This window comes from Episyrphus balteatus, chromosome 3 (genome assembly GCF_945859705.1).
Source record: "Episyrphus balteatus chromosome 3, idEpiBalt1.1, whole genome shotgun sequence".
NCBI classification, from domain to species: domain Eukaryota; kingdom Metazoa; phylum Arthropoda; class Insecta; order Diptera; family Syrphidae; genus Episyrphus; species Episyrphus balteatus.
Genome location: NC_079136.1, coordinates 110,764,217 through 110,836,305, shown reverse-complemented (window position 1 = coordinate 110,836,305; position 72,089 = coordinate 110,764,217). Strand labels below are relative to the sequence as shown.

The 72,089-nt window shown below is 32.5% G+C and overlaps 3 protein-coding genes across 4 annotated transcripts; 1 reads left to right on the top strand and 2 right to left on the bottom strand.

The window, feature by feature from the left end:
• Positions 1-39,245: 39,245 nt before the first annotated feature.
• On the bottom strand, positions 39,246-56,517 carry LOC129914452 (uncharacterized). Of its 2 annotated transcripts, XM_055993715.1 has the most exons (3): positions 56,144-56,517; positions 39,428-39,514; positions 39,246-39,365 (listed from the first exon to the last, which is right to left on the bottom strand). In XM_055993715.1, the coding sequence occupies exons 1-3, from the start codon at positions 56,319-56,321 to the stop codon at positions 39,307-39,309; spliced, it is 324 nt and encodes a 107-aa protein (XP_055849690.1). In that variant the 5' UTR covers positions 56,322-56,517; the 3' UTR covers positions 39,246-39,306. The 2 variants fall into 2 exon arrangements, with proteins under 2 accessions (XP_055849690.1, XP_055849689.1); XM_055993714.1 differs by lacking the exons at positions 39,246-39,365; positions 39,428-39,514 and adding an exon at positions 54,437-55,005 and having other exon boundaries at positions 56,144-56,496.
• Positions 52,377-53,544, top strand: LOC129914453 (uncharacterized). Its single transcript, XM_055993716.1, has 2 exons — positions 52,377-52,916; positions 52,977-53,544. Exons 1-2 carry the CDS (start codon positions 52,757-52,759, stop codon positions 53,429-53,431), a joined length of 615 nt encoding a protein of 204 aa, XP_055849691.1. The 5' UTR covers positions 52,377-52,756; the 3' UTR covers positions 53,432-53,544.
• Positions 56,518-58,092: 1,575 nt separating the features above from the next.
• On the bottom strand, positions 58,093-60,318 carry LOC129914362 (uncharacterized). The gene is made up of 2 exons (XM_055993567.1): positions 60,086-60,318; positions 58,093-58,866 (listed from the first exon to the last, which is right to left on the bottom strand). Exons 1-2 carry the CDS (start codon positions 60,246-60,248, stop codon positions 58,178-58,180), a joined length of 852 nt encoding a protein of 283 aa, XP_055849542.1. The 5' UTR covers positions 60,249-60,318; the 3' UTR covers positions 58,093-58,177.
• Between the last annotated feature and the right edge of the window lie 11,771 nt (positions 60,319-72,089).

Genomic DNA, 72,089 nt, shown 5'->3' with positions numbered 1-72,089 from the left:
GTAAAAACAAAAATTAAAAGTTTTTCCACATAAAATATTGAAATTTAACATGAATAATACAATAATAAAAATAAATTGACAGTTAATAATACTGGTATAAAAATAAAAAAATCATAGTAAAGATCAGATATTAAACTTTGATACATGCAACATGCAAAAAGACTTATGGTTGAACATAAGGCTTCATGTTCTCAGGAAAACATACTCCTTCATACGGCACGCGAGATATCTGTAAATTTTCTAAGTATTTTATGAGATATCGATCATTTCGTAATATTTTGACAACTTCAAACGGTCTCTTATATTTGTCTATAAGATTCTTGTTTAGTCCAGGAGTATTAACAACATTTTTAATTAAAACATGGTCACCAACTTTGTATTTAAATGGCTTCTTATGGCGCTTATAAAAATAAATTTTGTTTTGGTTTTGACTCTCAACAGTGTTTTCATTTGCTTTTTTCCTAATCGAGTTCATATCTCGCTTCCAAATATCAAACGGATTATAGATGCTCAAATCATCTAACACCATTTTTAATTCCATTATATGAGCGTATGGAAGTCGCCTTGGTGGGCAACTGAAAAAACAGTTGAAGTTAGTCAAAACTATTTGCATCTCATAATCATCAGAATATTTGGAATTAGCTGTAATACTCCCGAAAACTAAACTTTTCAACTTTACTTTCTCATCATAACTTAAATTTTCATTTATTTTCAAAGAAATATTTTCATCGCGGCTATCACATGTATCAACTCTTAAAATCTTATTGTCAAATTCTAAATTTTCAAAATCATTATCACTTTCATTATTATCAAATTTTAAATCATCATTTTCAAGTTTACGATCATAATCGAAATTTTTCAAATTTTCTATATTTTCTTTCACGTCAGCTCTTTTGTTTTCAATAAATTTTAAATTTGAATCTCCAATCATCAACTTAACATTTGTTTTACGCAAAAAATCTCGACCTAATATGATTGGAGTTTTCATAGTTTTGTCGCTTACGACATAAAGACACAAATTCACAAAATTTTCATAAAATTTAACATTACATACTAAATTACCTAAAATATCCAATTTGGAATCATTTATGCCAACGAAATTGGCAGTGGACGGCTTTACAGATGTCATCATAAACGGCAGCACATATTGTTGTTGGATGAAGCTTATGGGGCTTCCTGTATCGATCACAGTCATCGCTTTCATAGAAACTCGAAAGCTTTCAGCTTCACCAATCGCAGACGAAAACTCGTACTCCAGAACACCATGAAAATCAGTCAACAACGCAGACAATTGTTCTTTCGGTGGGCCTTCATTTTGAACAACGTGAACAGGTGATGGTTGGGGGCAATTGCTTACAACATGCCCTTTTTTCCCGCAACGAAAGCATGAACCCTTTTCACGACGTGGTTTTGGACACGTGGTTGATATGTGACCAGTTTCGTGACAGTTAAAACACTTGACTTTGGTTTCAACTCGTGGTGAAGGTTTCGAATGTTGAATAGGTCTATTGTAACCAGACGTCGATGGTTGCAGTTCGGCTTTCATTTTCTTATATTTGCGTAGAACAGCTTTCAACTCACTGATGGTATTCGCCGTTAACATGAGTTGTTTGTTGAACATGGAATCTGGGATTCCTCTAATAATGTAGGCGATCACATCCTGCTCATCGATCTCTGCAGACGACGCAATCTCTTGCATTGCCAGAACATATTGCTGGTAATTTTCATCTCGGCGCTTTTTTCTGTTTCGCAACGAATTGTGGACGTCTGTTGCAGTCGTGTGATGATGAAATTCGGACAACAGAGCAGCTCTAAGATCTCTCCAAGTTCGAAACGTCTTAGATCTCAGAAACAACTTCGCAGTACCTTTGAGAAGTCTTTTAAAATATATGAAAGACTCTGCCTCACTAAGATGGTATGTGACGATTGCATCTTCCACGTTTTCAATCCATTTCTTAATTGGATAATCATCGTCGCCAGAAAATGATGGCAAAGAATCCTCAATGTCACGTGACGAACATTGTGAAACAGCATCAACTTCATCATTCACGTCATCATTACCACTGTCGTCATCTTCCACAACAACATGACCATCAGAAAAAACGGTCAACCTGATTTAGCTCCAATGATTCGATCGCTTCACTTAAGCGAGCCATAAGTGCACTCTTTGCACCAGTTGTAGCCAAATCCATTTCAGACAGCTTCTCTTTAAGCATTTGCACAGTAGCGTTTTGCAAAAAATTCGATGCACGTTCATTAGCATCCATATTCATAAATATAGATTTTTACGAAAAATTAACAAAAAAATTTAGGCGTAAAATAGTCTTAACACATGCAATCAAATTTTAATTAAACTGAGTACTTTATCCCACTTCTGATAGTTTGTAAGCTTCTATTTCTAATTAAAAAGCAAAACATGCAAGCGAATTTATCAAAACTTATTAAGAAAAACGAGCAAAACTAAAGCGACAGCAAATAAAAAAACAAAGCAATAAAATTCATTAAAAACAAGAACGTATTCTTTTAAGACTTGACATTTTATTGAAAACAGACTTATCTGTTGGAAATCTTTATTACAACTAACTTAAATGCTATTGCGAAAACATAATCAATAATCAAACATAATCAATGAAGCTTTGAAAAAGCTTTTAAAATAAAAAACAATGCAGTTATACAGTAAGCAATGAGCACAAGAAATAAAACAGTTTAAACTAATCATTCGATTTTTCTGTTATGTTCAAAAAGAGAACAGATAATACATAATAAAACATATGTTCAAAACGAATCATAATAAAAGCTTTCTTTTCGGACTCAATGCAAATGCATGATCGTAAAGAGTTGCCGTGTATGTAGAATTAGTATTTTACAAGTTGTATGGCAAAATCGTAAGAGATGAAGTCTCTTACAATCATTTATTTGCAAAACATGATAAGTCCATGATTTTAAATTTTTGAGGAGAAGAAAAAAACGTTCTATTTTCTTTTGATATGCGTAGAAAAATTTATAAAAAATATATTCTGTAGAACTCTTGCCTAGCTACAAAATACCGTTTCGTTTTTAATTTTTGACGCGATAGCTCAAAAGATAAAAAATAAAAACGCTTTTGGACTTATCATACTTTGAAAATAAACGGATGTGAAATTAGTTTTTAAATGAATATGCAATTTGAGAATAAAATACAATGTCCGGACTAATTATTTAACTTTAAAGTAGCTTTAAACTTAAGATTTTCAGCCATTAATCTAATATACCATTAACACAAAAAGAAGATGTTGTTTATTTTCAAAAGATGATAAGTCCGGGACTTATTCTATTTTTGATACTAAAAAAATATTTCGCGTAGCTGTAAAATCGGATATATGTAGATGGAGAAGATACTTCATATTTTAAAGACAGACGTGGTTATCCCTGGAGTACAAATTTAGTCAAAAAAACGAATTTTGAAAAAAAGTGGACTTATCATGTTTTGCAAATAAATGGTTCAATTTAGGACGACAAATGCAGTGTTGTGACTGATAGGTAGATTTTGAGAATAAATAAAATAAATGGTAATGAAACTATCTCCTTACTTCGAAAAAAAAAAACTAAATTGACCATATAGTTTTGGTAACTCAGTAAGTTAAAACGAAAGTTTTTTATTTCTTAGTTTACAGAGACTATGTTAAAATGTTTTTTGGGTCGCTGAAACCAAGTCTATTTTGCAGTATTACGTCTGGTTTTCGAGATAACCTCAAAAAAAGATGTTCGTTACAGGAAATCTGTGACACCTTTATGAGGTTATAGAAAACCTGAAAAGAAGTACTTACAACATTTACTGTTAATTAAAAAACTTTTAGATCCAATTTATTCACTTTCCATTATATTTAAAGTCACATTAAAAATTAAAAATCTGTCAAATGCTATACAAATTTTAAAATTTCCCTTTTTAAATGGCGACTTCAAATTTAATGGAGTGTGAATAAATTAGGCCTTAGGCCCAATTTATTGACTCTCCATTAAATTTAAATTCGTCATTAAAAAAGGAAATTTGAAAATTAAAAACAAAATTCATTTTATCATCAGTCTCCATTAGAGTGACCGCAAGAAATCGATTTTCGAAATTTGGTCGGGGGAACCCCATAAAATGTTCCACCTTTGCAGATTTTTAGATAGCCAAAATTTCAGCTCGATTGGATAACTCTAAATGGTGCCGACACTCGCTCAAAGTATCAAAAATCTCTGTTTTTTCACTGTTTTTCGAAGAAAATTAGCTCTACCTCCCAAACAGATCGGGTTATTTTCACTTTTTATATATTTAATTAAAGGTAGTGTTGCTACACATAATTCAGATGCTAAATTTGTTTAGTTTTACCAAAAAAGAAAAGTTTTGTCATCAATTTAAATTTTCAGTACTTACCTCAAAAAGAGCTGAAGTGCAAACTCGATTTAAAATGAAACTTTTTTTTTAAACTGTTTTATTTAAAAAAACGAAACATTTAACAGAATTCTAAGGCTGTGTGTGAATTGCGTTAAATAGTTAACACTGTGTAAAATGTTTGACACTATTGAGGTGAACAAAAAATTTCAGCTGTATGGCTTATTGTTTAATATTTTTCTCTGCCTCTTTTCTGCTATGAAACTCCTTTTTAATAAAAAAAAAAAACAAAACAAAACCATCTGCAAAAAAAATTTAACTCAAATTTAACCAGGTCCCAGAGCCCAATAAATTTTTAACAGCTGAAAATTTTTTATTCACCTCAACAGTGTCAAATATTTTACACTATGTGAACTATTTTACGCAATTCACACACGGCCTAAAAAACAAAAAAAATAACATCGTGTTACATTTCTTATACATAATTAATGAAGTAACTACTAAAAAAATTTAATCAACAGATTTACAAAGTAGTTTTGGAAGCATCAGGATACAATTTTCGGCACTCACTGACTACTTGAAGTACAGATTGTTTTTGTTCCTCATCTTTAGTTAAAAGGTTATTAAAATCCGTTATTAATTTGACTCCTCTTTCTGTCATGTCATTTACGACTTTAAGTGATTAAACTTTTTTAAAGCCTTCTTTAAAATGCGGGTTTTCGGGCCAAAGATTTGGAGGTTCTTTGAGAAAACTTGTGTCTATTTTCAATCGGCTGAAAAAGTTCAATGTTTCTTTGTTCACAATATTTTTTAACCCCGCTGTGACAAATTGTTCATCTTCATGTGTCTGTAGCTTTGGATTTACCATTCTGTTGGTTTCCGTTTCACTGGTTTTCAAAATTATGTTGGCCGTTTCTAATTTTTCGACATCTGGTAAAGTTAGGTCAAAGAACGCCAGACCTGCCTGCTCTGAACTCAAATACCATAAATGGTTTGAGAATTTAGCAAGAGCCTTCTCTGAAATATCTTTGTCTATCTTGCGGTATTCAATGCAATTACGCAAAAGATCAAGATCTTGTTTAGGAGCCAGATAAGCTCTTGGGGCATTAAACCAAGCAAAAGTTTTTTCTTGTTGAATGTAAGTTTGATTTTGAAACTACAAAGTCAATTGGATTTTGCCCTAGTGCTTCTATTGTAGCTATAATTATGCGAGAAGCATTTCTATCAGATGCCTTACATCGATCCAATAACATAGAAAGTTTCATTGTTAATCAGACCTATGATGGTAGCCGATCGGAAAAATATCCGATCGGAGAAAAGTTCCGATCGGAAGATTTTTGTATTCACGGTACCCGAATTTGAGAAGAAAAATTATTCCAATTTTTTTGGTTTTTATATTTTTCGGATATTCTTTCACGTTTAATTTTCTATCGGGAAGAATCGGAAAGAAAAAAAAAAACACAAAGCACAACGCGTCGCAAATATTTTGACAGTTCACTACATATCATCGCATGTATTTTAAATTTTCAACGCACCTAAGATTTTTTTTCGTAGATCTGTCCGATTTGACTGTCGGAAGGGTTAAAATCATATGAAAATTGAAAAATTCGTACAAATCGGATAAAATTTTCTTCCGATCGGCTACCATCATAGTTCATAGGGCTGAATAGCTCTTTCACCCCACGACTATACCTCATACTTTTGCTACCCGAGGGCCCAGAGATAGAGAAACATCCATTCTATCCCAATCCGCAGAATAAAACAGTTAAAAAAAAGTTTAATTTTAAATCGAGTTTGCACTTCAGCTCTTTTTGCGGTAAGTACCTACTGAAAATTTAAATTGATGACAATATTTTTCTTTTTTAGTAAAACTAAACAAATTTAGCATCTGAATTATGTGTAACAACACTACCTTTAATTTAATATATAAAAAGTGAAAATAACCCGATCTGTTTGGGAGCTAGAGCTAATTTTCTTCGAAAAACAGTGAAAAAACAGAGATTTTTGATACTTTGAGCGAGCGTCGGCACCATTTAGAGTTATCCAATCGAGCTGAAATTTTGGCTATCTAAAAATCTGCAAAGGCGGAACATTTTATGGGGTTCCCCCGAAAAAAATTCGACAAAAATTTTTTTCTATGGGAGTTGCGGTCACTCTAGTCTCCATATTGCATTTTTTTGAAGTTTGATATCATTAACTAATTGAGCATTAAATTTAAAAGTCCTTTTAGTTAAAAAGCCAAATTCGACCTTTTAAGAGGGAGCAAATGGAGGTTTTAAACATGATTTCTATTTATTCACTCTCCGTTAGCGTCAAATGTCATTTCATTTATTACACTGGTTAACAAAATTGAAGCTTTTTGGTGTGCTGAACTCGAATCCATAGTCAGAAAAAATTAATCAGCTCCCGTCTTTGAAATATTACCGTTAGAAAATCCTACTTCGGACTACTTCGGACCTTATTCTTTTATATAAGGAAAATTGTAAGAACATAATTTAGTAACGGTTTCTATAAGAACTGTTTTCCCTCTTTCAAGAACTGTTTAAATCTTTCCGATATCTTTACTGCCCGAGATATCTTCATATTATATATTTGGCATATTATATCTACCATAGAAATTATAACGTCATTATCTCCTTTATGATATATGAAGCCAAAGCTACTTACTTCATTTTATGATATCTCGGGCAATATCAAAGATATCGGAAAGATTTAGAAAGTTCTTGAAACAAGGAAAATAGTTCTAATAGAAACCGTTATTAAATATCTTCTAACAATTTTCCTTATATTAAAGAATAAGATCCGAAGTAGTCAAAAAACATTTTTTTTGCATTTTCTAATGGTAATATTTCAAAAACGGGAGCTGATCAGTTTTTTCTGTCTTCGGATTCGAGTTCAGCACACCGAAAACCTTTAGGAAAGTATATTTTTGTTTCGGCAACAGAACCCTTGTTAACCAGTGTTATTTAATAATTATTGTATTATTTGAAAAATAGTTAAGACTAGAATATGTTTGTAAGCTAGCCAGAAAATGTTTGATATCTATGCGTATGAGGGTTAAATGCACAACACTTTATATAAGATTTTTAATGGACACAAAATTTAAAGAAATTAATGCACTTCTTATCCACTTTGCAGAGCGTGGAAGAGCACATTATAATTTATACTAGATCTATTAGAAATCTATATCTTCACCGCTTTAAAAGAAACATGACTATTAAAACTAATCAGGGTTGAAATGCAGCGTAATCCTAATCATCTAATAAAATTGCAATATTTTCTGCCTTTGGTTTCCCCTGGTATATCCTAACACCGTCTTAGGGTTTTTGTCTAGCGTTTTGGCTGCAAAATACTTACGTTTTTATGTTTTTTATATCGTTTATCCTTCAAACCTTCAAATTTAAATATATTTTATTCGTATGTATGCAGCTTTTGACATTTATTTAAAAAAAGGATATTTTTATTGGAGTTTTAAATTTAAAGTTTCCATTAAAAGTAAAGACTTTAACTAAAGCAGAGTGAATAAAATGAATTTTTTAAAAATGTAAACTTAAAGGCGTCAATAGTTTAACAACGCTGTTAGCTAAAACGATAAATTTCAAAATTTAATGGAGGCTCAATAAATTGTCCCCTACTGCCATTTATGAGTAATTTATATGTCATATAAGGTTTGTACGGCTTCTTACAGAAATGCCACACGGCATTCAGGGGGTTAGGAAGATAAATCTAGTATTCTAGATGAATATCTCAAGCTATTTTGACTCTTCACATATAAATGCTCCTGGTCCTGGTCCTGGTATCTGTTCTAATATCTCTTTTATTTGTTTTAACCAAACCTTAGGTTTGTCAATTAATTCTAAATTGGTATCCATAATCTTTCTCTAATTTAAATCAACTCCAACTCGAGTCTCCATTATTCTTCTAACTCTTATACAATACCGTCTTTATTATTACAAAACATCATACTTATGTAGGTACGTACTTTTTTAATTTCAAGTTTATTATGATCTCAGTTCTGTTATCTGACATTGCCATGTTGTAGATTCTGTAGTTATTAGCATTTTGCTCCATAAATCACCGAATTTAAGTCCTTGTTTCACTTAAACACCTGATGCAACATTTCTCGGATGTATAGTTGTATATTTGTTTGTGTGCCTGTGTATGTTTGTGTTTGGTTGGGGTTCGGGTATGACAACACCATAAGCGTAACCATCAGGTCGAAAGGACTCAACTCGAGAGGTATATAGAGAGCAGAGAAAGAGTAGGTAATAAACTTTCATCTAATCCTAAAGCAAGTTAAGGTGAATTTTGTACCTTTTTTTGAGAGTAAAGCTCTATCGTTCTGGTTCTGGTCCTGATTATGTTGCCTTGCCTCCTCGTCCTCTGGAAAATATTTGATAAACGTAAGTTGAAATTTGTTTTCATCTTGTGTTCCAACCTCTCTCTACATATTATTTTGAACCAAGCAGCATTTTATTGCCATAGGGGGTACTAATTTTAATCTGCAACTTGTTAGGTTATAACTGTGTGAAAATATTCGAGTTGCGTTATACGTTTTAAAGTCTAGATATATTTTGTGTCGAAACTTAGTTGGAAGGTGAAATTTATGGCAATCAAATAGACTTGTGACAATATTTTGGGTTATTGTGTTATTTATCAATCGTTCATAATTTGATGATCACATTTTGAAAGATAGCACGATGGTAAGGCACTCGCCTAGTAACCTAGCAGTTGTAGGTTCGATCCCCGGTGGCTGCCAATTTTTGAAGTGAAAACTTCTTTAGTATCGTAGTGATTTGAAACAAGATGAAACGAAAAAGCGGCAGGAAAAATCAATTGATCATTACTGTTTTGTTTCAATAGATAGATGAATGAAATTTATACAGAAGATAGGTAATTGTGCAAAATTTCAATTAATTTCATAGGTATTCAAAATTCTGAGATAACGGTGAAAAGATTCTCTTTTTCTAAACACGTTATATCTTTTGATCTAGAGCACATAACAAATTTAACTTTAATACGCATGCTGATAATATTACCTTTCATTTGATATATCACACATAATGGTACGTGCTCTACAAAATATATAATCTTTAATTAAAAAACTTGAAAAATGCCTCAAAACACCTGTGAAGATCTGTTGCCGATGACCAGCCACCAGTGTAGGAAGTACCGTAATCTCAGTTTGAAATTTCGACATGGTTGGCTTTAAAAAATTCTTACTTTTTTTGTAGGCATGATAGAAATATGATTGAAGCGTCATATAAAAGGTGAAATAATAACACTGGTCAACAAAATTTGACTTTTTTTTGCCACGAGAACCAAAATATACTTTTCTGAAGGTTTTTGGGTTGCTGAGCTCGAATCCGCAATCAGAAAAATTCTATTAGCCTCCGTTCTTGAAATATAACCGTTATAAAAAAACCTTTTTTTTGCATTTTATAACGATAATATTTCAAGAACTAAGGCTAATAAAATTTTAATTTTCTGATTGCGGATTCGAGCTCAGCAACCCAAAAACCTTCAGAAAAGTATATTTTGGTTCTTGTGGCAAAAAAAGTTTAATTTGGTTGGCCAGTGTTGTTTCTGATTCAAAGACCGCTACTTAAATTTTAAATATCTAGGGCAGTAAAACAGATATCGGAAAGATTTAAACATTTTTGGAAAGAATAAAATCAGTTCTTATAGCCACCGTTACAAATTTATTCATAATGTATTACCCCACATAAAAACATAACCTCGAAAGCAGCCAAAATGACTTTTTTTTACATTTTCTAACGGTAATATTTAAAAAACGGAGGCCAATAACAATTTTCTGACTTCAGATTCGAGCTCAGCAAAAACTACTACAAAAGTATATTTTGGTTGTAGTGGCAAAAACCTTGTTGACCAGTGTAATGATATACAATTTAACATAGGTAGTCATTTAATGGACTTAATGGCGTTAGAAGAGAAAAGAGATTGATTGTTTTGCTTTTTTTATGAAAACTAATTGGTTTAAAAAAGTTCTAGCTCTTTTTGTATCCGAATGAGCAAACTTTATAATTTAAACGATATTGACTTTAATATAAGCAAGATGAAATTAAAAACTTTATTTTGAACCAGTGCTCCACAGACGTGATTGTCAGTTAATGTTTTAATTAGATTTTTAAATTGACTACATCAAAGAATCTGAAGTGAAAAAAAAGATGTTGTATAGACATGGTCGATATAAATATTTTGAGCTGAAACAATAAGCTTTCAGATGGTATACAATTTATCGTAGGTTTTCATATATAAAAAGTGGTTTCACTTCAACCACGTGTGAATTGCACACATGATTTTTTTTTTTTTAATTTGCGCATTCAAGAAATTAATGTGATTTGTCACCTTAATTTCAGGTGGAAGTCATCTTAGCAAAAAACCATGCAGAAATCCGCTTAAATTAGGTGCGATCCGCTTAATTCTATGTGGTCTTTTTTCTCCGTGTACGTAAACATATAAACTGTTTTTAAATGGTAGACATTATCTATGCATTGAAGTAGATACAAGCCTCCATAGGTTTTTATCAAAATCCACTTCTATTTAGGTACCAACTCCATTTGTGGCAGCGAACGAGTGAGGGGGAAGGGAAAAGCGTTTCAACTAAGGCACTTCTTCTTGGATGCACGCGGTGGGAAAATAGTTAACTAGATGAAATCAACGGTGGCGTCTAAAATTCTTTTCAGGATGAACTACTTAGTGAACACCTTATGGGCTACTTCGAAATATTCAGAACTACTGCCAATATAAAGCTGTTTGACCGGCCATTCATCCTTCCGTCAAGGTAACTTCCCGGCCAGGGGCCTGCAAGGATGAACAAAAGGAAACTTCGCAGAGATTCATCAATTCAAACTTTTTTAAAGCAAAAAAATTTACGTGTTCAGATCGTTACAACAATTGGTAACAATAAATAGCTGCAAAAAATTCCACTATCCTATTTCAATAAACCAATTTAACTTTCCAAAGATTTTAGTTAATTTTTTGTTTAATTTTATTCAATTGATAAATTATTGAAACTCTTAAAAAGATAAAAACAAACTCAAAATTTAATTATCCGTTTTCTTTGTTAACCTTTATAAAAAGAAAAACAAAATCAGCTAACAACAAACAAAAAATGGTAATTCGCACTTTATTAAGAAGCACCTAATATTGAAATCAAATTTATATTGAAAATCGAACAAAACCCAATTCTTCCACATGCCCAGACATAGCCGAATTTATTGAAATTAAGGTCATTTCCATCATAACCATAAAAAAGAAAAGAATTTCATAAACGAAATATTCGATGGCGCCTGAAATCATTTTTATGTGTTTTTGAGTGTCACTCAAACAAAATAAAAAAAATAAAAATAAATAAATAAACAAACAAAAACAACGAAACACGAAATCGCTTCGAATGAAATAATGTTCCAAACATTGCTCTGATTTATTTCCAAGTCATTTAGTGTCCCCAATTCACCTATAATACTGCAGATGTTAAGGAGTCCCAGCTGGTTGTTGGTAAAGAACATTTTTCTTTTTTTACCAAATAAGTACATATATGGATATTGTATATATGCAGAAGAAAATATACATACAGTATGAAAGTATTTAGATTTTCCTGTTCATGAGTATGTAGCAATTTTTATTGTTCACCAGTTTTCATGTTCTATCATAAATTTAATGCTTGTGCGGCAGCCACCGAAAATATTTTGGAAAACCTACACGTGCTTTCCTAATTATATTGGGTCGGCATTAAATTTCACATTTGTTATTATGATGTTTTTTTTTTTTTGAAACATGGAATGGAGATTGTGTGTGACATCACATATTGATTTAGGGCCTTTTTTGATTGATGGATAATTTCGTGAGAAGAGATATATCCAAAAATAGGCGTAGATAAGAATGCTTAAGTGGATAATTACTTGGATTAATTAATTGGATGTTCAGTGTCTATGGTTCAAGGTATAAGAATACGTTTAATAATTACACATACCAACTTTTCACATCGCTACGTAGATTTTTTTCAGTTGGCAGTAAATTCTATAAATATCGGGTCAGGACATTTGATCTCTGACAAAACTTATTGTGTAAGTATTATCTTTTTATTTAAAAAAAAAAGTTATTTTCGTTATAAATCGGATAATCTCCTTCAGATAAGCGATTCATCTGTCAGATTCCCTGTTTATTATTTTTCATTATTTTTTATTATTTAAAGTATTTCCTTTCTTAGTTCTTTAAAATTAAACACAATATTTCTGAAAGTGATTAGGTACTCATCATAAATATAATAATGGGGACATTTTTGTCTCTTTTCTTTTTTTTCACAAACTACATAAGTGAAGTGAAATCTTATTGCCGAGCTAATTTTGTCAGCAATTCATACATTTTACTCCGAAAAAAACAAAAAATCAAAATCAAAATAGTGCAAATTCAGATTTTTATTTTTTAATCAGAAAATAAGGTTACCAAATGCAATTTTCTGAATCAGAATAGTTTTACATAGGAACTTTTACAGGTAGCGATAACCCTAAATCCAGGCACAAAAAAATGTCGTTCTGTTTGAAAATGGACTCCATTTTCGTTTAAGTTTTTAATACAGTTTGATTTTCTTGTATTACAAAAAAGGAGACGTGTATTTAATTTCAATTCTTAACTAGACAAAGTTATACAGTTCAATTTCTTCTTTGAACTGTTCTTAATAAGTCATAACGTTCCAATTTAAACCTTTTTTCATTGTTCAAAAAAATTTTAATAAATCGTAAGGCGTGTAGTCCTCCGTGCCCCAACCCTCAGATATTTGGATGTTTACACTCAATTTGGGGATTAGATCATTGAGACCGTTGATAAACTAAAATATTATTAAATATTATCCAACTTGAATAAACCACGTTTTGAGAGTTTGGGATACTTTTGATTTTCTGCACACAGTTCCAATGCCATATTGAGTAGAATTGAGTTAATTTGTGAAATCCAACTTTACTCTGACCATTTGTTTTGTGCTTCTACAACTTTCCCTTTGAATATCATCATTAACCTGTTGTTGACTTCAAGGACAAACATCTGCCTGAGCCTGACCCTTTGATTTTGAATTAATTTCTCATTTTGCAACCATTGCAAAGTAATAGAACACGATTAACTTTTGAAAATATCTCGCAAAGTTTCAAGTTTTTCAAAAGTTTAACACTTTTTGCTCTCAGGTTCCGTGGCTATTTTACTTTTGCCTTTAATACACTAAATAAATGAGTTTCACTTTACAAAAGCACCTACCTACCTTTCGTCGAAATTTGCATTCAAATTCCACTGACTTAGTTTTATCCTTAAACTTTATCCGTCTTTTGAAATCGTGAAAAATTAAAAACTTTAATTAAAATTGATATTCCAGCATTATTTCGTCTGATACCTAGAATGCTTATAATTCAAATTTTTGAATAAATTTACATGACACTCAACCAAAACGAGGAACGTACTCTTTTTGAAGAAAAAAAATGTAAAAAAAAATAAAACAAGATGAACAAAAAACTTTGAAAAGTCCTCTTCTTGCACTTTGCTGCCCTGTGTGCACTTTGTGTCGTATATCAACTTGAAATGATTGGAAAACATTAACTGAAAAAAAAAAGAAAAACATTTTATCGACACTCCCCATCGATTCTAAAGTTGAAGTTGTGTCGGGAGTGGGGTCTGGCGTGCGCTGACTGGGTACAGGACGAGATAACTCTCAAGTTTTGTTGATCCCAAATAGAACTCGACAAATAAAATGAAGCGAAAATGGGACCGAAGTGTATCAAACGAAGACGCTATGCGATGACGATGAGCAGTATTCAATAACTGCCCGGACGTGATTTGAATTTCGAGCAAGGCATTGAGTAAACAAAACAAGGATCAAAAAAAGCTACCTCAATATTTCAACAAACTACGACAGCGACGGCTATAAGGACTTTACGAAGGACGAAAAAACGACCTAGAATCTACTTTCAATTCAGGCAACGTATTCTTGCTGGGACACAGAAACCTAATTTCAAATTGATACAGAATTTCTTTCACCCCAATGACGCGACGAACATTGGTTGTTTGACAGCAGCCCAGGAATAAATGATGCGCTATTATGTCAGACCCGGAGGACGAGCGAAAAGAAGGAACCACCTTGATGTACCTGAGTATCAGGACATAAAAAACAATGAGCAAGTGCAAGTCTATTTAAATTGATTATAATTTCTGTGGAATTTATTTGGAGAGGTATGTAAGGAAAGCTACCACAAGGGCTACCGCCGACGCACGCCGCGCCGCGAACCGTATCTTCAAATTCAACTTGTCAGTTTTAATTGTAAGTGTCACTGTCAGGCTGACACTCTTCTGGTTCTTCTCCTTTGCCCGACAGCATGGCAACCAAGTGGGTGGTAATTATTGTCAAAATTGTTGAAATAAGGTTTAGAAAGCGTATAATGGAGTTCTAAGTGGCACAGGCACTCTAGTTTATTGTTGTCGGCTATTATAGCCAGAACATGGAGGAGGGGCTGGCAAGGCGTAGACACGTGACTTCTGTGTGGCTTCTTTTTGATTTCGGTATAAAAGAAGTTAAATAGCGCTATTAAGCTACGTTGTGCGGTTGAATTGAAGTGGCAGATATTAGTTTCAGTCAAGGATTTTTGACAAAAGTTTCCCCCTTTTGGATGATTTTCTTGAATTGCTGTATGCGGTCAAAGAAATCAAAGGGGTGTCACTTTCAATTTGAAACACTATTGAAATAATGTCAAAAGTGTTCTTTTGGAAATATTCATAGTTTGTCAAAGCAAACGTAAACGCATTATCAACTTATCACAAAGTTTAAATTAAATTAAAGGAATCAGTTTGATGTTATCAAGCATGCCGGATGGAATTTTAAGAGTTCTCTTGTATTCCTACAACAGTTAAATGGATTATTGAAGCTATACAACATCTTTTCTGCCTTTGAATGAGAGTGAAAATTTACTTTTCGAAAGATGTCAAAATGACATTTACCCAGCGTTTACATCGAGTAGCCAAAAAAGTATGAAATAAGAAAATACTCTCATCAAAATTGTCATGAATGTTCATTCCATAAGGGTTAAATCAAAAACAACAATAAGATATATGAAGAAGTCAAAAAAGTGGTGTTTGGACGTTGGTCTGTATGCTTTTATTATTAATACACCTTTATTAGCTTCACTTCTAACTAAACTAACAATGTAATAATTCGTGGTCCGGACCCTGGGGAAGGGCATTGCGGGGTCGAAATACCCCAAATCAATTTTAGCCTTCTTCCAATTATCGTATAGAAATGAATATTTGTACATTATATGTAGCTCTGATGACTACACAATATTTAAGTGGTCCGGACCAGGGTCTATATAGGTATGCAGTATGGATGCAAAAATGTATTGCTAATACAAGTCGTAGTGAACCTACTTTCAATCATGATAAAAAAATAAAATATGTTAAAAATAAACTATAGCTTAAAAAACTAAAAAAACGCTTTAAAATTATGAAATAATTCAATTGAATTATTGGGAATGGTTAGACCAAAAACCGTAGAGTGCATTTTTGTTGCGTGTTCTTTTATAAAGTTTGAACAAAGCGCTCGACGCTTTTTCTAATCACTTCCAATAAGTCTATTAAATTATTTTATTGTTTTTGGTGGTGGTTTTTTAAACTATATGTTTTATTAATATATCATTTAGAAAGTGTATCTCCTATATTTTTTTTTTCATATTATCTTACCAAAATCGATAAATTTATAAATACAACATATACATTAAAAAATTGTAGCTGAAATTATTTCCGAATTAACTTTGAAGCATCACTTGCGAAGAACTACCCTTTCCTATTTGATGAGACTTAAAAAACTCGGTATGAGAAGAACCTTCAATGAAAGTTACCTGCAACAATTTACCTAGGACACCGGGTTATTTAACAGTCTGACAGTCTATGTTCCTAATAGTCTGACAGTCTATGATCTTTGAGCTAAGATGTCCCTTAAAAAGCTGTTCCATTTTTCTTTTCTGGTGCTTTTTTTAATTTGAGGTAATTTTTCGTGTTCTCATTGATTTTGAATGGTTTTGGTTTAGCATTATTATTATTTAATTGATTACTACTACTGCCTCATTTTTTATAGCGCTTGGAGAAATAACTTTCCTATTTCAACAATTTCTTTCATCTTTACTCATACAAAATCCAACGCAGATCGGAAGATCACAACTGTTCCATTAACAATTTTATAAAAAAAATTTACTTTAAATAAAGTTGGGATTTTTAAAGTTTCCAGTTGTACGCAATATTTCAAATTACACTTAAGTTTTCCATTCGCCTTGTTATTTTATTTTAATAAGTCATCCTGTTACATACTCAGATACTCACAGTTTAAAAACATTTTGGAGTCAAAGCAAAATGGGTTAAAAGGTGGGCTTAGCAAAAAGTGAGAAAGAATAGCCCTCAAAGACCAATTCGATCTTTTTTCTTTTACCAAACTATGGCACAAATATTAGTAAAGAAAATTATTATATCAACTTAATTCTCACAAAGAGAAAGACTCATTGCGGCGATGGCATATTCTTTCTCTTATTTTATTCAAGAACTTACATTTAAAATAATGACTCACAACCAGCCTCCCACTTTATTATTTTGCCGTTGGTTTTTTTTTTTTGTTTCATGAATCCCAATTTTCTCACAACGCTAAAGGATTTCACATAACTGATTGCAAGTTGTTTAAATTTCAAGACTTGTGCCTAGACTCCTGAGCCTGCCACGTTCCTTTAGTTCTAACTCATTTCTCTTTGTTCTTTGGAAAGTGTTTTTTTTTTTCTTTTTCTTTTTAAATAATTATCCGACTCAGAACTGCCCAAGTGTCCATTGTAAAATTCAAATAATATATTTTCACTTTGTTTTTTCTTAGTTTTGTTTACCAAATGCTCAAACACTCCACAATCCACATCCACATGCCGGTGGCCCCATCACATTTGTTAAATTTTGTATACTGACTGTGCAATTTTCTTCATTTTCTCAGCTCGGCCTTTTCCTTTACAAAACAGGCAAAACACCATCATGCACACAACACACAAAATAAATGTGATGGAAAATTCACAGCAAAATGAGTACATAATTCACATTCCAGACTTTGGCAATTCTCCAAAAAAAAAGAAAAAAACCAACAACAACAAAAAATAACTACCAACTCAAAGTCGTAATAGTAAACAAGTTCCTCTTGCTACCGCTGCTGCTAGAACTATTTGAGCAAAGGAAAAAGCTTGTGTCTCCGTTTAACAAACGACGACGACGTAGACGACGACGTGCAAACGGCCCAACAGTTGACCCGTACCAAAAAATAGCGGCTAAAGGTCACCACCCTTTCAATAATAATCATATCGTCAGCAAGTTCCTTTAGCGCAGTAAAACGTAAAACTTCTTTACGTTGGGTGAATTTCACAATTTTTTGCTCTTTCGATGACATACCACATAAAAATAAATGCTTCCCATCAAAAACAGGAACCATAAAAATCGGAGTTCCACAAGGATCCGAACGAGGACCATGACTTCTTAAAGTCCTCATATAGAAACAACCCCATTTTAAGAACGTGGACAGCCAATTGTTTTACAATGATTCCCTGACATACGGCAAGTTTTGATCCACGAAAATAGCCGCTAGAACAGGAGGGCCCACGCCAGTTTAATACGCCTGTTTGAGTTCTGCAAGCAAAAACAAAAGAAAATCATTCTAGAGTAGCAATTATTGATGTTGAGGATTTGAAAAAATACAGATTGTAGATCTGTATCATTATACCATTGCGAAGGAAAAACCCATTTCTATATCCCAAGACAAATTGCATGATGCAATTTGGAGGATGAAGGCCTAAAATTCCGTTCATCTGAAAACTCAGCATTGTTTGGGCGATTCTTAATGAAAGAGACCCTCTTGAGTCTTGACTGCGCCAACTAAAGAGGCATATCGGTCTCCTTAACATCGCCTAAAAATTCCAAAAACTAAGTGTCGCCAGAACAAAACAAATACTGGTGAATTTCACCCTGCACACGGGGTGTGCCAAAAGTGAATGAATATTTCTTTCGATGAACTTTGTCCGGTTCAGGGACAGAAGACAGAACCGCAACTTCAAAATAAAAACGAGCAGAAAAAAAAATAAAGAAAAAAGAAAACTTTTCTTCTTCCTAAGGAGATAACTCCTCAAACTTTTGTTTTTCACTGTTGATTTCCATTTCGGAATCAGCTTTAGACTTTGACTCTTGAAAAGCAGGCACAGTTCATCATGAAGAAATGAAGAACTCTCATTCGAATGATGGGTGTTAAAGGGGTTGGCATGGCAATGATATATTGCAAAAGGAGTTCTTTTTTGTATGTCTACAGAATTATTCAATGGTAAAGGTTTATATGTATGTGTGTATGTACTTAACTTAGTCAAGCATGGTGAATCCTTAGAATGTGTTGAATGAAGAAATGACTTCTGGTTGGAGTAGCAATCCTTTCCGTATTGAGTGTCCTTAAAGTGAAACCTTTGGTGTGGTAAGTTTCTCGCGCCAAGTATTAGATGTATATACTGTGATTGAACACGGGAACGGGGAAGAGCTGTCCCTTGATGTTTGAGTATTAATGACGTTCCTCTCGTATAAGAACGGACCAGCTATCGCTATGTATATAGACATCACATGAAAGCCCCCCCTTTGCTTGGTGTGATTCTTGGGATATAGTCGCATTGAAATTGGAAAAGCACAGAAAAACTGCTCTATATCTTTCATAAGGATTTTGATTCAAAAGAGGGAACACCAGCCGAGGCGAAAGTCATTACCGGTTTGAAAAGAAAGTTTAAATCAGGTTTTTTTTTTTTTTTGATTGAAAAGTTCTTCAATAGATCGATGGATGAAATCCAATACCCAATGGAATATAGAAAAATGATGATGATAGTGACTGAAAGATAAAGGAATAGAGCGCAATTTGCTGAAGAGTGATAGTCTGAAGCCATTATAGGACTAGCAAATGGAATAGGTTTTCAGGATTTCTTTTTTTTTTGTACCTACATAGTTTTTATTTTCTTGTTACCAATACGTAGTGGTTCTGCAATTAAGAAAAAAATCCTTTGGAGTAATACGAAACGAATTGTTTTTTTTTTTTTTTTAACTAAACTTACAAACACGCTCAGAAATAACTGTCAAGAATTGTAAGGCGGTACCTATACAAGTTTTTGTTTATATTCCTATTCATTGGATATACATTTTTCAACTCATCCCCTGTTCCTAATTCGCCGTTGTTGGTGTTGGAGTTTTAAACTCGAGATTTTGTTTGTAATTTTTAAAAGCTATTACATAGTGATACTACCTGGTTCTTTAATCGTTTTCCTACTTGAAAACCGTTTAGAGCTTCTAATGAAGAGTGTAAGAATAATTGTTAAAACAAATTACACAGGTCAACACGAAATTCGTGCTAAGGATGTGACTATGAAATTATGATAGATATATTGATACTCATCTGGAAAACATTTTTTTTTTTTAAATTTGCTTTTGAAGTCAGCAGAGCAACTTTCAGTATTCAAGAAAATCTGTTTTTTACAAAAATTGTCGGGAGTAATTTCGTCAAAATCTCGAGAACGTCTTAACCGATTTGGCTGATTTTTGTTTTGTTTTCTTCATTTTAATGCTGTTTTCATATGCATATTCAGAAAAATAAAAAAAGAAGAAAATTAAGAAGAAAAAATAAAAATTAAATCGAAATTTTTGTTTTGTTCGAATTTTTGTCAAATCGGAGCTTGAGGCATTGTTTGATACCTTCTATTTTCAATATTTATGGTAAAAGTAATTCACTCTGATGGTATTTTCAATACACAAAAATAAGTGTATCCAAACTGTAGCCAAACTAGTTCATATTGAAATTCTTTATTTATTGAAACATTAAATTAATTTGTTTGCATAGTATTTTTATTATTTTGTTGCATATACAGTAGGGTGGGTCAAAAAAATGGAAATTCGTTTTTTTGATTTGGTTCTTCGAAAACTCGATTGCTAGACACCTCTAGAATATACTCACCAAATATGAGCTTTTTATCTTAACGGGAAGGTCCTCCGCTTTTCAATTTTCCATTTTTACATCAAGCTTCTACTAAAAACAAAATATTTTTTTATTAATTGAATTTTTAGCCAATTTTTTTCATATTCTTGTAGGAAATTGAACGCTCTACAAAAAAGGTTACACACACTTTTTTGAATTAACTAACAGTTTACGAGATATTTGAGGTCCAAAAATCGAGAAAATCTTTAAAAATTCGTTTTTTGTTCTTTATTTTGTAACAAATTGAAAAATTATAATAATCAAACGCGCATGACATATTATTGTAGGACTACTCCACAAAAAAGGTCTTATTAACTTTTTTTATTAATCTAACCATTTGAAAGATATTCGAGGTCAAAGTTAAACAAAAATATAAAAACTTTTTTTACTTTTCAAAATTTTCTACTTCACTGAAAAGTCATTATTATTAAATTAGTAAGATGGATTATTGTAAGGGCTTAAATGTTATAATCCATCTTACTCATTTAATAATAATGACTTTTCAGTGAAGTAGAAAATTTTGAAAAGTAAAAAAAGTTTTTATATTTTTGTTTAACTTTGACCTCGAATATCTTTCAAATGGTTAGATTAATAAAAAAAGTTAATAAGACCTTTTTGTGGAGCAATCCTTCACTAATATGTCATGCGCGTTTGATTATTATAATTTTTCAATTTGTTACAAAATTAAGAACAAAAAACGAATTTTTAAAGATTTTCTCGATTTTTGGACCTCAAATATCTACTAAACTGTTAGATAATTCAAAAAAGTGTATTTAACCTTTTTTGTAGAGCGTTCAATTTTCTACAAGAATATGAAAAAAAATTAGCTAAAAATTTAATTAATAAAAAAAACATTTTGTTTTTATTAGAAGCTTGATGTAAAAATGGAAAATTGAAAAGCGGAGGACCTTCCCATTAAGATAAAAAGCTCATATTTGGTGAGTATATTCTACAGGTGTCTAGCAATCGAGTTTTCGAAGTACCAAATAAAAAAAACGAATTTCGATTTTTTTTTTACCCACCCTAATATACAGGGTGTCTAGGAAGTAATGGATCAAACGAAACTTAAGATCTCTCAGAATTTGGTAACTTGTTCAACCCAAATCCTTATACGTTTTCGATTAAATATATGCAGTTCTTGTGAAATTTCCCTACTTTGCAACAGTATTTTGCTTCCTCTGCCCATAATTGATTTTTGTTTTTTACAATTCTTTCAATAAAACATTGGTTAATAATAAGAAACAATTAATTAATACAAATATTTTTTATTTCATACGCCATTTTTCTGCAAATTAATTAACAGTTCCAAGTTTCGTAAAAACTCAATTTCTTACTTTTATTTCAGAGAAACAAGAGGAAAAAATTTTGTATTGTGTGACTCTGGTTTATTGTTTTTAAAACTTATCCCGGTATTGCAGTTTTTAAAAAAGTATGTATAAAAGTTTCCAAAATTGAATTTAGATCAAAAAATATAACAGTTTGAACTCAAAAAAACAGGTTTTTTCAGAGCAAAAAACCCTTGTATTCATCATAACTTTTTTCTTATAATTTGAGGCGAATAAAGTGCAATAGCAAAAATGTAGATAGATCAATTATCTACATTTTATACCCTTGCAGTTTGTTTTGTACAATGCACGGTTCTTGCACTATAGCTCATAAAACTCGAGTTAGACTCACAGGGTATGAAAATTTTATTTTTGCTCCCAACACTATAAAAGCAAATCTTAGGAGGGGAAAGGGTGATTATCTGTTGTTTTGGTTTACCATGAAACCCAAAAAAATTTTATTTTTGTCGACCTGTGTTATCTGCCTGACCCAATGGTTGATTGTTATTGATTTCTTTGGTTTTTGAGTTTTCGACATTTTTTTCATATATTTGAAATCCCGATTTAAAACCCAAATATTTTTTTGATTGCTATTTTGTAGAAACGACGCTGTGTCCTTTTCCCGAGACCCAGCGAATTTCTTAGCCATCTCTTCAAGAGAAAAAAATGCTTTATTGGAAGTCAATAAATTTTGTAGGTACATATACCGCATGCTCTCCTGCCAAACCAAGAAAAAATAACATAAAAGTTCCGTCTGGAAAATTCTATGAAGACGAAATAAGTACTTATTTTAGGTTTAGTTTTTCAGCCTTACGTCTTACAGGCACACATCTAAAAATTAGTATTATTCAAAGTTAACCTTCATTGCCCATAACTTTTGTTTCTAGAAATGCTCTTCAGGTTGTTTTTTTAATGATATTTTTGGACATTCTGGAAACTGGGGTAAAATCGGCTAACATAATAATCAGTAATTGATAGTCAAAATTGACGATTTTTGGAGCAAAATTATTGTTTTTTGACTATATCAACTATCGACTATTGCGTTAGCCGATTCCACCCATGTACTTTCTTAACATTTCTGTATTTCTAAACTGGAACAATTCAAAATCTGTTCTATCATTATTAAACTCTTGAGCGCGGTTCCCTTTTCAGTACAAAAAAAATAAGAAGGACATTGGAATATTTAAGAAAAATTTTTCATTCTCGAATTAAGTCATCCTGAAAATAAATCCACCTGCAAATAACTGAAGAATCAGTATTTCAGTTAATGATGTCTGTGTCTTTTAAACAGTCTTAATTCATCAAATCTATTGATAAAAAGATAAAAAGTGTGTACACATATACACGCCACTGAAGTTAGACTTCTCACTCAGTATATGTATATGAATTTCATTTGGTATTGTAAATTTTTTTATTGTGCAGTATTATTTCGATTATTTGCTCAAAAAAACACGTTCAATTACACAAAAATATTTTTGAAATGCCACATGCAACTTGCCGCATGGAACTTGCTACGTGCAACTTGCCACATGCAACTTGCCACATACACTTCATCATGTTGCATACCGAATGCCACATGCCTCGTGCTACTTGCCAGATGTAACATGCACTTGCACCATGTTTCATGCCACATGCAACTTGAGACATGAAAGAAGCAACTTGCCACGAGTTGTGTGTTTTTTTTTGCCATAGTCCGGCGTACTGCATTTTTAAATACTAAAGCACTGCCAACTCTAAAGGTGAAACAACAGCCCTTCTACCCAATTTTCAGTGTTGGAAATGGCGATCGCGTCATAATCCCTTTGACATTTTTGTCAAAAAGTAAATTTTCATGGCTCACCGACGCAAAAAAAGTATAACTGGAAAAAAAAAAATCTTTTCCGGTAGGAATAGAACTCCTGTGCTACGAGCAAATAAGTCATACAATTATTTTACTGATGAGGGTTTTCTACTCGATTTTCTGCGTGAAGGTTACTGATAACATCTATTTAATTTAAATTTATTTTGTTTGCCCTTTTTCAAAACAAATCCATTGAACTAAGGAATCTTTATTTTGACATAATCCCATGCACATTATAACCACAACATGTTAGGCACTCGAGACTTACAGGACATCTTAAATAAGAAGCTGAAAAAAAGAAAACAAAGAAAGTCTTTAAATCCTACTTTTCTATGCTCTACAAATTACAATACAAAGTAACAATTGGACAAATCTTCCAAAAAATATAAAGGTAAAAACAATATATATGCCCCTAAACCTATATCAATACTTTGCTTTTTGAATCTTAATCTCCCCTTCTTAGTTGCGAAAAATATTTGTATCTGTATTTATATATGCGGATAGCTCAATGCAATCCAAATGTATACAAAGGGTATGCGAAATCCCGAAAAGCTTGTTCTTAGATTATTCATATCGGCAAAACAACAGAAATATGTTTTTGTATCTTCGATTCCAGATATGAGATTCGAAACAGGGACAGAGAGACAGAGATAGAGCAGCATGCAACTTCAGAAACGTTATTTATGTTCAAAGATCGAAGCATGTAAGATTTACGTACAAGAATTAATCCGTTCTCATGGGAAATCTAAAAGTATACGCAATGATATGCTTCGATACCCAAAGCAAATGTATCTAACCTTTCCTCCTTAGAGTCCCAAGCAAGCAATATAGGTAGGTTATAGGTATCCATATAATATGCGGATAGAGGAGCTCCATTCTGGTCCATAACAACAAAAAACAAAAATACAAACAAGAGCAACGAAAAGGAGTAACACACAAGTTACCTTTTTCCTACGCTTCCCGAAATATCCACGTGTGTCTGTCTGTCTATTGGCATGAAAATTATCTTTTACCATCCGTTCTGTGTCCATCTACGACTTGACCACGACCGTCAATATTGCCATAGTTCCATCATGAGAGGCCAGAACAGAGATTCTCTACATTTATACGTCCTAACATCCAACGGATGGACAACGACGACGGACAACATCGAGTCGTGTGTTTTAATCGAATAAATCGATTGCCATTCCAATGTTGAATTGTTGGATTGAATTCCTTCCGCTGAACCGAAAAGAAGCAGAGATTCTGTAGCAAGGATTGGGATTGGGATGTGGAGTGAAGTCGATTGGATTGAATGGAGCACAGCAGAAAAATACACGATTTATGGGCTAAAGGAGGGATTTCATAAATTTCAAATGACTTTGGCAAAAAGATATAAAGATATACAATATACATACCTAAGAAAAAATAAATGCAATGGTCAAGTCAAAGGGCGCGAGTCCTAGCAATCGAAGAAAAAAGATTTGATTTCGACAAAAACAACAAAAGAAACAAAGAAAAAACACAATCAATCGGAGAAATCGGGGGGTTAAATTGTTGCAAATTATACCCTTTTGATGAGCATTTAACATTGTGCTCGTTTGTGTACCCAGCATTTATCATCAACTGACTGGGTCGGATCTGGATCTGATGATTGCTAAGATATAGGACTTTGATTAAGTGCGAGTAACACCCTATCATTTATTATTACCAGCGTGCGACGCTGGGGTTCATGGGATGAGAAATATGTTTAACATTTTTGGTAACATTCCAATGGCAAGGAATTCAGTGTGCCTTTTTAATTTGAGAAAGATGAAAGTTACCCTTTTAATTTTCTCATTTATTACTTTACGAACAAAAAATATCCATGGTTAATAAGGCTTTTAACACTTCTTCTTCTTCTTCTTCTCCATTATCGACGATAGTCATGATCTCGGATGGGGTCACAACTCTCCCACTCTACTGCTTCACACTACGGCTCCGCATGTGGGGTTCGCCGGGTTGACCTCAGGAAACGTCGGCAGGCTTCTCGATTTTGAATTGTTCCATGTCTAAGGCTAACTGAATGCAGTTGTCGTTGCATTTGTCTTCTCCATGAGTTCTTAGGCCTGCCTCTTCTTCGCGATTGCGTTGGAACGTCATAAGCGATCGCCTTTTGAACTGGGTTCTCAGGGTTTCGTATTTGTACATGACAGTACCAGCTTAAACGGTCATGCTGTATTTTATCCAAGATGGTGTTTTTGACGTGAAGGCTTCCTCGGATTTTCTTGCTTCTGATTCGATCAAGCTTTGTTACTCCTGCTGTCATACGAAGCATCTTCATCTCAGCTGCTGTCAGTTTACTCTCATACGTTCTGTACATTGTCCAACATTGTGAACCGTATGTAAGTGCTGGGCGAACAACTGCAGTATAGAGCTTTCCTTTCAGTTTAGGGGGCATTTTTCGGTCACAGAAGATGGCAGAGTTTTCGCGCCACTTCATCCACCCTACACTTATTCGGTGATTGATGTCGTCATCACAAGAAGCTTGGTTGTTGATCATAGATCCAAGATATTTGAACTTTTCGCACTTGGGAAGTGTTGTTCCATTCAGGTAAATGTCCGGAATAGGGCCGTCTGGGTCAGAAAATGGACAGCAGAGATATTCTGTCTTTTTCGCGCTTATCCGGTACCCACTTCCTTCCAGAACATCCACCCACACATCAAGTGCTCGTTGCAAGGATGTTGGATCTTCACTTATGATGGCTCCATCATCAGCAAAGAATAACTGATTCACTTTCGGATCCGTCACTTTTCCTTCAAGCAGGAAGTCAAGGACTGTAATAAAGAGCAAAGGACTCAGGACGCTTCCCTGGTGCACACCGACTTTGATTGGGAACTCTTCGGTGACTCCTGCGGGGCATTTTACCTTCGTTTTTACTTCCTCGTACATGTCCTTGATCATCCGCACGTAGACTTCCGGAACCCCTCGCTGTCTCAGGGACACACATATCAGATCTCGTGGTTGTCTATCGAATGCCTTTTCGAAATCAACCAGCACAATATGCAAATCTCTTGAGGAATCACGGTGTTTTTCCATTCGGATTCTTAAACTCTGTATGGCATCTGTGGTTGATTTACCCGAGACAAACCCGCACTGGTCATCAGACAGCCGTATTATTTTTCGCAGTCGGCCGTCCAAAATCCGCTCAACGATCTTCATGGTGTGTGACATCAGCTTAATCGATCGGTAGTTATCACAGTTTCGTGTGTCCCCCTTGATAGATTGGGAGAAGGAAACTTTCTCTCCACTGATTTGGCATTTGGTCACCGCTAATGAGTTTGGAGATGAGAATCGTGAGCCATTTACACCCAATGTCTCCCATCTTCTTCCAGAACTCAGAGGGTATTTCGTCTGGACCAATAGCTTTTCCTTTCTTGGAGTTTTTCACCGCCACGCTAACTTCTTCGACTGTAAGGTCGGGTACTTCGTCTAAATTAGGTTCGGCTGTTGGAAAGTATATTCTGGGAAATTGCTCATTTAGGAGTTCATCACAATACTGTCGCCACCTGTGGAGAATTTTGTCGTCATTCACAAGTAGTAGGCCTTGAGCATCGTTAATGAACTTTGGTGAACTTATTTCCTGAGCATTCCTTCTCCTTTGAGCGGCAATTTTGAAGATGGCTGCACCCTTGTTCATCTTGGCATGTCGCAGTTCCTGGAGAGCCTGGTTTGCATTAGCAGCTGGATCAGATATTTCCCCTAGCTCGCGATACATGCTTTCCGTACTCTCTGCTTTATGCTGGGCGCATTTCTTCTTGGCTTCCTTCTTGTAGCGCTTGTAGTCCATTTCGAGTCGTGCTTTTTCATCTCTATTATGAGAGGGGCATTTGGACCAAGCTTGGAAAGCGGTCTTTTTCCTTGATATCACAGCTTTGACTTCATCGCTCCACCACCATGTTTCTTTTTCCCGTTGGTAGTTTTCTTTTGATGTTCCTAGCAGTGACCTCGCCTTCTACAAGCAAGTTCGTTGCAGAGAGTCCCACATATTTTGTACTCTGCACTCTTCGTTTTGTAGTCTGCTGATGGTTCCGCACAGATAATTTCTCATAACAGAGATGAATGCATTGCCTTTTCCTTTGTCCAGGTTGTACCACTTAATTCCTCCGGTAGCCTCTCTTTGTTTGTTTGCTGCCTTCGTCTCCATAAAAAATTCTGTCAGTAGGAGACGGTGTTGCTGGGCGATCGCTTCTCCTAATATCACTTTGCAGTCTTTCACTAGCGGCTTCATGAAACTAGATACCAGATGGTAGTCGATCTGTGTTTCATTTCCACCGCTGCTATAAGTGATAAGGTGTCGGCTTTGTTTAATGAACATGGTATTCAACACTATAAGACCATGTGACCTGCACATGCTTAGAATTTCTTCACCAGGAGGGTTTCTAGTTCCGAATCCAAGGCCACCATGGCAGTCCTCATAGTCTTCGTTGCCGTTCCCCACATGTCCATTTAAATCTCCACCCACAAACAAAAGCTCTTCCTTTGGGATGTCTTTAATGATTTTGTGGAAGTCTAGCCAGAATGCATCTTTTTCCACCTGCTCACATCCAATTTGGGGAGCATATGCACTGACTATATTCCACACCTTTCCTTCCATCACCAGTTTAAGAGACATCAATCGGTCACTGGACTTTGAAATGGCCAAAACGCTTCCAAGAAGCTTTTCCGCAAGGATGACACCGATTCCGTTTCTACCTTGCTCTGTTCCGTAGTAGAACATCTTGTATTGTTTTATCTTGACGTCTAAGAAACGGGCTCTGTTTCCAGTGTTTCGCCACTTGGTTTCTTGGACGCACAAGATGTCCACTCGCCTCCTCTTCATCATCTCTTCTAATTCACAGCTTCGGCCGTTCATGCTACCCACGTTCCAACTCGCGACTCTTAATTTTCTTCTAACCTCGTGCATTACTTTGCTAGCCCCCGGAATCCGTATAGCTCTGACCCGATTATTTCTAATCGGTCCAGGATCAGTACCGTGTGTAGCAGCGGTACTGCCTGGCGGGGTAGTGCTGTTCGTGTTAGCAAGTACTTCCATAATGCTCGAAATTTTTCGGAAAATTTCGCGAAACGTTTTTCGCAAATTGTCGACACTGGCATGCTCCTGATTTTGTAATGTGATCGTCTTTTACTACGCCGGTGATCTCCAGTCGCCTAACCCAAGGAATTGCATGCACGCTTAATGGAAAGCTCTTAGATGTTGGTGTGTGTCGCTAGGCTCACCTTGATGTTATTTTGCCTAGATGTGATTTGCTCCTTATAGACCTGTGCTCTGAATATGTCGGAGTAGCTCGTATAAGGGGTTCACCAAGTAGTTCGGCCTAACTGGAACTGGTGACGCTACCGTTGATTCTATAAATGAATTCTTCCGCTACCGTCAATTGTTGGGAGTGCCTTGGTGGGAACACTCCTTCGTTGGGGGGGTAATTAGTAGCAACAGCCTACTCCGCTTCGACCTGTCGACCATGGGAGGCCCTTCTGCGAAAACAAGTTTCGCGATCGCATAGCTCTTAGCTTCATAGTAGTAGTCACCGTAAGCCCATCCGCCACGACAAGGCTTACCCCCATGGATGGGACTAAGGCTTTTAACACAAATTCAAAATTTGTTAAATGTTTAAAAAAAAAACTTGCTAGAAATTATTTATTTTTTTCATTATTAAAAACCTCAAAATTATTGAAAATAAAACTGATTGATGTCCCATATCATTCGTGGCAAAATATTCAACACTGATTTGACTTATCTCTCCTATTTGTTTTCGTGGAAACAAAAATTACCGTTTTGTCGTTATATTGTTGCCAAGCATTAATCTTTGAAATCACGTTTTTTGAGATCAGAATAACTTCAAAAAGTGACGACATAGATTGATTTTACATCGGATTCGAAAAATAAATAGGAAAGATGTCTAAATACCGCTAATAAAAAAAAAACAAGAAACAGCAAAGGAAAAGGTTCTTAAACCTTTTATTATGCTTTTTACTAATTTATGTATACTTTTTGTGTTTTACTAATTTGGCACTTTTTGGACTTTGTTTAAAAAATTTTGAATTTTGTTCATTAAATCCAAGGTCGAACACTTTTTTGACACCAATTTATTAAATTTGTAGCTTATTATAACTGTTTCCAAAAAAAGAAAATTCTTTAAATATGGTGTACGCCATTTTTCAGCCACCATTTCGAATAAAAAAAAGTTTTCATATTTCCATTAATAAAAATGTGCTTCTAGTTACCAAATTTCATAACTATAAGAGTGTGGTCACAAACGGACCTGACCCCCATTGAGACCGATTGAAAAGCTTTTTTTACATCTTTTTTTATGACAAGTCGCCAAGATACCCAAAAATTATTATGCCAGTCAAAGTTAATTTAAAAATATCAACAATAATGGTTTTTGAATCAGTACAAGTTTAGAAATTCTGTCGTTGTTTTCAAGATAACCTTTCGAATCAGGCCTTTTTTAATACAAAAAGTAAATTTTTAATATTTCGATTTTATTACACACTGACACTCGTATACACTGAACCAAATCCTTACGTAAATACAACGAAAAAATTCGTTGAGCCAACGAAAATTTAATTAATTTTCAGCCGGTGAAAAATTTAATTGGCTCAACGAAATGGTTTTCATACGTTAATGAAGAACTTCATCAATTAACGAAAACTGTCGTATTTTAATGAAATTTTTCATAAAAAATTTTGATCGAGAATTAATGAATTTTTACATCACTTTACGAAACTTTTTCATCAATTAACGTAAAATTTAATTAAACACGATGAAATTTTTCGTTAGTCAATGAATTTTTTGATTAATCTATGCAAGGAACTTTCGTAACTTAATGAATTTTTTCGTAAATTTTATGAAAATTTTAATTAAATAACGAAAAAATATTCGTTAGCTAACGAAACTTTTCGTTGTATTAATTATACTTTTAGTAGATTATACTTACTTTATTTTCGTAAGCCTACGAATTTTTTCGTAAGGCTACGAAATTTTTCATAGGACTACGAATTTTTTCATTCATTTTTCTTCCCTAAATTTTGGAATGAAAAACCTGAAATTCAGAGAAATTGGAGCGGAGCGAAAATTTTTAACCATTAAAAAAAAACATTTGTTATTTTGAATTTGATTTTTTAATCATCCCAAATTAAATACATGGAATAAAAAATTAAATTAATTAGGTACAATTAAAACTTTAAACTCCTCTTAGGAAGGAGGTAAATGAATATTTTATACCTTCGAATTCTATCAGGGATGCTAGATGATCGGCTTTTGAGGTGTTCCCGCTGGTCGTTCACATCTTGCAAGGAAAGCTTCCTGGGAGTTTTTGATGGTGGTTTTTATCGTACACTTTTTTTTAGTTAGTGTCCTTTAGAACAGTTTTTTAGGTGACATCTTTGGAATCTGAAAGAAAACAGATAGAGAAAAACAAAACAAAGTTGGAATATTATAAGAGACAAAAATATTTTTTTTATCTCATAATTTTCTGGAGTAAATGGTCCAAGCTCCAGCTAACCGTACCTTACCTCTTGGTAAGGATCCGCTTCTTGATCGCTTGCTGTTATAAACACCGCTTATTTTCCTCATTGTTTGTTTCTATTATTTATTGTTCCTTTTCAAATAATTACTTTAAGTTTTTTTATCACACAATATTTTTTGTATTTATTTCACGTGATAGGTCTTTGCACTTTGGGGCTTGAATATAAACTATGACTACGCGAAATATCACACAATAAACGAAAATACAGCGTGCTCTGTATGCATAACTGATGTAATTTTTCATATGCTGATGTAAAATTTCATTAGTCTATGAAGAATTTTTATAACCCAATTATTTATTTTCATAAACTGATGAAGATTTTCGTAAGTTAATGTTGAATTTCATAAGATGATGAATTTTTTCGTTACTCAATTAAAATTTTGATCAAGTAATGAACGAATTCTTTTTTTATTCTCTAAAATGAGTATGAAATTCTTCGTTAAGTGATGAATCTTTTCATTAAAATGGATTTTTCGACTTTGAAAAGGGAGAAAAACTGTATGAAGCGTTTTCATTAATTGATGAAGGTTTTCATAATACGAAAAATTACATATTTTCGTTGAGCCAACGAAAGTTTCGTTGGGCCAACGAAAATGTAGTTTATGAAACGATTTTCGTAATTTTACGAAAGTTATTATTTTCAGTGTAGGAGAATCGGAACTCCATCGTCCTATTTTAATTAATATTTGTTCCTTTATAAAAGGCAATGTAAATAAGACCACTTTAAGACATTTTATGGAGTCATACCATCACTTTCATTAAGCCTGACAAATTGACAACTGCCATTGAAAAAATCGTCAAAAAAAATAAATTCATACATACATATTAAGCTTTGTATCATTCGAAGTTTATTGACGTTCTTTCTTTCCTCTTGGGTTAATTTAGATAACAAAAGCCAATATATCATTCGAAAGAAATTCCAAAAGTCTTAATTATTCAACCTTACTCATTCCATTGTTTGAAAACATCGCAACTAAATTAAAGAAATTTTATCCAATTTAACTCCAATTAGCACCAAATCGTTATTTTACAAGCTTCAACATTTTTTCTCTGTCTTGCTTTCAAATAAAAAAACAAGTTCTGCTTTATAAAGTTTCTTGTGCCGTATCTCCAATAATCTGAATAAAAATCAAAAAATCGAGAAAGTCAATTTTAACTCCAAGAATGATGGGTAACCCCTCAAGTGTTTTCAAACATCTGCAGAAATTCAGAGAGCACTTTCTCGCTTCTTTAATTGCAAACACGAAAGCGCATATGAATATAAATAATTCTGACACGATCTTCCTTTGAGTCTCGAGAGAACTTCCTCCATTCCGCAGATCAAAAGAACTCGCATGACACACCCGATCGCACATTAAAATGCATTTTTTTTTTCAATGTTAGTGTAGACATGACCGTAGCTGAAGGGGGTCACGGATGCTGGGCAACTCTCATATTTTTTTCAAACTTGGAGAATTTAAAGTCTATCGCTTGATCATATAAAATACTCTGTATATTTAGATGTTTCAAGAAGACATCATTGCTGCCGTAACAGAAATTTAGTTTTATTTTTCGTATGTTTCTATACTTGCAGGCAGTTCCATTATAATCTTTTGAACAACAACAACATCTTGAAGGTGCTACCATCAAGAGTTTATGGCTAGAGTTACAGCACTGTTTCACGGATGCCAAACCGATCATCAGACTCCTTTATTCCATTTTCATGTGGTGCTAGTAATTTTTACTTTCATTCGAAAAACTTTTTCCGTTACACTTGAGTATTGAACTTTGACCAAGCGAGTTCAAAAACCAGTTTACAACGCACTGCGCCACCTTCAAGCTTTCCAAGAACAAAGATACGATAAAAATAAAAGAGCCCCCTAGAATCACACACTTTTGTTTAAAGACTACGGCCATTATACTTTACATGTACTTTTTTTTGGTGCCATTTTAATTCGGGGCGACGACAATGCAACATGAAATAATTTTGAAAATGAAATGCTAACGCAAAGCGTCGTCGTCGTAATTTTTGTTTTCGTCTTCTTTTGGTACAACACGACACATGTGCTGGTGATTATCATTCCCCGGTCACAAATCAAGGAAATTAGCTCCTCCGCTCCAGCTAACAATATGTACATAGGCTTCCAGTCAGCGGAATGGTTTGGACTATGTGTTCCTTTATGGTTGTGCGCTGTAAACGGTTGAATGGACCGAGCCGTTTAATTGATGACGATTCAGCCTGCAAATTCCTTATGTGGCTTTCAGTGTTCTGCCACTGAAATACCAGAAAATTTGTGACAACTTGAGAAATTGGATTTCTCATTAACTTTATGGGTTGTGTGATGTGATGACCTGGGAACGCGTGTTTTTTGATCTTTTGAGGTTGGTGTTAGATTTTTAATTTTGAGATAAAAATAAATCAAATCTCAGAATAATATTACGGAGACACCTTATGTACATATGTATGTACTCAAAGAGATTGGAAGATATCGATATTTTGGTCAATTAATAAAAGAAAAACTAGGAAAACAGAAGAAAAATTATTTTATGGATATTCAAATAAACATAAGTAAGCTAACGACACTTTATATTTCATGGCACTACTTTGAATTTTAAGATATTTTCGGATTAGCCGCGTTCTTTTAATAAAGAAAGTACTTTTGTACTCACCCCGAACGTTTCGCATCAAGTTTCATTGTGCGTGGTCACCGGTACTTTCCTTATGAAAAACGCGGCAAATCCGAAAATATCTTAAAATTATGTCTGTAAAAAACCGCGAAAACATTAAAAGTTATACTACTGTGAATGATTGTATAGTAAAATGAACAATTTTGGTAGGACTATATTAAGTAATTTAATTCTTCGTCTATTTATGGTTGATGAATTTGTATGCTCAGTTTAAAATCAATAGACTCTATTTTAAGCGTTTTATTTACTGGACAACACTATGAATTTATTTTTCAATATTTTTAATTGAATTTTAAATGATCACTGTGGCGTATGCGTAACATTATTTTTTTTACTAAAAACTATGGTTGTTATCGTTTTTATATAATAGCTTCAATTTTAATAACTTTCACAACAATTGGCCAAGGACAGACTTGTTACTAATAAAATTATTAAAAAAATTATATACAAACAAATTCAGAGAGAGATACTTTATTCAATTTTATAGTAGTTGGTCAAAATTCAGGTTCGGGTTCGTCTCGCAATGTTATGACATATTTTTATACATCTTATTTACTTTTGAATAATTTCGGGTAGTTCCTCAAAAATGAATTGAAGTAAGTACATACATACTTCTAAATATCTATAAAATGAAACTTCAATAGTTTTTTTTTTGCGTAGAATCAATCTAACGTCGAAATTCACAGTGTACTAGTCAATAGCGGATGGCATTGGTGCAGTTGATGTAGTGCTTAATTGCTAACCTAGAGGTGTGGATTCGAGCCCCACCTTAGGCAGCTTTCTTAAATTTATTCCCCAGCCTCAACTATACGTCACTCGTCGGATTATATAAGATAATAATCATCTGATTCTCAATTCACGTATATACAAAATAAATTTTTAAAAACATAGACCTTCTGGATATAAAGGTCAATTAACAATGGCAACTGCATTTGAATCTTATCTTAAATCTTAAAAAATAAAAATATAACTTGTTCCAAACAAATGAAACTATATACCTATGACATTTTGCTACAGCCTGCGTCAATAAATGCAATATAACAAAAAATATATCAAAAATAATTTATTTTTCTCACAAAAAAAGTCCATCGTCCTTCGAATAGCTTAAAATTTCTGGATTCATTCCCATATACTCTGTTAAAAAAAAAATTAAGAACTATAATAATTTAAAAAGTATAAAAAAAGACCTCACATATGAACATTTCACAAGTTTTAATTAGTGACCTCATTATGAATTCGCTAAATTATTTACGAGATTACTATGTTCATTATTACCACTGTCGAGTAGGAATATGAAGTTTTATAGGCAGGACAAAATTGTCCTACCAACACAGCTTAACAAACATTTCATCTCTCGTCCGTTTCGAAATATTAAACCAATACTATAAATCACAGGACTCTCTTCAGTTTATATTGGAAAATCTGTTTAATATTATATTTGCCAGGACGATATTGATTTCGTGACCCAATTAAAGTCCATATTTCCTCTCATTAATGTTGGTCCTTTATTCTGAAAATATATTTCTGTCGCTTTTTAATTAAGAAAAAAAAAAAACTGCATGTTTCGGTAGCAATTATAATCTGTAACCAGATGCGGTCCAGGTCCAATAGGTATTTATATTTCCCTTTTACAGTAATACAAATCCTTTATCCTTGGGTACACATTCTTATAGCAATTCGACTTTACCCTTTTAGAAGGAGCTTTGAATTTTTGTATTTCTGCTTACTGTGCTTTGTGAGTTTATCCCTGGCATAACTACAAAGGTAAAGAAAATATAGAAGGAATTTAAAATTTTGGGGCGTTTTCGGGTCGTATATGGATATGATGGTCCTGATGGTAGGTAAACCTCAATATCAACACTACCCTTTTTTTTTTGTGGTACTCTGTGGCCAATACCCTATTATTCAACCTTTTGCTTTGATTGCGACTTTGCCTACACTCTCCTGTCTGCATCGCTATGTGATCTCAAGCGGAGTTTTTCTATATGAAATAATACTTTTTCCTCTTTCATATACACACCTCCTACGAGTATCCTTATGACTATAACGGATCGATAAATCATTTGTTTGGAAAAATAAAGAGGAACATTTCAATGGCGTAAAGGCAGCAAAGCAAATTGAATAGAACTTTCCTCTTTGTATGATGTGCTTTCGAAAATAGTACCAACCGCAATTTATGGAATTTGATTTTTACTTTTGTTTTTATTATGATATGAAATTGATGGTTTTTTTTTCTTTTTTGTGCGAACAAAGAAATCAATTGAAAAAGTCAAAGAAAGTTTATTCCAACAAATTTTATTCAGAAATGTGTGGAAAAGTAAGCCGTATTCATGCATGCATATATTTTTGGAGTTCAAGGGAATTCGAATGTAGGTTTCAGTAGAATGGAAGGTTTTGACCTTGCTTCTTCGTAAAACAACAGCAAAGTAAGTCAAATGACTGGGTCGCATGTTTGTGCTCGTTGACTGAATTCAAGTCATTTGGAATTTATAAATCTATCCAATGAATTTATCTGCAGGACTTGAGAAAAACTACCAACCTACACGACTTTTCATAAGGGACCAATTCTCAAATTCTGGGACTCGAGAAATTACTTACTACGTTCTACGTGATGCGTAGGCAACTACATGGCCAGTTTCCGTTACCTTAACGGAGCAACAAAGTTGCGTCAGTGGGATTCGATCCTTTTGCATTATCAAATTTAGGTTTATGTTGAATCCTATATGGTAAATGTTTTTTTTTTTTTTTTTCTAAAATTCTGGAACCTTTGGGAATTTGTATTGCAAGAAAAATTAGATCATATGGTGGTACACACAAAATGTGCGGAAGTTGGCGGAAATAGTGCGAACATTTTATAGTATCCTTTTTGATGCATCATATGTTTTTGATAATTTTTCTAAAGCAAATGTTAAAAAATAAATATATAAACAACAACGTCGGGTGATATACAAATTTTGCGTTCCACATTATTATGTGTGGAAAAATCCGATTGGAGATAAAAATCATAATATCCATTATTCAACTATGTAGATTGCAAGTAGGAACCAGTTATAGTAAGTCACAAAACACCCTCTTTTCATCGTAGTAGTGGAATATACCCAAATGGTCTAAGCCAGCCAATATCAATCTGGGGATAAAGTTCAAAATAATCTATTAAAGTACACTGCGAACGATAAGCAATAATTTATAAATTTCTAACGCCAACTTTTAACGAGTCGATTTTTGCCTATCTGCGAAGCTTTTCGGCGTAAGTCAACTCAGGTAAATGTAAACTTTATCAGAGGGTCGATTCTTTATTTAACGCTCTAAAGAAATAACATTTCTCGGGCTTTGACGCCTTATTCAACTGCTGAAAAATTTAAATAGAAATCTCACAAATTGATTTCAATTTAGCGAACTTTGAAAGTTTTTTAAGATAATGATAACATTATATTAAGTTTGAGTCCGAAAGCGATCAAAATACAAAAACACAATTTAAGAAAACTTTTTGATGAGATAGTGCAAAAATAAAAGAAAAACAACGAACAAAAATAAAAGATACAAAAATAATTTAAAAAAACATGAATTTTCTCATGTAATTTTAATAAATTTGCCGAAAGCAAATCCTTTCCACATACCATATCGATATGCAAGTTATATAATTTCAAAACATATCTTTACCTTTAAAGAACATTTTTTGGTTAAAAAAGATTGTAGATAAGTTTGTTCAAGTTATTTGTTTCCTTAAAACCTACTGTTTTTTAAATTATGTCAAAGTGTTGCGGTGTTTGATCGTTGATCCTATATAACTGATCTTGCAAACGAAGGAAATTTCAGAACTTTTCAATATCAACCTGTAGTAGAGTAACTAAAGCTCAAAAATTGGCAATATTAGGGAACCCGGCCGAACAGCTTAGATTTTGATGATCTTTTTTTTCAAACGTCGGTAATTAAAAATACTTTAAAGTCTATAGATTTAAAAAATTGCCGGTGTTGCCGTTTTGATTTTTTAAATTTAATTGAAGATTTTTGTGAACAAACAAATTTTTTTTTTTTAAATTTTCTTAAATTTCATAAATTAATTAATGCCAAAACATTGTCTAGGAAATTCAAGGAAAAAAAATATATGGGAGTGAGGGACAATCTTCCATCGTTCAAGCGATAGATGCAATTTTCTTATTAATTGACTTCAAACACAAAAAAAATATTTGAACACAACAACAACACCTACAATATTTAAATATACATTTTTAAAAAGCCTAGTCATATTTTCAAAATTAAAATTAAGTTAATTGAATTAAGGGCTTTTGAAAGAATGGTGACTGAACTCAGATTTTTGAAAAAAAAAATTATTGAAAAAATTTTAACATGTCGTTTTTTAAATTTTTTCGTAATATAAAATGCATTTATTTTCAAATATTTTTGGCCGCATTTATAATGATTTAAATTATAAAAGTAAATGTCAATATTTCATTTTCGAAGAATTTTTTTTAATAAAAGTTTTGAAATCAAATTTTACTTACTTTTTTTGTAAAAGTTCCACATCTAAACATAAAATTATTTTTAATTCATTTAATAACCCTTACTGTTGAAAGTTTAATAGCAAAAATTTAAAGTTCTTATTTACCAAAGTCTTTGAGAAAATTAATTATTTCAATGCAAAATTTCAGTTTTTATAAAAAAAACCATTGAAATTGAAGTAATTTTTATTTTTTTTTTTTTTCAAAAGTGTGATATATATTACCTTTTTTGCTTCGGAATTCAACTGATAATATTTATGGCCAAAAATTTTTTAAAAATAAATTCATATTTTATTAGAAAAACTTTGGAAAAAAGCCATTTTAAATTTTTACAATAACATTTCTTTTTTAAATTCTGAGTTTGAGGACCATTTTTTCAAAAACTCTTAATTAAATTTAGTGGATTTAAATTTAAAAGATAAGAATGAGCTTCTGGCTTTTTAAAAATGTATTTTTAAATATTGTAGGTGTTGCCGTTGTTTTCAAAATAATTTTTTTGTGTTCGAGGTCAGAATGTTAGAAAATTGCATTTATCGCTTAAACTATGGTAGATTGTCCCTTACTCCCTTATAATTTTTTTTTTTCTTAAATTACCTAGGGAATCTTTTGCTATCATTTGTTGTATGAAATTTAAGCAAAAAAATGGTTTAGTTCGAAAAAAAATTTAATTTTAATCTTAAAAAATCAAAACGACAACACCGGCAATTTTTAATCTATAGACTTTAAAGTATTTTTAATTACCTACGTTTGAAAAATAAATCGTCAAAATCAGATTTGCTTTAGTTACTCCACTACTGTTACACTATTTTTCATCTAGTATCTATTACTGGGTTGTAAGATATCTCCGCTGTTTTGAATTTTTACTTCTGTTGGTTTTTAATATTCAATTCAATTTAATTAAATACATAATTATTCAATGAAACACAAAATGTATATGGAAACAAAGTTTATGCAATCCTTAACTGTTTTTTATTTATCTGAATTTAACAAATTTAAACATTTTAGTTTTAAGCTATAGTAACGTACGATACTGTTGCTGGAGGCTGAAGAATATATGCATCACCAGCTAAAAAATAGAAAGAATTCAGATTATAATCATACGCTTTCATTTAGTGCTTAGAAACGTACTGTCCAAAACTGTAGGCAGATAAATTAATCCAAGTCCCGGAATATAAGTGGCTTGAGGTAAAGGTGAACATTCTATAAATGAAATTGCTGAAAAGAAACAAATGTCAGTTTCCTAATTGAATTGGTTATTTTAAAACAAAAAGACCTCAGAAACCATGTAATAATAAGCTGCAGGAGTCAATTAAAAAAACGTGATATTCACAATAAAAATGTGTTTTAAACATTTTCTTGGAATCGCATGTACTCCCATAGTTTCTTCTATGCGTTACTCTATTATTTTATTCGCAAAACAAATGCTTTTTTAATTTGATATTATTTCGTGTTTAAATGCAAAATGAGTAAATAAAAAAAAACTCAATAAAGCTAAGAAAATCTTTCAAATATATTTTTTTTAAATGAAACACTTTTCATTCACTTTTACAAAACTTGTATATTGTTACTTATGAGGTATTTAAAATGGCGGACTCAATGATATAGATTTGATTTTGCTGCAATTTGATCATATAAATAATATATAATAATAATAATAATGTAAGTGAAATGAATTCTTATTTAAATGTGTTTGTATTATAGATTTATGAACTTACCGCAAAAGGCTAATAAAAGAAATGAAGCTACAATAAGTTTCATTGTGAAGTGATCTTGATGGAGAAATTTGTAGTGTTTTCAACGAAATTGTTTGTTATTATCAAATATTATTGGCGCATATTTATGGAGGACTGTTATTTATATTGGAAAATGTTAAACAAAATAGGAATAATTAAATTTCAAAAAACAAATCGTGTTCCGTGTGTCAAAAATTAATTGAATGCAAGTATTTTCGTGACTCATTAAAAATTCATTCTTTGACGTATTTTTGTATGGATATTTTTAAGATTCTTTGTTGCATTTTATTTCTTACAATTTTTTTACAAATATATTTATTAGTGAAGCAAGTATTAACGTCGGAATCTAGATAAATTTTGATGGTTATTTATTTGCAAATATTTTTGTTTCAGTTACATAAATGTAGGAATTGGTGAAACTTTCTGAAATGAAACTTAAATTTTATTTATGCATGTTGCATTAATTCCCAAGACCGGACCCAAGACCGTTTCTGAACTTAAACCTGTATAAAATAAAGTTGAATTTGCAAAACTTGCAATATAAAAGAAGTGGCTTTTGGTTTGATTATGCCTTTAAGAATGAGGAAGTTCCGATGCACCACATGTACCAAATAGTCCCGAGGCCAAAGAACCTTCTGCTGATGGAGTGGAAACCGATTAAGATATAGGTAACACACGAGTGTGATTATTGCAAATGGAATTTTAAGGAATGAAACGGTCTTGCTTGAAACGTATTTTATTAGACATTTTTTTTTTTTTTTTGAAAAAGTAGGTATAATAAATTTATTGATGGTTTTTATTATTTTTTGTTCAGTATTTTTGTTTCCTACAAGAAAACAATCAACTTAATGAATAAAGACTTCATTTTTATTAAAAGCAGTATATGTTTTTAGGACAATCAAACACCCCCACTTCTCCCATTATTTGAAAATTGATCCATTTACATTAGAGTGGACCAAAAAAATCATTTTTTCATTATTTTGATTTGCTCTACCGATAACTTGTTTTCTCGACACAAAATAATGCTACCCTAATTTTTCCAGAATTTTTCGATGATGTTTAGGGGTTGCGCGCACCCCTTTTATAAAAAAAATAAGCTCTTTTAGTTTTTAATTTTTTTAAAGCTTAAATAATTTTTTAATCGAAAAGCTGTTTGAGGGAAAAGTATTGAGTATCAATAGATCTACTTACATCAATTTTTCTTTTTTCAAAAAAAAATATTTTTGACTGATTCCCAGGCGTTAGAAGTCGAAATTACTGGCAAATGCTGGGAAAAAAGCCTAAAAACTATGTTTTACTGTTGTTTATAACGGTTAAAATTATTTTTATCGTATTCCTCATCAAATTTACTTTAAAAACCGTGCTTTTATATTGCTAAATTCTTCTTAGATTGATAAAAGAAAAATAATTTTTAAAAAAGATCGTACCAAAACAAGTGAAGGAAAAATGGGGGAGGGTACTATATCTTGCGCGACGAGATTTGATAACAGTATTTTGTAGAGGAGTTAAATACGATCATTTTTCATTATGGGAGGGGTGGTCTATCTGGCTCCGTTTAGGCGGGAATGGCAATTTTCTAAAAAATTACTTAAAATGATAAAAAATATATTAAAATACAATGGCAACACTTACAGTTATGAATGATAGCTTTTTCAAAAGCTGGAACTGTACACTTTATTCTAATTTTGAAGTAAAGTTATTTCAATAAATTTTTTTTGAAATAATCGATTAAAAAGTAAAAAATTGGGAAAAAAAAGGTTAAAAAACACGTTAAATACTGTTTTTTGTCAATTGTGGATTACAATACAAAAAATGGCTGATAAAATAAAGTGTCACAATTGATTCCTTATCAAATACTGAAGTCCATAAGTTTTAATACTTTCTAGTTTTTGATAAAGTTGAAAAATAAAAAAAACTTCTTTTTTATCAGACCTACTCGAGATCGTCCTTCTGGTTCCACGAAATTTTATTTTGATAACTATCCATATTTTTTAATGATGTTGTTGTTAATGCAGCGCCTTATAATATTGAATATCGGATATGTTTTTTGATGGTGGCAAAAATATTAAAAACAGCCATAAAAATTATGATCTGATAAAAAGAATTTGTTTTATTTTTCAATTTTCTCAAAAACTAGAAAGCAATAAAACATATGGACTTTAGTATTTGATAAGGAATCAATTGTGACACTTTATTTTATCAGCCATTTTTTGTATTGTAATCCACAATTGACAAAAAACAGTATTTAACGTGTTTTTTAATTTTTTTTTTCCCAATTTTTTACTTTTTAATCGATTATTTCCAAAAAAATTTATTGAAATAACTTTACTTCAAAATTAGAATAAAGTGTACAGTTCCAGCTTTTGAAAAAGCTATCATTCATAACTGTAAGTGTTGCCATTGTATTTTAATATATTTTTTATCATTTTAAGTAATTTTTTAGAAAATTGCCATTCCCGCCTAAACGGAGCCAGATAGACCACCCCTCCCATAATGAAAAATGATCGTATTTAACTCCTCTACAAAATACTGTTATCAAATCTCGTCGCGCAAGATATAGTACCCTCCCCCATTTTTCCTTCACTTGTTTTGGTACGATCTTTTTTAAAAATTATTTTTCTTTTATCAATCTAAGAAGAATTTAGCAATATAAAAGCACGGTTTTTAAAGTAAATTTGATGAGGAATACGATAAAAATAATTTTAACCGTTATAAACAACAGTAAAACATAGTTTTTAGGCTTTTTTCCCAGCATTTGCCAGTAATTTCGACTTCTAACGCCTGGGAATCAGTCAAAAATATTTTTTTTTGAAAAAAGAAAAATTGATGTAAGTAGATCTATTGATACTCAATACTTTTCCCTCAAACAGCTTTTCGATTAAAAAATTATTTAAGCTTTAAAAAAATTAAAAACTAAAAGAGCTTATTTTTTTTATAAAAGGGGTGCGCGCAACCCCTAAACATCATCGAAAAATTCTGAAAAAATTAGGGTAGCATTATTTTGTGTCGAGAAAACAAGTTTTCGGTAGAGCAAATCAAAATAATGAAATATAATTTTTTTGGTCCACCCTAATTTACATACATAAGTATTATATAAAAAAGTGAAGACAATTGCTAATATGTGATTCATGTTGATTCCGTTTTTATGTTCTACTTTTATATTGTTAGCAATTACATCTTCTTTTAAAAAAAAAACTTTAATGGTGGTTTTTGAGAAAATAGCTCACTTTTCATACAACAAAAACAAACAAATGCAAATTTGGAAATATCTCATAGTTGGCGTGAAAAAACTTGCTGCACAAACCCAAATTCATGTTAAGCATCCCTAAGGCTAAGGGTTTTGGGTATCTACTATTAAAATAAAAAAAATATTAACGGTACCTGGAATAAAAAGTTTTTTTCTTAAGCGTATTTTATAGCCCCTAAAATGACTCAAAAGGGGAATCAATATGAATCGACATAGTTTAGTTTGAAGTGTGTCTATCGAAAATACAGGGACAACAGACTCCGAAATCAATCAATATATGCATTCTGCTGTTTTATTGGCATTCTTAATCGGAGAGTTCTTCCCGGTCAGCAATCAAAAATCCATTAAGCTCCAGTTCATTTAATTCTTTGTTTAAGTAGGTATGTTAAAGCAATAATTTTACACCAAATGAAAACAAATTAAAACTATTGGTAAACGAAGAAAAACGTGTCACCTTAAAATAAGATGATGCGCACGTAAAATTTCACCACCTTAAATTAAGGTGATATCCGCTTAAAATAAGGTGATTCCACTTAAACTCAGTTAAATTTAATATGAACTTCATCTTATTTTAATGTGAATGTTCATCTTAAAAAAAACGACCAAAAATAAAAATTTTAATATTTTATATGCACACTTTAGCTTTACTTGCAGTTTATCATACTCATTTCCAACAGTTAGATAGCACTGGCCTAATAACCCAACAGTTGAAGGTTCGATCCCCGGTGGCTGCCAGCTTTTTTTTTTTTTAATTTGCGCATTCAAGAAAATAATGTGAATTGTCACCTTAATTTAAAGTGATGTCACTTAATTCTTAATTGATTCTTAAATTAATCTCATCTATCTATAGCAAATCAATTCTCTACGACTTCGCGTTTAAATTTTGGCTTAAATTTCATCTTTCCGTTTTACCCCTGTTTACCCTATTAAATGACGGAATTTTTAAAAATCCTTCATTTGGATTAAGCTTTAGGTTATTATCTTTCAAATAAGCTATAGAAGATTTTTATATCTCTAAATATTTATTTTAAATTTTGAATTGAAATTTTTTGCCGCACTGCGAAAGTGCGAGAGTGTAACGTTAGAAAATTGCGTCACTTTTTTGTGGTGGCTGCCATGGTTCATCGATTTATAAGACGTTATCACGTCAAAAAAAGGATTAAAATTAAAATGTTATCAAAAGTATTAAAATATAACAAAGTTACAGGATCATTTTAAGGCACCATGATTATAACTTTGACTTGGTTAAAATTGAAATCAAATACTCGTCTTTTTTTTCTTATTACAAATATAGTGGAGTACCTAAAGCTCAAAATTGGCAATATTAGGGAACCCGGCCGAACAGCTTAGATTTTAATGATCTTTTTTTTCAAACGTCGGTAATTAAAAATACTTTAAAATCTTTAACTGAATCGATCTGTATTAGAAACGTTAACGACAAAGGAAGTCATTTTAAAATAGAAATAAAATTTCTTGTTTATAGTTTCAGGGTTACCGTTACCTGAAAAAGAGCCTACATAAAATTAACATAGTTTGTTTAAAAAAAAAAATGCTTTTGGTAAACCTTTTTCTGATAAAAATACTTAAAATAATAAATAAAATAAGATTTAACATCACATAATTTGCAAAACAAATGAAATAGAGACAATAATTTCACCATTATTCTATTTATGATAAATAAATAGCAGCTTTCAGTAATGTTTTAGTTCATTTTTAATGAAGAAAATACCTATAAAATAATAAAAAGAAAAATATATGTAGATAATTATATTATAATAAACTAAAACATAATATTTAACAGATCATCCTTGTTTTTTTCCCGACTTCCAAAAAGAAGGAGGTATTCAATTCGTCTTTATTTTTTTTTTTATGTTTGTTACCTCATAACTTTGGACTGAGTGAACTAATTTTGATACCTCTTTTTGCATTAGAAAGCTAGTACCTGTAGCGTGGTCCATTTCAATTTCGTTCAGTTCTGGCTATAGAAACTATGAGAAAACCCATAAAACCCAGTTTTGGTCCATGGAAGTCAGTTTTGGTTTTTTGATAAAAATGAATATTTAATACAAAAATATTAAATATCAATAAATCTTGCACTATTAATGTTTAAAATGTAATACATTAAATTTAAATAATTATTGTATTTGCCTCATTTGTAACCAAAACTGTCGTATAAACCACCCCAAAAGGATTAACAGCGTAACATATTTATACAACTAATAGGCTTTTGAGAACTAGATACATTTTGAATCATTATTTACAATAATGAATTACTTACCTGGTTTTCAAGTACCAACTTAAGTTGAAAAAGCATTCCTACAATAACAATAATATCATTGCCTACATCATATGCGTTTATTTAAATTTATTGAGAATTCGATAAACGTCCCATGTTGTGAATGGTTAGTGAATAGGATTCACAATTATCATCTGTATTAGTTTTACGGTTGCATGCACCTATTATTCCATTGTGCATTTTCAATGGACATGCGAACCCCTCAATCCTCGAGTGACTGAGCCCTTCAACAAACAAAACAACAGCTAAATAAGTAGAATTAATAAAATCTAAATTCAATGAATGCCAAAAGGTTCAACTATTGGAATTTGTTTGAAGCTGAGAACCTATCAAATAGGTACTCACAGGCATTCAGGTGCACAAATATCGATTGTTTTGTGAAGTATCCTTTTCAATACTTGCAGATTTTTAAAAACATATATTTTTGAACTAGGAGAGCAAAACTATTGTGGCTGATGGCTATTAAAGCGATGGTACTTGATGAACGTAGCTATATTGATTGACTACCATCTACAGCTGTGATGGATTTTATCTAATGTTGCCGTTTTGGTGATTGATTCAGCTGAATATTACATAGGTGGGATACACATTGTTTCTAGTGATTTTTTGTTTACAGAATAAAATCAAATTTTACACCATATCGATTCTCTTTGGAACTACGGATTAGATTTAAGGATCAGAAAAACGAACAAGGATTTTATTTTTGTGAGCAATTAAACTATTTTTCATTCGATTTAAAACACAAATACTACACGGGAAAAACAGACCACATAAAATTAAGCGGATCCCACCTTAAATTAAGTAGATTTCTGCATGGTTTTTTACTAAGGTTACTTCCACCTCAAATTAAGGTGACAAATCACATTAATTTCTTGAATGCGCAAATTAAAAAAAAAAAAAGAACTGGCAGCCACTGGGAGTTGAACCTTCAAGCTTCAACTGATGGGTCACAAGGCGAGTGCCTTACCATCGTGCTATCTCACTGTTGGAAATGAGTATGATAAAGTGCAACTTAAGCTAAAGTGTGACTATAATTTTAAAATTTTTTATTTTTGATCGGGTTTTTGAAGATCAAAATTCACATTAAAATAAAATGATGTTCACAATAAATTAAACTGAGTTTAAGTGGAATCACCTTATTTTTAGGGGATATCACCTTATTTTAAGGTGGTGAAATTTAATATGGGCATCATCTTATTTTAACTTGCCCTTTTGTTCAATCATCTGTTAGACTATCGAACGAATAATCACAATACAAAAGAAGAAATTCCTAGGAATAAGTTCTAACTGAGGTTTATTGAAAAATTAATAGGTATAGAGATTTGATTCCAGTTATTAAGAAACTGGGCTTCATTATCTGCGATAATTTGTTGCTAAAAATGATGACCAAAAAAACAGCTTTCATTGCATAGTAGAAATTTGGGGTAAAAAAAAAAGAAATTGGAGCTGATTTAAAGCAATTAGGTAAGTCAGAAAATACATTTTTCCACCTCAAATGTAAAAACAATTTTCTTAACGGTATTTATAAAAGGATAATCTTTTAATTTTAATAAGCATGCATATTAAAATTAATGAGAAATCATTTCGTTCTTAGTCGATACACTTAAGGGGTAATAACACCTTGTAGACACAAGATCGTTTCACCATTTTCATCAGCGTATAGTACAAAGGAGGAACATTATTTTCTTTTGGAATTTGATTAGTTTGTTTAAGTATATCAATAGGTAACAGAATAGGCTAATTTGAAAATTTTTAATGACGTGAAATTTTGTAAATGGCGGCGTAGTTCAGGATGATCGCAAAATCCTGTGCTCCCATCGGGCGACCAACTAACTCCTACAGTTTTTAACCGATTAGGCTGAAATTTTGTGTGGAGCTTAACAATTATAGGTGAAGTACGTAGGATTTTTTTGAAATATTAAAATTTAACGATTTTATGGTCTTTTTTTCATCGAATTTTGTTTTTGGGTTGATATAATTTTTTCAAACTGGTGCCATTTCATAAAAAATTAATCACTGGAGAATAGTATTGTTAAGCTCCATTTCAAAATTTCAATCGGTTAAAAACTGTAGGAGTTAGTTGGTCGCCCGATGGGAATTTCCAACTCAACAATAGTTTCTTGCTGATGATTCTTTTCATTTAATCAGAAGTAATACATTTTCTCCACCACCAGCTAAAATCTGTTTCAAGAGAAAAAGGTATACATACCTGCTTCAAAATATGTAATTAAAAAAAAAAAAAACCGGCAAAACATATGGAGAAAAACAAAACCCAGGTAAACTTTACTGTAAGGAAATACTACCTTGTAACGTCAAAAAGTATTTTAATTATCTCAGAAATAGAGGCAAACCGCCATAAAAGCATTAACTAGCCTAATCTTGACAATTTTACGACAAAAGCAATTGATAGTTATGTATAATAATAAGGGTTGTAAGACTATCAATTAAAAATATTGCTTATGAAATAAAAAAAAAAATATTTATAGAATACATAAGATGAACATATTTTGCATTAAAAAAAAATTGCTTTGAAAATAATATTTTTACTGCAAATAAAAAAAAATATTATAATTTGAAATGAAAAAATTTCTGGAATGAACAAAATGCATTTTATATCTTTTTTTAAATATTCGTCGAGTTTTTTTTTACAATTTTGAGTAGGTACATAGCCTTACGTTTGCTTCAATATTTTGGTTGTAGGTACCTAGGTACTTTTTTCGGATTTTTCCCCATTGACTGCTGAACTATAGGTACCCACAACCAAAATATTGAAGCAAACGTAAGGCTATGTACTCAAAATTATACATAACTATCAATTGCTCTTGTCCTAAAATTTTCAAGATTAGGCTAGTTAATGCTTTTATGGCGGTTTGCCTCTATTTTTGAGATAATTAAAATACGTTTTGACGTTACAAGGTAGTATTTCCTTACAGTAAAGTTTACCTGGGTTTTGTTTTTCTCCATATGTTTTTCCGGTTTTTTTTTTTTTTTAATTACATATTTTGAAGCAGGTATGTGAACCTTTATCTCTTGAAACAGATTTCAGCTGGTGGTGGAGAAAATATATTACTTCTGATTAAATGAAAAGAATCATCAGCAAGAAACTATTGTTGAGTTGGAAATTCCCATCGGGACCAACTATCTCCTACAGTTTTTAATCGATTGAAATTTTGAAATGGAGCTTAACAATATTATTCTCCAGTGATTAATTTTTAAAGAAATGGCACTAGTTTGAAAAAATTATATCAATCCAAAAACAAAATTCGATGAAAAAAAGACCATAAAATCGTTAAATTTTATTATTTATTAACAATTAGGTGAAGTTCACCTAATTGTTAAGCTCTACACAAAATTTCAGCCTAATCGATTAAAAACTGTATAGCCCAGTAGAATTAAACATTTCAAATGGAAAAAATTAGATCGTGCAATTTTTTTTCATAGGATGATAGAGGGGATCACTGAGAGCTTAAAACCAGTTTTTCGGGAAAATCGACCTTGTGCTTAAGCCGCCATCTTGGATTAAAGGTAAAACACGTTTTAGTGAATAACTCGGCCATTTTTAATTTTTGACAAAAATTATATATGTAAAACTTGTAGAAAATTTTATTTTCTATAACTTTTGTCTTAATAAATTTTTCTATATGACCCATATTTTTCGAGTTAATTTGAAAAAACTATACCCCTAATCAGCTTAAACTTTATACCCGCTTTGATTATAGATTTTAAGATCAACGCAATATGGGAGTGTTTTTATATGTTTTTGGGGATGATAAATCTAGCTGCAATGTTAGTTTTTGCAAATTCATGAAATTTTATAAACAAAAGGAACTATCTCAAAATCGGTAAGTGTCGTTTTAAACAAAATTAATAAATATTATAATTGATGTCTAGCAAGACAAGCTAGTCTTTGAATTTTTCAAATCGGTTCATTAATGCCTGAGATATGACCAATTGTTTATAACTCACTCTCTCTTTTAAGCTCTTATTATAAACAATTGGTCATATCTCAGGCATTAATGAACCGATTTGAAAAATTCAAAGACTAGCTTGTCTTGCTAGACATCAATTATAATATTTATTAATTTTGTTTAAAACGACACTTACCGATTTTGAGATAGTTCCTTTTGTTTATAAAATTTCATGAATTTGCAAAAACTAACATTGCAGCTAGATTTATCATCCCCAAAAACATATAAAAACACTCCCATATTGCGTTGATCTTAAAATCTATAATCAAAGCGGGTATAAAGTTTAAGCTGATTAGGGGTATAGTTTTTTCAAATTAACTCGAAAAATATGGGTCATATAGAAAAATTTATTAAGACAAAAGTTATAGAAAATAAAATTTTCTACAAGTTTTACATATATAATTTTTGTCAAAAATTAAAAATGGCCGAGTTATTCACTAAAACGTGTTTTACCTTTAATCCAAGATGGCGGCTTAAGCACAAGGTCGATTTTCCCGAAAAACTGGTTTTAAGCTCTCAGTGATCCCCTCTATCATCCTATGAAAAAAAATTGCACGATCTAATTTTTTCCATTTGAAATGTTTAATTCTACTGGGCTATACAGTTTTTAATCGATTAGGCTGAAATTTTGTGTAGAGCTTAACAATTAGGTGAAGTACGTAGGATTTTTTTGAAATAATAAAATTTAACGATTTTATGGTCTTTTTTTCATCGAATTTTGTTTTTGGATTGATATAATTTTTTCAAACTAGTGCCATTTCTTTAAAAATTAATCACTGGAGAATAATATTGTTAAGCTCCATTTCAAAATTTCAATCGATTAAAAACTGTAGGAGATAGTTGGTCCCGATGGGAATTTCCAACTCAACAATAGTTTCTTGCTGATGATTCTTTTCATTTAATCAGAAGTAATATATTTTCTCCACCACCAGCTGAAATCTGTTTCAAGAGATAAAGGTTCACATACCTGCTTCAAAATATGTAATTAAAAAAAAAAAAAACCGGAAAAACATATGGAGAAAAACAAAACCCAGGTAAACTTTACTGTAAGGAAATACTACCTTGTAACGTCAAAACGTATTTTAATTATCTCAAAAATAGAGGCAAACCGCCATAAAAGCATTAACTAGCCTAATCTTGAAAATTTTAGGACAAGAGCAATTGATAGTTATGTATAATTTTGAGTACATAGCCTTACGTTTGCTTCAATATTTTGGTTGTGGGTACCTATAGTTCAGCAGTCAATGGGGGAAAAATACGAAAAAAGTTGTGACGTCAGCTAAGTTTGGATGCAGTTTTGAAGAGGGGTTAATCTTGAGTATAAATCTCAGTTTGCGTATTGATTGGTCTTGTGGGGCGTCTGCCATTTTGGAAAACGTATTTTTCTCAATATCTCGAGAACGACTGGTCGGACAGAACATTTGCAAGAACTTTTTAGATTGGAAATATAATTATCTTTCTTTCTCTAGTGCATCATTTTTCTCTAGGAGTTATACTTTCAGAGTAAGGGAACCGCAAAGTATCTCATTTCCAATTATTTCCCACTTAACTCTATAATGGTTGTTTAAAATATTTAAATATAAAAAAATGCACTATCAACGGAACTGTTTTACATTTATAAACAGAGGAGTACATGTTCTTTTCGAAAATATTTTTTTATTATGCTCAAGCACCTTATTGGGTTTAGATTTTATGGGCTGAATCTTAAAGTACAACATTTTTTCACAGTTTTTTAGGGTTCGGAGACCGTTTTAAGCTACATGTTGTGTTTTGGAATTTCATTTATAAACAGTTTTATTGTTGTATTTATGCTGAATCAAGAAAGCTTTTACTCATTAAAAACAGTTAGAATTTGTGGAAGTTATGGTTTTTTTCACTCGAGAAAGAAATTTAAATTTATTGCAAAAAACCCCAACTTTCATAATTTTTTGAAATTTTATCAAAATTTTGAGGGTGTTTCGGCAAAATTGACTTCAGATTCGGATTCAGCTCGTCCAAGGTCCAAATACATAAAGATAGGCAGGTCCGGTCAAAAGTATTGGCCCATTTTTTTTATTTTGGCTTGTGTTATCATGGGCAAGAAAAAATGAACAGTATTTAAAATATATATCTGAGCAACCAAAATCGATATCAAAATCGATATAAAAAGAATAACATTTTTCTAAAAATTAAGACCATGCAAAATTTTCTACCATTATTATGAACAGAGAAATCAATTTTTCATTTCTTTCATTGTCCCAAAAAATTGAAATTTCTTTCTTGAGTAAAAAAATCACAACTTCCACAATGTCTAACTAATTTTGATGAATTAAAACTTTTTTATTCAACATAAATAAAACAATAAAACTGTTTATAAAAAAAAATTTTCAGAACACAAAATGAAGCTTAAAACGGTCTCCGAACTCTAAAAAACAGTGAAAAAATGTTGTACTTTGAGATTCAGCCTATAAAATCTACACCCAGGTTGGTGTTTGAGCATAATAAAAAAATATTTTCAAAAAGAACAAGTACTCTTCTGTTTAGCACTGTAACAAAATCTGTAATTGACCGAAAAATGGTTGAGTAAAAAATCGTTGAAATCTGAAAACATTGAAAAACGGTTTTTTGGCGATAACTTGAAATTTTGAGGGTCTACGAAAAATTTCAAGTGCCGAAATATGATGTACTCAGAAATACTTACAACCTCTCCTAGGTCATTTCCAAAGTAATTGACATGATTTTTATTTTGTAACAGTGTTATTACTGGAAAGTTTTTACTCGTTCTGTATCAAATTCAACAAAAATTGACGACATCACTGTACACATCCATTTACCTACATAATTATTTATTTAATGTTGCTTACTTGTGAACATTTGAGGAAAAAGTGGTTGCTGTGTTTGAAATCCAAGTTCGAGTTGCAACTTGATAGATACCTTATCTTACCTACTACAAGATGCATCGACCTTTGTCTGTGTGCCTGTGTCGAATGTGAATTTGCCTCTCTATGCCTGTCACTTTCTCTCGCCTTATATCATTAGGTATTCAAACGTCAAAATGCAATGCAACATTACTCAATATGCCAAACAGAGACAGATACTGTTGAGTTTCCAACGATTGATTTTTTTTCGTTGTTTATTTTGGTTTGTTGCTGAAGTTGGAGTGAAAAATATTTCTGTTTATATTTTTATATTACGAAAGAACGAACTGTTTTCAAGAACACACGATTAAAATAAATGTTATTTATGGAGAAAAATTCAAGAAAAAACAACTTAGATTTGATAAGATTAGTGAAAAGCCATGAATGTCTGTGGAATTGTAAGAACCTAGAGTATTTTAACAAAAGCGAAGTGGAGAATGCGTGGAAAGAAATTTCAGAAGCCTTAGATGAATCAAGTACAATGAGTAAAAGAAATTATCGTACAAAATTATTTATATAATTTTTTAATTATTTAGCATTGAAAATTCAACAGCGATGGAAAACAATCCGAGGGATGTATTCAAACAATTTACTTCCAACCAAAAGGAAAAATAAATACAAGGCTTATTATTTGTCTTCGTATCTTGGATTTCTTCGCCCTTTTATCAAAAATTGTTGTAAAAGTAAGCATTGTGAAGGAATACGAAATGGAAGAAAGTCAGTTGATCATAAAAAGCAAAACTCAAAAAATGACGGAAATGCGATCATACTGATAGAAAGTTCTGACGAAGATGATTCCATGCTTTGTAGAACAAAAGTAGAAAGACTAGAGGCCGACAAACGCATGAAGATTATGCCGAAAGAAATTAATAAAAATGAGATATTTTTAGAAAGCTTGCTTCCATTTGTCGATGAAATGACTAAAGATCAAATTCTTCGATTTAGACTTAAAGTTTTGAAATTGGTCGATAATATTTTAAATACAGAGTGAAACAAAATTAAGTATACAGATTTTACAAAATACATTTTAGTTATTAGAATAAGAAATCTTCCTGTACCTATTTAAGAAAAAAAAAAAAAACTCATGCGTTTAAAGCTGTAAGAATTGAAATAAATTTTATAAGTAAACATTTTTAAGTGTATGTATTATTGCTGGAGTCAGAGTTCCACATGTACTGGAGTTGATTTTATGATTACGGTCCATTGAAGCGGAGCATTTACGAAGTAAATAGTAAAATGTTAGTTACAAACAACACAAACAATTCTTTTTAATGGAGTATTCAATTGAAAAAAATTGGCTTTTTTTTATCTATATCAGTTAAAAAACTAATGTAGTGATGAGTTCATTGAAGTTGAGAACATGAAAAATAAGTTTTTTTTTGCAGATTTAGATAAAAAAAATACTGATAGATATACCATATTGAATCTAACACGTTTAAAATTATTTGATTAACCGGTTTCAGAATATTTTTTCGGCGGCCAAATCTAGTGCCAAATCTACGCAAGGCTTAATTCTAGGACCGTCATTAGTCTGGTCAAAAAATATTTCGGTTCAAACTGTCGTTTTTACGAAAAAAAAAGCATTCACCATAATATTCAATGCTAGTGGACTTACTTTAACTTTAAAAATGGTTTACAGGATTTTTTTTGTTTAAACCAAACTGAAGTACAGGCTAATCGCTCTGAAATCTCAGTCAACAATAAGCTTAAATGATACAAATTTGTATTCAGGCATTTGGAATTAAGTTTTAAAAATAGTGTCAAATAGAGCTTGCACCGGGCTTGTAGCCCAGAAGGATAGGAAATTCTAAAACCGTCAGTGCCTCGATTTTTGGAACTTAACCTTTTCATTATGAGCATTCACAAATAGCAATTGTTTTCTCAGTCACATCGAACTTCATAGACAGAGCTTGTAATAATTGAATTCATTGATACTTACAAAAAACTATTAAACCTGAAACTCAAAAAAAAAAAAAAAATAACACAAACAAAAATATTTCCTTTTTTAATGTCTTATTTTTTTTCAAGATTATTGATTTTTTTCGTTTAGTAAGATATCATTAAGAAGCATCATTGCTTTTCGTCTAAATCGGAGGATTTGTTTTTTACTCATTTCATCTACAAATGTTAGAGTGCTTTCCAAAAACATCCAATTGGTTTTAACGCACATTTGCTCAGAATCCTTCTTTGAAAGTTTGGCCGCCGATTGTGGATCATTTTTATCATCGGTGTCTCTCTTACGTTTACTATCGGTTGAACTTGAAACTGCGATTACATCTTGTACGTGAATTATAGTTTCATCTTTTTTAGTACTGTTATCTTTTTCGCCTGTTCCTTCAATAAGTTCCAAAAATTGCAGTTCCAAATTAGTTTCTGTATCAACTTTTTCCATTTCTATTGGAGTTTCCAAGCTATCCGGTTCATTTTGATTTTGACATGGAGGTAATTTAATATATGGTTTTACAAAATCAACATAAGGTGACAAATAGTATTCAGGCAAATTTGATCTGGTATAGTGTGAGTACGTTTGTCGAATGTATCTCCAACGTTTACGGCATCTAAGTACTTAAAATTATAAAAAGAAAGAATGTTGTGGATGTTAAGCGTAGTAAAGTAGTAGCGTGTAGCGTAGGAAAATAGTAGCTCAGCGTGGAAAGCAAAAATATTGAAATGGAAGGAACAAATTTTACTATTCTATATTTCTAGTAAATTAAATATCTTTTACTTCTTCATATAAATGAAATGCATTAATTGGTCGCATGAACCTACTTGTTCTTAGCACTAGTGCAGTGCTAAAACTTTTCATTATAAAAATCAGTAAGTTATAATTTGATTTTTTTAAGGAAATTCATAAGAAATGAAAAATTTGTTTTTATAATAACACACTTAAGCACCGATTTAACTGGTTGAACAGAATGGAAATTCGCTTGTGGCAAGGAAAAACGCCGTGGTACAAGATGTCAAATAAAATCGCTCAAAACGTAGAAAAGAAGAACAGAATATGTGGCGCACTAAAATGTCAAGAGCGTTGAAAAAAAAAAAATTGTATCCGAGCAACCACATTAGAAACGTCAAAAGTCATAGCGCTTGTAGCTTGAAGTAAAAGTCGACTCGACCTGTACCACAGCGAATTTCCTTGCCACAGCCACAGCTACGTATTCTGGCACCAATATACTAATTTCATACTTTTTAACTTTGACAGCGCCACAAGACACAGCCACAGCTACATCATTCTGGTCCACCAGTAAAGCAATTTGACATCAAAATGATGTATTCTATTTGATTTCGTGTATAAAAAGAAACTTATAAAGAAAAAGTTTGTATACGATTTTCTTTTTTGAACATTTAAATAATGTGCACTACATACATATGTATTAAAAATATAATCGAAAAATATGTTTTTTTGAAAGTATTATAAGATTTTAATGTTAAAGTTCCTTAAGACTTTTGTACAAAAATAATAATTAAATCCATTAAGTTACTTCAGTATGTAAATTCCTATCGGCTATAAAATTATTATGGTATTTCAACATTACACACACAAATTTTAATCAAAATCGTTTGAGCAATTTTCAAAAAAAAAATAAACAAATATACCCATGAATAGGTACATAGTTACGTAAAAGTTAACTAATTAATATTTCAGAAATAAAAATTGGCGCCAAAGATTAATTTACATGAATAATTTTTTGAGTCAATGTACCTGAGTTTTTGCAAACTTTTGCTATTTCTTTCCATGCTTTGTGTTTTACTGATTTCTTTCTGTAATTCGGTGAATCGTGCTTCCACAAACACTCATATTTCTTGATCAATTCAAGGAACTTTACATTTGTTCTCAAATCGTCAATTCCATCAAATTTAGCAGCTTGTTTCGTGTTCATTTAGCAACACTTAAATAAAATACTTCACAAAAGACAAAAGCAATCAAAACAAACTAACTTCGTACCAAATCAAGTTAATTTTTACAGATACACAACGACGAAAACAAAAATAACTTATCTACAGTTGGAGTTGAATTGCCATTTTCAAATGAAAAGAAAAGGCATACCTACCAGCTACCACTACCATTAATATGAACGAGATAGTTGGCTAGTCTGGTTTTTGGTACATGTTTAAGTCACATCATGCTCGGGGTTCGATGGAATGTATTACAACCTAGCGCAACCCCACGAGTTGCTTTGTATATGTAATTTTGTATCGATTCAAACTGCTCCCAGCATTTCACTAAAACCAAACACTTATTATTACACTCCTATTCGTTTGATTATACATCTTCATCATCATTAAGCTATAGGTTTTCGCAAGACACTTGTTTTCGATAAATCCACCCAAACGCTGAATAGTGAAACCATTCAGCTCTCTATTTCGGTGTCTCTGTCTTTCTCTTTCTCAAAAAGACACGAGAAATACCTAAGTCCTACTGCTTTTTAATTTAAAGCGCACTGAATCTTGATTTAATTTATTTTGAATTTCACTAAAATTATCCCAATATTAAGATAAGACTTTCTTTGCAGGAATTTGTGTTTAACCTTCTTATGTATATGTTCAAATTACGTAGAAATTGTCGACAGTGCAGGTAGTAAATTTGAGACAGTAACGTGAACTTAGTAATTAAGGTTTATATAAGACAACAAACACTTCGTTACGAACCTCTAAGTTCATAGGGCGGAGTAATAGCAATTTCACGAGGAACAGACATCAAACATCTTTTATTGGTGCTTAAAGTTGCCTAAATCGTTTCATAAGATTTCATTATTATGGAATGAAAATGATAATCTTTTTCGTTGGCAAAATCAAAGAATCACAAACTCATAAACATTGCTTATTTCTTAATTAGTATAAGAAAAATTAAATATCATAGGAATTTTAATAACCCTAATAAGACCAAACCAAACGAACCAGTGCTCCACAGACGTGATTGTCAGTTTATGTTTTAACTAGGTTTTTAAATTGTATTTATGTTAGTATATCATTTTTAGCTATGCTTTTGTCCTACTAACTACTAACACATGCACTAATGATGAACCCTCTGATAGTAGAATACAGCTTGCTCTAAGCTGACTACATCAAAGAATCTGAAGTGAAAAAAAAACTACTACTATGCACAACTCTACCTGAAAAAGGGTATAAATCTAGGGTATCTACGTTACATGTTGGTAAATTTTTACCTGTTAGTAATTACAGTACCCTTTTCACACCAAACGATAAACTGCAACAAGAACGCTGTTTTATTTGAAGTAGTTGACTCGTAAGTATAAATCTAGTGCAACATCAACACATTCCTATTTCCTCGAGTAGGAGATCATGTCTTAATTAATTGCAGCACTTCATCTCCTCATGAGTAAACTACCAGCTCCAATGGAACGGGGCTAGGATCATAAAATCTCGGTGCTAGATTTCGTGTCAATTGCGCGTCATTTGAATAAAACCACCTATTTTACTCAAGAAAATAATTTATAACCTTTATATATATTTATACCTGTATATATATAAATGTTATTAAAAATACCAAAAAAACGGGAATAGCAAAATTGTTTATATAATTTATACCTATACCTAAGCTTTTACGAAAAAGAGAATAAATAAATACAAATACACCTTTCTTTATAAGGGTTTAGGAATTTTTAACATATAAATCATCAAATAATTCAAACTTTCAATCCTTCTAAAATGCATTATGCTCCAGATAAAAAGAAAACAAAAATTAGAATCAAACTTTCATTCCCTTTAAAAACTTTTATTTTTCCTCGTTAAGATCTCTATCATCCAAAACATCATCAACAAGGCACATTAATTCACGCCTAAAACGGCGGTTTTGTTGGGCATTCATTTCATCAACGAATGGAATCAAACTCTCAAAAAACTTTCTGTTTGCTTCAATTAATCTTGAATTCGGATGAACATCCTTGTCTATTTCATTTGTTTCTTTGGTATTCTTTTCTTCATTTGAATCTTTTACTTTTATTCGTTTGATGTTAGGTGATTTGGCTGGCTCTGATTCGGTAGTATGTCCAGATTCATTCTCATTTCCCATTTCAACATTTGTTCGTTTGTTGCTGGGAGATTTGGCTGGGTCTGATTCGTTAGTATCTTTAGATTCATTCTCATCTTCCATTTTAATTATTTCGTATAAAATCTGCTCCACATTTTGAGATGTAGAAGCCGTATCATCGTCAGAATCGTATGGTTCGTCTTTAATTTCGTTTTCTGTTACCGATGCATGTGAATCATCTGTGTCATTAGAAATTTTGTCTTTGTTACCGTTATCTGCTTCAAGTTCACATCCATACTTAATATGCGGACGAACAAATTCAAGAGCTTTAGCTAAGTAATATTTGTGTTTTTGATATGATCCATAAGGATTTATTCTAAACGATCTTGAGTAAGCTCTACGAATTCGTTGCCAGTGCGAATGACACATTTTAGCTAAAAATAAAAAAAAGATAAAATTAAATTGCAGTTAAACTCTTAATACGATTTTAAATATTTCAACAATTTTATTTGCCTACCCAATAACAAATAAAAACCGAAATCAAGATGAACTTAAATATTAAGTACCTCATTTCACTAAGGTTTCATTAAATTTTTTAGTTGATATATCTTATAAATTGAATAGTCAAATTATAAAAATGTATGTGATGTGCGGTACCGGAGTGTATTAAATATGAAATGGCAAAACCAACAAATACCGATGGGTGATGCGCCATGAGTATGACGCCATACTTAAACAAAATTTTCACAGCGTGTACCTCTACTATCTACTTAATGCACGGAACAAACACTACACTAAACACTACACGATATAAGATAGATTTACAACATGTTGTAAGACGTTGGGTTTGACAGAGTAGGTTACAAACAGTGTTGCCATTAAAATATTTTGAAAAATCTGCAGGATCGATGAAAAAAAATCTGCAATGCAGATTTCTTAAAATTTGGGAGACACGATTTGAAAAAAATTGCGAACAGTTGTCAGCTAAAATTAATTTCGAGAATAATTTTTTTCGCTGAAATTGTTAAATTTGTATCAATAGCTTCTTCCCTGGAACCCTGGAAGTGTTCATAAATAATTATATCGTTAGGCTTTTTCCTCTATAAAATCAAAATCATACCTACTGAGTTTTGTTACAATTTGAATTTTAGAAAATGAAATCAAGAAGTCAAGAAGGAAAAATATAGAACGTTATGAACAAATTCCAGCTGATTTGAAAACTAAAGTTAAATAATTATACCATATTACTGGATTTTTTGAAATGAAATCTATTTTTGTTTTTGAAACGTTAAGTTTCAGTTGCAGATTAAATCTGCAGTGCAGATTTATGGTTCTCAAAAGTCTGGGAATGTGTTGAAAATCTGCAAAATGCAGATAAATCTGCACTATTGGCAACACTGGTTACAAATAAAAATATCAAACTTGTGTGAAACTGTTTGAATTTTTTGACGTCGCATTTTCTCTTTCTTTCTATCTATTCGACTGTTATCAATACCAAAAAGTCAGAAAGAAACAACTAGAAGATACGATCTCATCACAACACGAACTTGTAGAGATTATCAGCACTCAAACCATATTAATGTTTTGTTATTGTGAAAATGTGAATTCTTAAGAATATCAAAGATATACATTTTTTTATAAATTGCCACTCACGTGTGTCACCCGTTTCTTTCGCAATTTTATTCCAAGCTTCTTCAATTGGCGCTCTTTGGTTGTAATCTTTATCATCTCTATTCCAAATGCATTCATGTTTCTTTACTAATTCAATAAATTTGAGATTGACTTTTTCCATTTCAGATGTAATAAACGACGGCATTTCGAATTTATTATATCCGAACTTCCACTCACAGCAAATAAAGAGCGACGACTAACAAAACAAACTGAATTGAGTATTTTTCAAATTTAAATTGTATGATGGTATTACTCAGACCTCAGACGAGACAGCGCAGTTTTGCAGAAGACAAAACAGCACGGCTACATTCTAGCTAAAGTTCGGCCAAATTTTTCAAAAAAAAAAAAATGAAATAGATGCATATTGAACGGAGACTAGAGCTAGACGGCAAATAGTACCTATGCAGTCTGGTTTATGCAGATAAAGAGATGGTACATGTAAGTGATTCGGTTCTGGGAGGGTGAGAGGAACGCCATGCCAGATACAAATAGATCATCAAAAATACATGATTTTGAATTTTGATCATACATGTTAACTGCATCCATGGTATATAAAAAGAAGGTATGATCATTAGAAAAAACTCAGTATCGAGAACTGTCAAAACTTATGGCTACTTAAGGTTTTGACAGCCCAGCCCATTGAAATTGTTGTTGTAAACAAATTTGTCTTTGAAATTGTTGTTGCTTTTGACTTTGCCAAATGCCAAACGTCAAAACACTATTACCCCATTTTGTAAGATGGCGGCTCTAATGATCATACCTTGTCTTTTTATACCATGAACTGCATCATCTAGACAAATAGCCCCGTTCCTTTGGAGGTGGTAGTTTCCTCATGAGTTATGAGTAGATCATGTAGTACAATTACTACTAGAATTACTCATGCTCTTCTTCCCGAGTAGGTAAAGATACGAATTGCATTGATTTCTTTAAAATGCGTTGCATTGAAAATCGCTAGTAAACTAAACTACTAGTAAGTAGCAAAAGGTACTTTAAGGAAAAGGACTAGGTAATGCTGGAAACGGAGTGTGGATGGATTTTTTTTTAAACCAAATCAAATTAGTTTTATGCTTTTGAACTTAAACATTATTATGATTAACAAGGTAGGTAGGTACCTGGTTTGTTTGCCCAAGGTCATCCCAGGATAGCCTAACTATTTATTTTCGCTATCCTACGCTTAGTTTAAAAATTATAGAATTCACCTCACAAAAAAAATAGTAGGTACACTACAGTGACCTTTTCAATTTATAATTTAGAAAAAGTAAATTCACTGGCGTGGGCATTTCGCCTCAAATGTTATTTATTTGACTTTGAATTCTAACTTGATTGAATTTAGTCAATATGACAATGCTTTTAAAAAGCTTGTTGATTTAATTCATTTCACCTTAAAAACCACATTTACCATTATAAGCAACAACTGTCGTTTTTACAGTTTTTCTCAATTAACGATGGTAATTCCAACAAATTACATAAATTTTTTTCGTTAGCCCACCCTTAGTTCAAAAATTATGACTAAAAAACTTTTTTCAAATTACCAATCTCTAAAAAATCAAAATTTGTTTTTTTTTTCAGTGCAAAAGTTTTGAACCTAATTTTTGAACTAGGGATGGACTTACAAAAAAAATTGATGTAATTGGTTGAAATTACCATGGTTAATTGAGAATTGGTGCTTATATGGCAAACCAAAAAAATCAATGATTTTTGTGTTAAGGTGAAATGAAACAAATCAACAAGCTTTTTAAAAGGATTATCATTTGGACTACATTCCATCAAGTTAGAATTCTAAGTCTAATAAATAACATTTGAGGCGAAATGCCCACAGCAGTGGATTTACTTTTTCTAAATTATAAATTAAAAAGGTCACTGTGGTGTATGCGTACTTTTTTTTTTTTTGTGAGGTGAATAAAAACTAATGCTCCTATAACTTTTAAACTAAGCGTAGGACAGTGAAAATGAAAGTTGGACTATCCTGGGCTAACCTTGGGCAAACAAAGCACGGTTTTAAACTACCTATTTTTCCACAGAAAGAAAAAAATCACAATTTTTTCGATTTCTGATAAAAACAATAGTTTTTTGTTGTATCTTTTGAAAAAATAGTGGAATAATGAAAAAAAAAAGTTGGGCTATTCTGGGTCATTGAAAACAAATGATCTCGCTTACAGAGAGAGAGCGCACAAGGGACATACAAAATAGTATAATACTGAATAGTAAAGTATAAAGAGACTCGAATTATATCCACCCACTTATATTAAAAACAAAAAAGTGTGTTTTTCAAGTAGGCGGCAGTGTACCAGAAATTTGTTTAATATACCAGAAGCAAAGTTAAATATACCAGAAGTAAAGTTATGCCTGCGTTGTTTTCTCTCAGTTTATAAAATCGTTTACGAAAAATTCAGAAATAACAAAAAAACGTTCACATTTGAACTGTAACATATGAACTAGTTAAATATTGCTTATATTCGCTTACGTTTATCAACGAGACGTATCAACCAGGATATCTTTTTCAAAGAAAAGACTAATTAGAGTTCCCGGGTTGACGATCAAAGTAACTTGATCGTTCACCCTCTAAAGTTTGAAAGAAATAGTACCAGAGATTTAGGGTGTAGTTCGACGGAAATACTACGTTCTCACAAACTTTAAAAAAAATTGAAAACTGCTATATAATACTTTTTTTTTATTAATTCTCATAAGGTTAAATTATCAAGGATATCACATATCATACATGCCATACATGGTTTGTTACAAATACTACATTTTTTACATTTTTTTTACCTACCTTCCTCGAACACTAAACATAAATTTTGCATCACTAATGCCTCTACATAACTATACCCTTCCATCATTTCCTCTACATCTACTATTTAGCTTTACAAAGCCTAGAGCTCTGATTTCAATTCAAATTGTCAACATAAATAGATATTGAGACCACCTAACCAGAGCCAGACTCTTAAATTGACTATTTTTTATCATCGCAATTTTAATGGTCCACGAATATAATTTATGAGACAACCTCCATGATAGGCATATATTGGAATATGCTTTTTCCATCAGGTATGTTTTTTTTTTTTGTAATTTTCATTACATTTTTATACTAGCTATTCATAAATATGCAAATCACTATTTACTATCATGAATTTTAATTTTTTAGCATCTGCAACTTTTTCCGAACATTAGTTAGTGTTCTGTCACGAAAAAATCCCATGAATTTCATCACTCACCACACATCAGACTATTCAATTTATCTTCCCATTTTTAAAAACGCTACAAAACGTTGTAAAAAAAAATAAACAGTTTTACACCCCCTCTTGTGACTATTACCGTGTAGCTTGGCTGGATTGGGCTGGGCAGTGTGTAAGGGTAGGTACTTCCTGTGGGCTAAAAAATGGACACATTTAAAATAAGTTTTAAACCAAATTGATTCCGTGGCTCAGAAGTTAAAACGACCACTCAGTCAGAGCTGCCTGGTTTTACGACAGAATAATAGCAAATAATCGATTTGGTTAGCAAAAATAAAAATAAATTCAAAAAAAAAAAATATTCCATGGTAATCCCACTTCCCACACACCGGTGTGTTGTTTAAAAGCCTGCATAGGTATTCCCGATTGCGGGATGCAAATGGTTTTTGACTTGTTTTGGTTTTTTTTCCAAAGAAAAGAACAGAATGAAAATGATTTGAACTTTTGTGTTGTTTTGTTCTGAAAAGTTTACTACATAATGGCAAAAAAAAAACGATTGAAAGCTTGAAAATACATTTATTATTTAGTTAACCGAAAAATACTTTTAATATAGCTACATATAAGCAAGCAAATGGCGTAAAGAAAAACATTAACATTTACATAACATTTTATATATTATTTTTATTTATTACAATCAAAGTCTTCTAAAGTTTGAAGCGATTACTAAAAAACTAAAATTTGTGATTTATTAATTTAGCTCAGAATTTTGAAGATGGATAGGCGGATAGCTATGGACTTAAAATTGAAGTATGAAAAGAAAGAGAATGTATATGTATATATGTATATAGGGCGTTCGTTATTTAAGAATCAAGCTGATAAGTGGAAAAACTATTTCAAAATATAAAAAAATCTCCAATTTGTTCAGATTTTTATTCTGACGCTAGATGGCGCTCCAAGAGGGTTAAAGTTTTTTCTCATATGAAATAGGTTGATGAGGTTCTTTTCTACATTTAACACCGTTTTCAAAAAGGTATAAACCATCTTTCTAGTCAGGACATGCTTGTTTCAAAGCAAATGCAATCCTATTGGTTTAGGGCAACTATTAGTTCATTAATCACTAGGTTCCTTAAACATGGGGATAGGACACCACCTTGCACCTTGCGTTCTGGCTCTTCGTGTTAGATTTTGCTGTTCATAAGGACTGCATTTGAAATTGCATTTGGCTTTAACATTATATAGTTACTGATCAGAACTTGGAAAGAATTCGCGCATTGTTTAATCATTCAACGAAGATGTATGCCATCTAAGACTAAAACTTATTTGATTTTCATTTTTAAAACCTCAAATAAAATTGTATGGAGTTTGGTATTAACAACATATCTATCGTTTTGGGATAAATGCAATTTAAAGTTAGAGAAAATTCCTCCAAATCCAGTTTTATTTAATGTAAATTTATATTGGGAATCAATTTATTTTTAAATATTAATACTGATCAAAAAAGCAAAGGAACTGAGTTGTGCTGTTTTGACCAAACACTTATTTAAAAGTTTAAACATTTTTGATTGGTCAGAACAGCACAAATTGGAGTTATGCCATTATGATCAAACATAATTTTAGAAAAAGAGTTAGGTTAGGTTGAATATCTTTGGAACTAGTTTACTAACACTTATGCTGTTCAGACCAAACGAAAATAGATTTTTTTAAATAGTTCTGCATACTTAACTCATTTTCCAAAAAAAATCGACTTATGCTGTTAAACTCCAAGCTCCATAGAATTGATACACAAATTCCATCACACTTTTTAACGTTCTTTGATAAAAACATAAAAAACAAACAATCAAGCTGATTTCGACGAACCATTTAGTATGAACAATGTTTACATTAGTATACCATTCCTAGGTAAAGTCCACCAACAGCTGCAGAAAATTTTCAAATAAAAAAAAAAAAACATCAAAGTACCTATATTGCGATGTCGTCGTGTATAACTTTAAATTCAGAAATAACCAACCATCACAGCCTTTGTATAGATTCCTTTTTACCTTTTTTTTATATTTTTCGTTTGAACATTTTTAATCTCCACTGTTAAACGAACCAAACGTGCTACCACAAAGTGTTTAGTTTTTTTATATGTATTTTGGTTTATTGTTGTTTTTCTGCTGCCTATACTAACGGCTGCAAAACAGGCCTCCTTTAGAACCCTTTGGAACGTTGCTCGTTTACCTGGGTGCGCACATTGCTGATTGAAAATCATCTTATTCAAATATTCCAATAAAACGGCACTGGTGCACTGCTAGAATTCCCCACTGCTGTTTCCACCAACAAAAATAACAACAAAAACTCAAAGTCAATTTATTTAGAGACCAAGCAAGACATGGAAAAGGGTTTTGCTCTACTGGTGATGTGCTGCTGCTCCAAGCTGCTGATTTTGACTAGGATTGTACCAATGAATATGGTGCGGGTGGCAGCGGGTCCTGCCAGTACTGGTGTGTGGCGGTAGAAGGGTTAATATAGTCATAAAACACCCAGACAGGCGGACGCAAACATGTCGCAGGTGCTGGAGCCTTAGCAGTGTACAAAATTCAATATAACAACTCTTTCATGGGTTGTTGAGCAAGGGTTGAGTTGGGAGACGGTGGAGCTCGGAGGCAGTCAAACGGCATATGCCTATACGGAGGAGAAGAAGCCTTAAGTTCCCACCTCGATACATTGGCTCTGTGTTTCTGTAGCTTAAAATTCTTATCATGATGCTAGCTAGATGGCAGTGGTGAAGGCGGTGGTGGTACTGACGGTGGTACGTAAAGTAACATTGGTATTCGGGAATCCAGAATTTGTTACTTTATTGTGGGCCGTTGCAGTAATCAGGGTGAACGGTGAAGGTATTTTATTTTTATTGTGTTCAAAGGAAGAAAATGAAGCCTCTATTACTCTACCAATGATTTATATGCAAAATATTATCGTCGGCGGCAGTAGAAAAGACATAATGACGAACGTTTCCAATGGATGAATTAGAAGGTTTGAGCTTAAGAAAAACTAAGAATGAGGAGTATATAGGAGTACAAAGTAAGCATAGGCACTAGAAGTACCCTGCTTTCGTTATACTTTATTTGGAATTGATTACCTTGCAATTTATTGAAATTCATTTGCTCCTACCTAATGCCATATGGAATGGCGGCAATGGCAATAGATCTTTATGTTCATTATGTTATTTTGGAATAATATTTTCTTCTCTTTTGTGTAATGTGTAATTTGTCGGAAAGGATAAAATGGCAATGAATTATTGAAAGTGCAAAGTGATTTTTTTTATCGCAGAGAAAGGATACAGCTTACTGGCCGTTGAAAGTTAAGAATGTTGAAGCTTTGTATACATATATGTACGTAAGAACTTTCCTTCTTTTAGTGAACAAATAGTTTTTATAACAAGACGTACATATATAGAGAGAGAAGGTCACGGGGTCTGGAATTTTGGTTTTATATTAATTTAAAGACGAAAGCGGATGTTTTATAAATTGTACTTTAAAATGCAACAGACGATATACTTACAATATTGAAAAGTTCGATTGAATTCTTCCGAATGGAATGCAAACTAATTAATGAATTATTTTATTAACACATTCTAGATTTGTTAATTTAAATGACTCTATTTATTTGTGTTCCTTACATTGAATCTAATTTAATTTTGTTTTCCGATCTAGTAGTATCGATATCAACCTTATTTAAGTACAAATTTGAGGTTTTAATCAAAACCAACATTACCATGATGAAGAACTCCAAAAAAGTGGGTCTCGCAATTCCGTCCGTGCATCTGTACGTCTGTGCGGTTGTGCGTCCATCTGTACACATTTCCACAGCCTAAACGGGTGGACGGATTTTCTTTAAATTTGGTACAAATGATTTTTATGGAATTGTGAAAGTTGGTTTTTTTTTTGGGTTTTTTATATCTCGCTTAGAAAGTGTACCTCCCATACAAATTTTTCAATTCATACCGAATAACTCGAAAACGGCTTTTACGATTCAGATTAAACTTTGCAGACGTAATCAGCGTTGCCAACCCGTTCAGTCAAAATTATGCCTCACTTGAAAAAAAATTATGCCTTTTCAAATAAATTATGCCTCAACGAAATGTTTATTTAATCAATTTTTACATTAAGGGCCAATTTTTCAATAGTCAGATAAACCTCAGATAGAGATTATTCCTAGGAATAAAATTTTTTACATTGAAATTTATTCTTCTGATAGTCTAACTGACGATTGAAAAGGCAACTTATTGGTCACGTAACGGAAACTTTTTTTCTTCGAAAGGAATATTTCAAGACGTTGCTTCATATAATTGGAAGAAATTAGCGGCCTTTTTGGCGAAAAATAAGCCTCCCTCAATGCCTTGGCTAATATAATTATGCCTAAAAGGCCTCAGTTTGCATCAGTTTTTATAGCATATCTAACTATATTTGGTCTTCTAATTAATTACAAATTTAAAAAAAAAATCATGTGTGCAATTCACACGTGATTGAAGTGAAACCTTAAAAACCATTTTTCTTGCAAAAAAAAAAAATGGAAAAAATCCTAACTTTTTTTTATTCCATCACTTTTTACTTGCAAGCATTGGTTTCGTGTCGAAAAAAAAATTGAGGTTTTAATCAAAACCAACATTACGATGATGGAGAATTCCGAAAAAGTGGGTCCCGCAATTCCGTCCGTCCGGCGACAAGGCAACAAGGCGACAGGCGACATGGCGACAAGGTGACAGGGCGACAAGGCGACAAGGCGACTTGGCGACAAGGCGACAAGGCGACTTGGCTACAAGGCGACAAGGCGACATGGCGACATGGCGACATGGCTACATGGCGACAAGGCGACATGGTGACATGTCGACAAGGCGACAAAGCGACAAGGCGACATGGCGACATGGCGACAAGGCGACATGGCGACAAGGCGACAAGGCGACAAGGCGACAAGGCGACATGGTGACAAGGCGACATGACGACAAGGCGACAAAGCGACAGGGCGACAAGGCGACATGGCGACAAAGCGACAAGGCGACAAGGCGACATGGCGACAAGGCGACATGGCGACAAGGCGACAAAGCGACAGGGCGACAAGGCGACATGGCGACAAGGCGACATGGTGACAAGGCGACAAGGCGACATGGTGACAAGGCGACATGGCGACAAGGCGACAAGGCGACAGGGCGACAAGGCGACATGGCGACAAGGCGACAGGGCGACAAGGCGACATGGCGACAAAGCGACAAAGCGACAAGGCGACATGGCGACATGGCGACATGGCGACAGGGCGACAAGGCGACATGGCGACATGGCGACAAGGCGACAGGGCAACAAGGCGACAGGGCGACAAGGCGACATGGCGACATGGCGACAAGGCGACAAGGCGACATGGCGACAAGGCGACAGGGCGACAAGGCGACATGGCGACATGGCGACATGGCAACATGGTGACAAGGCGACAAGGCGACAGGGCGACAAAGCGACAAAGCGGCAAAGCGACAAGGCGACATGGCGACAAGGCGACAGGGCGACAAGGCGACATGGCGACAAGGTAACATGGTGACAAGGCGACAAGGCGACAGGGCGACAAAGCGACAAGGCGACATGGCAACAAGGCGACAGGGCGACAAGGCAACATGGCGACATGGCGGAAAGGCGACAAGGCGACATGGCGACAAGGCGACAGGGCGACAAGGTGACATGGCGACATGGCGACAAAGCGACAAAGCGACAAGGCGACATGGCGACATGGCGACAAGGCGACATGGCGACAAGGCGACATGGCGACAAGGCGACATGGCGACAAGGCAACATGGCGACAAGGCGAAAAGGCGACATGGTGACAAGGCGACATGGTGACAGGGCGACATGGCGACAAAGCGACAAGGCGACATGGTGACATGGCGACAAGGCGACATGGCGACATGACGACAAGGCGACATGGCGACAAGGCGACAAGGCGACATGGCGACAAGGCGACAAGGCGACATGGCGACAAGGCGACAGGGCGACAGGGCGACAAGGCGACATGGCGACATGGGGACATGGCGACAAGGCGACAAGGCAACAAGGCGACAAGGCGACATGGCGACAAGGCGACAGGGCGACAAGGCGATAAGGCGACATGGCGGCAAGGCGACAGGGCGACAAGGCGACATGGCGACAAGGCGACATGGCGACAAGGCGACAAGGCGACAAGGCGACATGGCGACAAGGTGACATGGCGACAAGGCGACATGGCGACAAGGCGACATGGCGACAAAACGACATGGCGATAAGGCGACATGGCGACATGACGACAAGGCGACATGGCAACATGGCGACATGGCGACATGGCGACATGACGACAAGGCGACATGGCGACAAGGCGACAAGTCGTATGTTTTCGAAGTTGCTCTTTTCAATTCTGCTATCCGTTTTTTTCTATCTTTTTTCGTTGACAAAAACATGAAATTTTGGCATTAACGTCAAATTTTTCATGCAATGCAAGAAAATTTTGAGAATTGTTTTGACGTACGTTATGTATTTTTTTGACGTAGGTGTATATGTATATGAATAAAAGAAACTTCTGATTTTCATGGCGTATACGGCAAACTCATTTTGGACAAAAATTTAAATATTTTGAAAACTAAATGAATTGCAGATGTCCAATAACATGTATATAAAAGACAAATTTTAATTATATATCATACTAAAATATCAAAAAATACCAGCGATTAGTTCTTTCGCAATTTTCTTCCGAACATTTAAATGCGATTTCCCAAAAATGTTAAAATGGCGTATACGGCACTTCAATACTAGGGCGACGAGTTGTCAAAGCTGTTTTGAAAGAATTTTGAAAAAAATACAGTGGAACACAAGAAAACAAAAACAATCATGAATAAAAATGACGTTTATTTTTAAATATTTTTGAATTTGACAATTTTTTTTTGTTATTCTGTAGAATAAATTATTCTTGATTGAAAAATTCAATGTTTTTATCTGATTGTTTATGAGCCTAATAACTTTATTCTTCGAACAGTTAACTGACTGTTTATTCGAAGATTGAAAAATTGGCTCTTAATTAAACTAAACAAACACCAAAAGAAAATAATATTTCTTCTTTGTTTTATACGGTGATGGAAATGACGCTCGATTTCGTGGTTAACAAAAAGAAATCCATCTGCATACCTACTCTCTTAGGAGCTAAATTTAATTTAATGTTCTTTTTTATTTGAAGAAAGAAATTTAATTAAAAAAAAATTTGTTTTCATATGAATTCACCAAATTTGTAAAGCCTTACAAATTTTAGCAACTTGATTTTTTTTGTATCCCTAAGATATTTGACGACAGATTATAATTTTATATAATTTTTCAAATAAAACATTTATTTAGTTTAAAGCAAGTACCTATTTTTGAAAAAAAAAAAAATTATCATTTGGGGGTGCTAACTTCACATCGACAAAGTATTGACTATTGATACTCTTGAATACCAAAATACATACAAGGAATAGAGAAAAGCTTCCATCTAAGAAAACTTCGAAAACAAACTCCTTCTAAAGACACACCTTTTACATACCCCATTATGGTTTTTGTTTTATAAAAATTTAAAAATAACAGTTTCCGATTTCAAAATCCCATATACCGATGGTATCGATGTTAGGTATGTATTATGTTTGCAAGCAATATAAAAACAATCTAATACCAATATTTACTCATCTGACAAACGAGTTAAATTAATATAAAAATGTATGCTCATAAAATTCTTCAAATACAAAAACAATATTGGTATCAAACGAGACTTTCTTGAGTACAAAGACTACAATTTCCAAGAACTTATTCAGGTAAATCACACATCATGATGTGTGTCTGTCAAACCCAAAGATAGATAGGTCTACATCATTTCCGATAAACTTATCGATAACTAAACAAAAATTCTTGAAGTGACGTGATAATACGCGATCTCCATCAAACATTTAAAACCCTGCAATAAAAAAAAATGTTTTATTTTTCTGCGTCACATCTGACATGTTTCGGCTGTCTGTTCTGTATTTATACAACTTCAAAAAGACGCTCCAAACCACAATGAATCTTATCAATCAACAAATAAAATTTTGTAAAAAGGGGTTGCGTTTGCATTGCATTCAATTTATAGCTGCGTATTTTTGTCAGACTTTTGATCTTTTAAAGCAAATAGATTTTTTGTTATTAGTTACAAAATTTCTATCGCATTGATCTCATTCATAAACTCAACACCCTATTTCAAGTGGAGAGGCATCACGCTAATAGTTAAATAGACAAATGAATGAGGATTCAATTGTAATGCTCGTCGATCAAGCGATAAATCAATCAATTTAACTGGTTTCAGATCAAATCTATTAATGAATGTGTCACTGCCATATCAAACTTGAAGTTAGCTTTATGTGAAAGAGGCCATCCAAGTTGTAGTCCGAGATGTTGTGCTGTGATATGAGTAGCGAGTAGCTGTATATTCCTGATGATGACATCCAAACTTTTGCAGAACACAAATATTTGCTGAAAAATATTTGCATTGAAAATAAAATTTTTATTGCAAATAAAAAAATTAATTTTTTTCAGTTGCAATAAATATTTTTTTCTTATGCAATTTTTTTTTATCTGCAATAAATGTTTCTTTTTAATGCAAATTTTTTCATTGCAATAAATATTTTTTTTTTCTTATGCAATTTAAAAAAAATTGGTTTTTTACAACCATGGAATGAAGAACATTGCTGACGATCTTTTCGGCACCAACTTCCAACGGTGTGTGTATTCTATAACGGGCACACGGTTTTTTCATCATTCATTTTAGTC

What these genes read in the sequence shown, in the direction of transcription:
- LOC129914452 (XM_055993714.1), bottom strand. Translation starts at nt 56,321, where the DNA reads ATGAACACGAAACAAGCTGCTAAATTTGATGGAATTGACGATTTGAGA. An exon ending in AAAAGTTTGCAAAAACTCAG is followed by an intron (nt 55,006 to 56,143) that starts GTACATTGACTC and finishes TATAATTTTAAG; the next exon opens with TACTTAGATGCCGTAAACGT.
- LOC129914453 (XM_055993716.1), top strand. Translation starts at nt 52,757, where the DNA reads ATGTTATTTATGGAGAAAAATTCAAGAAAAAACAACTTAGATTTGATA. An exon ending in AGAAGCCTTAGATGAATCAA is followed by an intron (nt 52,917 to 52,976) that starts GTACAATGAGTA and finishes TTAATTATTTAG; the next exon opens with CATTGAAAATTCAACAGCGA.
- LOC129914362 (XM_055993567.1), bottom strand. Translation starts at nt 60,248, where the DNA reads ATGCCGTCGTTTATTACATCTGAAATGGAAAAAGTCAATCTCAAATTT. An exon ending in GAAAGAAACGGGTGACACAC is followed by an intron (nt 58,867 to 60,085) that starts GTGAGTGGCAAT and finishes TTTTATTTTTAG; the next exon opens with CTAAAATGTGTCATTCGCAC.